General features: G+C 40.3%; 2 protein-coding genes and 1 long non-coding RNA gene across 12 annotated transcripts; 2 read left to right on the forward strand and 1 right to left on the reverse strand.

The window, feature by feature from the left end:
• Window positions 1-350: 350 nt before the first annotated feature.
• NDUFAF6 (NADH:ubiquinone oxidoreductase complex assembly factor 6) lies at window positions 351-29,370 on the forward strand. 7 transcript variants are annotated; one of them, XR_007904172.1, is made up of 10 exons: window positions 351-526; window positions 3,989-4,088; window positions 5,003-5,125; window positions 9,442-9,498; window positions 11,145-11,247; window positions 13,795-13,928; window positions 15,785-15,886; window positions 19,799-19,855; window positions 20,361-21,499; window positions 21,882-29,370. XR_007904172.1 is itself a non-coding variant. In XM_051785275.1 (9 exons), the coding sequence occupies exons 1-9, from the start codon at window positions 360-362 to the stop codon at window positions 20,487-20,489; spliced, it is 972 nt and encodes a 323-aa protein (XP_051641235.1). In that variant the 5' UTR covers window positions 351-359; the 3' UTR covers window positions 20,490-29,370. The 7 variants fall into 7 exon arrangements, 6 of the variants coding, with proteins under 6 accessions (XP_051641235.1, XP_051641237.1, XP_051641240.1 ...); XM_051785275.1 differs by having other exon boundaries at window positions 20,361-29,370; XM_051785277.1 differs by having other exon boundaries at window positions 377-526; window positions 3,989-4,092; window positions 20,361-29,370.
• Window positions 26,649-29,622, reverse strand: LOC127470136 (uncharacterized). The gene is made up of 3 exons (XR_007904176.1): window positions 29,368-29,622; window positions 27,240-27,310; window positions 26,649-26,746 (listed from the first exon to the last, which is right to left on the reverse strand). It is a non-coding gene; the product is annotated as an uncharacterized LOC127470136 (long non-coding RNA).
• Window positions 29,623-29,845: 223 nt separating this feature from the next.
• Window positions 29,846-48,710, forward strand: PLEKHF2 (pleckstrin homology and FYVE domain containing 2). Of its 4 annotated transcripts, none has more exons than XM_051785304.1 (2): window positions 29,846-29,966; window positions 46,352-48,710. In XM_051785304.1, the coding sequence occupies exon 2, from the start codon at window positions 46,366-46,368 to the stop codon at window positions 47,113-47,115; it is 750 nt and encodes a 249-aa protein (XP_051641264.1). In that variant the 5' UTR covers window positions 29,846-29,966; window positions 46,352-46,365; the 3' UTR covers window positions 47,116-48,710. The 4 variants fall into 4 exon arrangements, with proteins under 4 accessions (XP_051641264.1, XP_051641266.1, XP_051641265.1 ...); XM_051785306.1 differs by lacking the exon at window positions 29,846-29,966 and adding an exon at window positions 30,009-30,358; XM_051785305.1 differs by lacking the exon at window positions 29,846-29,966 and adding an exon at window positions 30,426-30,600.
• Window positions 48,711-53,964: the final 5,254 nt, after the last annotated feature.

A 53,964-nucleotide genomic window follows, 5' to 3' on the forward strand; every position in this document is an offset into this window, starting at 1 on the left:
TGGCCACACTATTCCTGATACAGACCAGGATGCCAAAGGTCTTCTTGGCCACCCGGGCACACTGCTGGCTCATGTTCAGTCGGCTGTCAACCAGCACCTCCAGGTCCTTTTCCGCCGGTCCGCTTTCCAATTACTCCGCCCCCAGCAGCGTGCCCGATTTCCCAGGGAGCGGAGGAATTCTCCCAAGGAGCCTGTGGAAACCCAGGCGAGAGCGGCCCTTTGCCGGGCGCCATTTGCAGCACACAAAGGGCCGCGGGGCTCCCGCAGCGCCCCGGCCGCGGCTCCGCGGGTGCCCCCTGCCGGCGGCCCCCCCCTGCCGGCGGCCCCTGCGCCGCGCGGGGCGGAGCGGGGCCGGGGCCATGGCCATGGCGGGCAGCGCGGCGGGGGCAGCGCTGCGGCGCGGCCGGATCGGCCTCCGCCACCGCCTGGCGCGGCCGCCGGGGCTCGGCGGCGGGAGGGCGGCGGCGGACTGGAGCCGGAGCCGGGCGGCCGGAGGAGCGGTGCAGTACTGCGCCGAGCTGGTGCGGTGAGTGCCCGCGGCCCGGGGGCTGCAGGCGCGGCGGTGCGCGCTCCGCAGGGGAAGGCTCCGAGTCTGTCCCAGGAGGGCTCGGCAGCGCTTCCCTCCCGATGGGGAAGCTGGCGAGTTCCCTGGAAGGGTGACTGGGATTCCCCCAGGCCGCCCTTGGCCTCTCCTGGCCCCGAGAACGGTCCCTATGGCCGGCGCCGGTGGGCCGGCGGGACCGCGCCGTGTTGGGAGCGTGGAAAGCAGGCGGATATTTCACCTGCGTGGATGATTTGCCCTGCACACAGGATCACAGAACCGATAGGGTTGGAACGGACCTCTGGAAGGCGTTTCGTCCAGCCCCTTGCCAAGGCAGGGTCACCCAGGGCAGGTTACACAGGAACGCGTCCACGTGGGTTTTGAATGTCCCCGGAGAGACATTTGAATGTCTCCAGGAGATTCCCACGACCTTCCTGGGAAGCCTCCCACGGAAATCCACACACGCCCCCGCCCCCTGCATTTCTTCAGAAATTTTGAATATTTCAGTTTCTTTGCCTCGGGATTTTGGAGAGAGAAGTCACCGAAGTGGATGTTTAAAAATAATGGGTTTTGTCAGATTTTCTTGGCTGCTGGGAAACAGCCAAGCTTCCGGAGTGCTTCTTAGAAAAATGGGCAAAAGCAGACGACATCCGATAGCTGGACAGGCAGCTCAGTACCTTCTCTGTCCTGAATGCAGGAGGGAGGCTATGTTCCAGAAGCATGTATACATTTTTTTGTCAAATGCAAAGTGCTCCAAGAGGAGCAGGAGTACAGCTCAGGCACTTCCAGGCCAAGCCATGTTTCCTGCTGGGCTTCTGGGCTATAAGCAACGTGCAGAGCCCCTTGGCTGTTTTCTAATCCACAGAAGTTCAGTTCTTTTCAAAGTAAAACGTTTAACAAGTCTCTTTTTAAAGACCTAAATAATTTCTCTTTGGATACTGTTGTCCTAGATGGTTAACAAAAGCAGGGAGGCGGCTTCCAAGTGTGTATAGAAAGAGTGGAACAGGATCATCTTTTCCAAACTAATGCTTGTAAAAGACAGAAAGGTGTGTATAGTCAGCAGTAATGCCTGAGGTAGGAAAACTAATGGGAAGAAATGGGACAATCTTAAACGTTCAGTGCAGCAAAAACCAGCAGATCTATACAGATGCAGCAGAGCGCACAGCCAGGTTGCAGTTTCCTTGACAAAGCTTCAGAATATAGCTTTCTTTTCCTAGTTACTCTACCCAGGATTTGTTCACCTGATACTCAAGAGCCCAGAGGTTGTTTGTGCAGTTAATATACAAATAAAGGTAATGTTTACAGGTAAAATGTTTTCAGTAACAAACAACTGTGAACAGAATAGTTAGGTTTGAAGGCACAGAAGCTGAGAGGGTTGAATTAAAACGTTTTTAATATACATTTTTGTTAAATGATAAAAAGATTAGTTAGAAAAATACATGACCATTCAAAATAGCAAAATGAAAGGTGGTTATGCTTTTGGCTTCATTTAATTGAAGCTGCTGTTCCCAGTAGCTCATATACTGCATGGAAATAATAAACTATAAAAAAAAGAGAAAGGAGTTATTATTCAAACAGAAATAAAACACCTGTGGCTGTGCAAGCATCAGCAATTCCCTAGTCCTGAATTTGATTATCCCACACACTACGAAGAACAACTGAGTTATGCTTTAAGGATATACATTTGTGCAAGTTTTTGCAATATGCAAGATGTCCTTTCTCTTGGGCTTTCCTTTTTATGTTAAGCAACTCTTTTAAAAGTTGCTTAAAGCTATTTAGTTAAAAATACGTATCCCTAGTAGGTATGTTTTCTGTCTCTTGCTGCTTATGATGTCTGCTCTGGAAGACAACCGTGTGGCTTGATGGTATTATGAAGTTTCATAACATGGAGGAAATTCATCATACTGAAAGTCCAATAATGGTCATAGCCAGCTTTTCTTCTGTGTGTGTGTTGATACATAAAATATACTTATGTGAGAGGAAAACTATGAAAAACACTCAATACCTGACTTAAGGTCGTTCCCTTCTTTCTTCATTCCTTACACTAATACATGAAGGACGTTGAGATAGAACGTGATCTACAGCAATATCAGTTTTATTTTACACACTGTGGCTTAATAGATTTGCTACACTTCATTTTTAAGCTTGGAATAATTGAAAACCAACATGTCAACATCATTACTCTAGGGAAGACAAATTTCTCTATTGTACTGCTGTGTACTTTGTGTAACCTGTTTCTTTCTGAAAGTAGAGGTGTTTCTGAAAGTAGAGTAGAAACTCAGGCGAACTGGGAAAATGTGGCTGTAAACCTTGCAGCTCTGCGTAGAGTGGGCAAAACTTGGTATTACTACAATCAGTCTTGAAAAAAATACTAGGTTTTGAGGTGATAATACTTTCAGAAACTGTCTTAATTGAGGGAAATTTGATGCATCTGTTCTTTAATACGAATGTGACCCTTAAAGCCTGCTAAAATTCACAAATGTAAATTTTTTTGTTTATGTTTGTGAATTTGCATCAAGCTCTAAAACAAGTTTTACAACCATTGTGAAAACTCTTAAGTGTTTGTTGTCAGCTGCTGTAGGGTTAAGAAACTCTGTTAAAGCTCACTTCCTTTTTGTTTGATGCTAAAAGTAGCAACCCTAATAGCCCTTGGTTTTAGTTTGGCTTTGCTATTTTAAGCTCATATTCCAAAGAAATATGAGTACATGGAATAACAGCAAACTTCATGAAAATGAGCAAATGTGTTTTCCTTGACACCTGTTTCTCCACTTTCCAGGTGAAACTTGGAGTTGTTGGACTTGTTCTAACAAAGAATCGGGTTTTAGGCTTATCAGAAAGTACACAAAAACATTGTTCAAAACGAGCAGTTTAGCTTTTCAGAAGTGGCCAGGTGATTTTATTAGCTGCAGTAATGTCTGATTTTGCAGTTTGTGATTCTGTGCACCGTGTTGTTTTTAATTTCGTGGCACACCCACGTGGCCAAACGATGGCATGTCACTCCAGGGTGACAGTGGGTTGCCTGCAGTGAAACTGCCAGCTCCCACAGTTCTTATGCTTTGAATATAATTGCCAATATAAACAAAAACTTAATGGTTAAGTGAGCACTCTTCTGCCAAGCTCCAAAGCACAATCTTTTAAAGAAATGTGGTTTCATGTTTGGAACAGAAATCTGGAGGTCGGACAAGCTGGATTCTTTTTGCAGTTCTGCCACAGCCTTTCTTCTGCCTTTAGTCAGATATCTGAGATCTGGATTTCAGAGGTGCATTGAGAGTTCAGACAACCTCCCCTCTCTTGGAGTTTGTCTTATTTTAAGCTTAAAAGCTGCTACTTTTGCAAAGTTTTGAACTATAACTTATTGCTACTCTTTCAGGAGTTCAGTGCTAAGCAGTAACACACCCAATGTACACAGAGCCATAAGTAACAAATATATTTTTTCATCCTTTATAGAAAGCGTGACTATGAAGGGTTTCTGTGTTCTCTGCTGTTGCCTGCGGAATCTCGAACCTCTGCTTTTGCCTTGAGAGCCTTCAATGTGGAACTGGCTCAGGCAGGTATTAAAATATATTTGTGAACTCTGGAAATGTAAAATAACAATTTTGATATTCTAAATTACACTAGTAGGTTGTGTTTTGCCAGGATTAACTTTTTATATTGTGAAGGGCAATGAATAACTAGTGCAATACAAACCTCTAGTTTTGAATGGCCCATGGAAAGTAGGCAGCCTCCTCCAATTATTTTGCTGATGTGTATAGATTTTCTGGCTTTCCTCTTTGTCGTGCTTTTTAAAATTAAAATTAAATTATAACAATTATAACAGGCAGTGGTCCTTGATACTGTTATGTGATTGCATCTACATCCTGGTTTCACATGCAGCGACCGAATCAGTCAAGTGCAGCTAAATCCTGTCTGTAGAAGGTCTGTCAAAAACTCAGATAACCAGGACCAGGTCTTTGTTGGCAGAAGCAAGGTGAGGGAAAGGCTGCAAGGAGGGAAGTTTGCTGTCAGTGTAATGGGAGAGGAGTGGCTGCAGTCTCTTCCCTTTGCTAGGTGGCCAGAAACTGGCAGTGCAGCCAGGAAACTTGGCAAAGCTTGCCAGAAAGGAGTGATCCAGGAAATGAGCTGACCAGGCCAAACCCCTGACCAGCTCCTGTAGGCTGTGCTTCTGGCAACCCATGATGTGCTGTCCTGCACTGCTGGCACCACTGCTTCCTTTCCTTCTGGGAAGAAAGCTAGGATGACGGTCACCCGAGACTTAATCTCCACGGGTTTCAAAGTTCAGGTTGTGGGGAAGATTTCTTTTTTAGTTTATGTAGTGTTCACAAGCTGTATCGGGAATAAACATCAATTGAAAACTGAGCATTTTCCCTACTGAGTGTGGCTATGTCCTGTGTCTCTTTTCAGCACAGATAGACCAAGTGTCTAAAGACACTGTGAGTTTCACTCCAGATGTGTCCTTTCCAGGTTAAAGACTCCATAACTCAGAAGACTACAGGTTTGATGCGGATGCAGTTCTGGAGGGAGGCTGTGGAGGACATATACTGCGATAACCCACCACATCAGCCAGTTGCTACAGAACTGTGGAGGGTAAAATATGCCTTTATTGTCCTAAAATTCACTTAACTTTAGTATTACCGTGGGAAATAATGTCAGTATTTTGCGTGTGCTGTGTTACATAGCTAACAGCATTATTTTATATAAAACAGATAATGTAAATTGTGTTTGTGTTTCTGTGTGTAAGCTACCTACAAGCAAAGAGCTGAGTTGGAGAAGGAGGATATTTGTGTGGGACCTGTTTGAAAGGTCAGACTTCTCTGAACCATCTGCTTTTTTCTCTTCTGTTTAGGTGAAGGGCTGAGTAAATTGTGGTAAGCCATAAGTTGATAGTTGAAGTGCAAAAGTGTACTTTTCTAAGCCAGTGCTAGTTATGTCTGAAGAGATTCAGCTGTAGAAAAAGACAGAAAGTTGAGCACAGAAGGTGAACTAGCAAATAGGTATGAGGAAAGGCCCAAGACTTTATGCAGTTACTGGATAATAGGGAAAATCTTAATACAGTCTTCTCCTCACATCAAGAGCTGCATGGTGGCTTCTGTTTATGAATTGCACAGATCTTTTTATGTGCATTGAGTAACAAGGATGTACTTGTGATCTTAGCACTTTATTTTTACCAAGATGCCCAAGTTCTGCAGGGACTAGAACATCACACATGAAGTATTCCTACATATCTATCCCTTTGCTGACCATGGCCAAAGAAACAGAGACTTTCTTCCAATTTTTTCTGTTTCTACTTAGGACTGTCATTAGTATGTTCAATGGGCGATTGAAGGTCTGAAGGCAGTGTAAATGGCAGTGTAAATCCCCTTGATGCTGATGTAAAACCACAATGATTTCATGGGTAGGTTGTCATCTAGTCCAGCTTGCCATTCAGAGATGATCTAACATCAAAGTTAGATCAGGTTATTAGGGCCACATTGAGGTGAATTTTGAATTTTTTCGGGGATGGAAATTCCATATGTTGTTAACTTGGCATCTTAGGGCCACGGGCCACAGCAAGTGTTTGGAGCAGCAAGTCCACAAGTGTTCCAAGAGAACAGCTACTCTTACTCTATAAGATCAGACCTGGATTTAAACTAAAGATCTCTGAGTTCCTGGACAGGAAAAGCTGCAGTTTGTCTAAACCTCAGTAGCTGAATACAGTTGACATAGATCCATAGGTAGTTAGGTTTGTGGACCTGCTGAAAAACAGGCAGTGAAATGTGGAGTCTTTGTCCAAATATTCATCTGCATTGTTCCTGTTAAAATCCTGGGAAAAACAGGACACTCACTGTAACTCTGGGTTAGAACAATGCAGTTTCTGCAGGATTAGAGCATTTCTCTTGTTGCAGTTTTGATTTCACTCAGCTTCATAAAACGGCCTGGGTTAGAAAGGACCTTGTAGATCATCTAGTTCCAGTGCCCCTGCCATGGACAGGGACACCTTCCACTAGACCAGGTTGCTCAAAGTCCCATCCAACCCGGCCTTGAACACTTTCAGGGATGGATGCAACTCTGCTGCACCTCCGGGACCACAAAAATTAGTCCTTTACAAAGAACCTTGGCCTCTCCCTGACTCTTCCTCCTTCAAATGTGACATAAAGCATAAGTGAGCATTTGTTCCTGTCTGTCAACACTCATGTTTAGATTAAAATTGAGATTTAAACTAAGATACACTTTGTTTAACTAAGAGAAAACATAGGTAATGCCAGGAAATAAAATGTTACAGTCACTTCTAGGGAAGACCAGAGCTTTTCCTAGGTGTCTCCAGCTCAGATAAATCATGTGCTTTAGCTACAGCAAAGTGTTCATACAGTTAGAATGAAGACTGGCAACTGTTGTGAGCCTTTTTATGGGATTATGGGAGTTGAAGATGTACTTAGCATTATACTTTAATGCAGATATTAAAGTGCAGAACCACTTGTTTACCATGTCAATCTGTCTGTGCTTTTGCTTTTTATTTCCTTCTCTCTGTCACTCTTCCAACAAATGGCAAACTTCCCAGGTACAAGATGGTTTTCTCCCAAAATGCTTTTTTCACCTTTCTAAGGAGCAACCTTAGTGTAGCCTAACTTATTTTTGCTTCTGAATATATCCTCTCATTTAGTTGTCTGATGGAGCGGGTCAGGTACAAGTTAGTTGTGGATAGGACTGTATCTTTTCTTTCAACTGCTTTTATTTTCAGGCTGCTTATGTGTGTCAGTGTGGGGTGTGTGCATCAAAGCCCAGCCAGCCTCTTAGCAGAGGTGCCCTCTCCCTCCTGCCAACCTCCCCCCTTACTTTACTGCTGAGCTTGATGCCAAATGGTCTAGAATATGTCTTTGGTCAGCTGAGGTCAGCTGTCCTGGCTGTGTCCCCTCCCAACTCCTTGTGCACTCCCAGCCTCCTCCCTGGTGGGATGGTGTAAGCAGCAGAAAATGCCTTGACACTGTGTAATCACTGCTCAGCAGTAACTATAACAGCAGTTCTTAGCAACACCTTTTCCAGCACAAATCCAGAACACAGCACCATAAAAGCCACTGTGAAGAAAATTAACTCTATCCCAGCCAAAACCAGAACAGCATTCAGATATAAATCATTCATATACTGGGATACCAACTGCAACCCTTCCCAGCAGCTAGGGCCCAGTCATGCTCCTTTCTCACAAAACAGAAAATTGATTTTGAAGTGGAAGAAAGGATTGCCTATCTCTCTAGTAAGATTTCACCTCATGTGTGATTTCTCTAAAGGAAGACCAATATAATACAATCCAAACAGAACTGGTTGTGAAATAAGATGTTGAAAAATAATTCAGAAGGTATTTCTAGGAGCTCTGAAAGCTCTGAGCACTGCAGAGCACTGGAATGAACTGACAATTCAACCTTACCTGGTGACCTTTTCAGTCAAGATGTGATTTTTATTTCTGTACTTTGGCAAATACCCCAAGAATGACCTATTTGAAGATCATGGCTTCACAAATGTCCAGGAATGTCATTGCAATTCTTAGAAAGAAGCATTTGGAAAGACACCTGAACTCACAAGTATTGCAAAACTGTTAATAGAATTAGCATGTCTTTGCACAACATAATCAATGTGTACTCTTTTTTTACTGTTGAGTTTATATGAGGACAGTTTGATTTTCCAGAATAAATTCTAATTTATCATGCTAAATGTGTTCCTGAAGTTTTGTATATCCCAGAATACTCACATTTGGATTCCTAAAGTTTTATCCACTAGTAAAGTAGATAAATAGCCTTTAATAGTATTTCTTGAATTATTAATAGCTCATTTCTTGGTGACTTTAATATAAATTTATACAGTGGCTGTATAAATTGTTCCTACTTGTCTGTCCATTTTGAACACATGAAGAGTGAGGCCTAATTCTCCATTCGTTTCTGGTAGACGAAGCCAGTTTTTGAAGCTTGAGAAGTGAGGACCTGTGTGTTTGAATGAAGGTAGCTTAAAATGGATGTAATGTTCAAATTGCATAATTTAGCAGAATTCATTTTGGAGCTTTAAGTCTTGACCTGTGACTGTTTAAAGGATTTAGTTTACAAAATGATACTCGAGGTGAACAAGTGAGAATCAAACCTGACATTTGTAGTTATAACTTAAAATTTGTCTTTTCACATACGGAGTACTGTCTCAAGCAGAATTTGTTGAATCAACAAGATCTGGTCTTGTCAAACCTTGAAAAAATATTTACTAATATGATGGATGTAAAGAAGAAATTGAAAATGAGCTATTAAGCTAAATGGTGAGAAATCTGCTCCACAAATCTTGTGTGTAAATGTTTATATGTGTGAATGTAGCCTTTCTGACAATGTGTTCTGGAAAATTCAATGTGTGTAATTAAGAGGATTGAAGGTAAGTTGATAGAATGAAGTGGTACAGGAAGGAAGTTAAGTACAAGCTAAAAGCCAAAAGAATGTATGAATATGAGATGCTGTGGGATACATTTTAAACAAACCCAGAATATTCAGTATAATAATTTGTTAGGTTGCTGTCTTTACAGTATGTATCAGTATGTTGTACTGGTGTTTTCTTGAAAATGTATAGGGGAAATGTTTTTTATTGCTTGACTCTGGAGGAAACTGTGTTCTTTTTGGAAAGTGAACATAGTTATCTGCAAATATTTTGTGGGAACGTATGACTCCAAGAATAAATTACTTGCAAAAACATTTTTAAAGAAAAGCTTTTAGTTAGCTGGCTTGATGTCCAGTATTTCATTTTTGTGTGCAGCAACTTGCAGTAAATGTCATTTGAAAATTTCTGTATTTGAATCTCTGTATTATTGTATTAAATATATAAAATATATTTCAGCCTTCAGAATGCAGTATTACCATCACTTTGTATACATTAACGTGGAGGTTTTATTTGATAATTTTCAGGCTGTCAAGAGGCATAATTTGACTAAAATGTGGTTCATGAAGATCATTGATGAAAGAGTAAGTATTTACCATTCAGAGTCTGATTCTAGTTTTAGTCATATTTGGCTTTTCTTTTCCTTATTTTTATGTGCTTATGTGTAGAACAAAAGCTTATATAATTCATCTTTTCCAGACAGCAGTATTTCTCTTTAAAAATAATACTGCTATATTTCTTTTTAATTCTCCCTTGATGCCACTCTTCATAGTTTCTGCTCTTTTCTGGCCAGAATGGCTAATAGAATCCTTTGTTTATTTTTGCTTTAAAATAGGTGTAGTTTGTGAGTCCACATAGATGTAGGATCTCAAAAATTAAATGACTTGTCTGAACCTTTCTGCCACACTTTTCCGCTTCTTATCATGGCTGTGGAGTTTTTCCTCAGCAATGTTGTAAACTGGAGCATTCTAATCACGTGAAGTTTAAAATATCCACCCTTTTCTGGGAAAAAATGAGGAAGAATTTCACTGGTACAGTGATGCTGCTACCAGCTCTGACACAAGGGCAAGAATGAAAAGCGGGGGGCAGGAATTTCTTAAACTATTTTTATTGCTAAAGTTAGTGTCTCGTGAAGTTATACATTGAGAAAATTGATGGTCAGTTACTTGCAGAGTGTCATTGCTATGAAAGACTTCAGAGTTTATTAATCTTAAAACTGTTTCTTAATCCTATGACTAGTATGTTTTAACCACAGAAACCGCTAGGACAGGAAGAATGCTGGAGGATGTTATATTTTTTGATGTATTTTATTAGATACTACATCATTTGGGTGTATTTTATTATTTTTGGCTGTATTATTTATTAGAGGCCCGAAGTTGATCTGGGGGCTGGAACACCTTGCCTATGCAAACAGGCTGAGAAATTTGAGGCTGTTGGTCCCTTAGAAGAGAAGGCTCTGGGGGATAGCACCTTATAGCACCCTCCTGAAGGGGGCTACAAGAGGCTGCAGAGGGACTTTTCACAAGGGCATGTAGTGATAGGACAAGAGGGAATGGCCTTAAGCTGAAGAAAGGTAGGTTTAGATTAGATGTTAGGAAGAAATTCCTTACTATGAGGGTGGTGAGGCAATGGAACAGGTTGCCTAGAGAGTTTGTGGACTGTCTATGAAGTGTTCAAGGCCAGATTGGACTCTCTGCAACCTGCTCTATTAGAAGGTGTCCCTGCCCATGGTAGGGGAGTTGGAGTTAGATGGTTCCTTTCAGCCCGAACCATTCCATGATTCTAAGAGTCAATGATTTGCTTATGACTTTGAAACTCATGTGTATTTGATAGATTTTTATGCATGTTTTAAACCATACATTCATATTTATCCAAATTTCTCTGTGCTTCAGTTGCAAAATAACTATTATAATTGAAAACCTCATGGTGTAAGAATACCATATGATGTTTTGTTTTGGCTGTATCTTTTTTTAATGAAGAATTCTGATTTCATATTACTGCAGAAAGTTGTATTTGCTCGAGTAAGCAGACATGGCTGCAGTTGCATGTAGTTGATTATGTTAGACTTGCTATAAGCTTTAACGATTGCTTCTATCTGAGTCTATACTTTTCTGTCTCTCAATTTTTGTCCTTTTTTTGTTTTGTTAGTGAATTAGGTTGACATGACCATAGTAATAAACTTGTGTAAATAGCAGTTATGTTTTACTGAAGTTCTGTGTTTATATTACAGGAGAAGAATTTGGATGATAGGGCATACCGTAACATCCAGGAGCTCGAAACGTATGCTGAGAACACTCAGAGTGCTCTCTTGTACCTCACCTTGGAAATGCTGGGTAGGTGTTTTGCCCTTTTTGTGTTTTGTTGTTGACTCATTAGTGCAGGTACAATATTTATTGATGTTTCAAAAAGCCCATTCTTTTCCCACTGGAGTTTACTTTCATAGAAGTTGCCTTAGGTAATACTTCATATATCTTTTGAATGTGGAATTGTACTACAGCTGTCCTAGACCTATGCTTTCCTTGGAAGCTGCTCAGTGCAGAGCTCACTGAAGTGCAGTTTCCTACTCCTCCATTCTTTGTTGCTTTGTTTTGTCTCTTCTTGCTCTTATGTGTGGTAAATTCAACTCTTCACTATATTTAGATTGCCCTACAGAACACAAGGTGCTGTAGATATTCTGCAGCTGTTGTTCTGTATTGCAGTGATGTACACTGATTATCTTGAAACAGCCAACTTCCCAACCTATAAACTTCCCTTGGTGATATTTTAAATTTGGGTGTGAATCCTCCTCTTAGAAGTAGGTTAACTATCAATAGTTGAATAGCTAGAAAAAATGCAACAAAAATGATCCTTGTGATCAAGAGCTAGTTTCATGTCTAATATAAGAGTTACAGATTGGGAAAGAACTGTTCATCTGTAGTGAAGAAAAGGGTAATTTTCTTTTAGGTGTCTGTTGCACTATGGAAGTATTCCCTGTATGAGCTCAGATGTAGAAAAAAGGTGGAAAAAACTGTTATTTAGTAGTATTTAGTATTGTAGTAGCAATGTTTTCTTCTTGTCTATCAGAGTGATCTGATGGAAGGCCAATACTGAGGCTAAAAGACTTAATAAAAATGAAATTAAAAGAATTAAAAAGAGATATGGTGAGCACCTTATTCTTTGGAAGAAATGAGGATCTTAACATCCAATGTTTGCTTCCTCAGTAGGAAATCAGTGAAATGTTGCAAATGTCTTTCTGAACCTCTGATTGAAGAAATGTAGGAGTATGAGAAATGTCAAAATCTTTCATTCTGAGAAATGTTTTTGATCCTGAATAAGTTCAGTCATGCTTGGGTCACTCCTGGTACAAATAGATAAATCTGTTTTTCAAAATGGGTATGGAGGCTCTGGATATTCTAGGTGTTCTATTGTCATGTGTCACTTCTCTTAAATTTATGAATGTAATAAAGTATCTAAGATAAAGTCTCCTTCACTGCATATTAAACAGTTAACTTCTGTAATTTTTTCTCCATAAACAGGGAAACTAATCGAACCCTTTCTTGGTGTTCCCCATCAGCAATCTTTTCCAGACTAGGTGGACCTGGTTTCATTGCAGGTCATGTTGGCTAAATTTCTTGTCCTTTTTAGATTCTTTATTCCTAACCAGTCTCCACTGTGTGTGTATCTCTCCCAGTACTAGTGCTGTTTTATTCTTACTGATTTCAGGTTATCTCTCATTTTGACTGGTAATTGTGTCAGCCAAAGTCCTCGTACCTCCTCTCAGCTCCTGTCATTTAAAAATATCAATGGTTGTGCTCTCTGATTAATTGCCTCAGTAATTAGGAGTTTGATACTACTAAATAATTCTGTTAAACCTTTTAAGAATGTCACTTTTGGGATATATTCCCAGGTTGAGCATGAGTCACTGCTAACTCTGAGCTTTTTTTTCCCCCCAAATTCCTAGTTATATGTAAATCCTGAGCTGCCCAGTCAGTATCAGTAAGTTTTATCCATTGATTCCTCCAAGACATACTTTGCTTTCTCTGTAGTTAATTTATAGCCACTGTTTTGCAGAGGCTTTTGAGATCCATTGAAGGCCCAGACAGGCTTCTGCTGGGAATCTGGTATGCCTGGTACAATCTTCAGAAGTTAGTTAGGCTCACTGACTGTCATTCCTGTATCCTCATTTCTTTCTTCATGGAATGCTGCTTCTGCTAGAGCTTTTATGAGTTTTAATTTCAATTTTCCTTTAAGTTTCATTTTATCCTGGGTCAGTTCTGTGAAAACATTACAACTTTATGATCCCTTTTTCAGTTCTCGCAGTTGTGTGACTGTGCAGTAACTAAAACTGTTGTTTTGCTGATCTGATTCAGTTTTCCTCATTGCCGGAAACAGCACAAGGGAGGGGGCAGAAATATGGGTTTGGGGGGTGAAGTGTAGGATCATTCTCTATGTCTTCACTACCATGATGAATCAGCTGCAGTTAATCATGAAACCACATTATAAGGATTAATGCTTGTCAGGAATCTCACACTTGAATGACTTTTTTTGGCAGGAAAAACAGTTCTTGGGATACTGTTATCCTGGGAGAGGACATATCAATGAAAATGAGTTTGTGTACTGATGTGTTCTATCTGAATAGGTGCTGCTCTGCTAAGTATACCTTTTGCAGACACTGCAACAAAATAATAGGCATCTTACTCCTGAATGTGGAAATCAATGACTTTTCCTGCTGCTTTGCACCTCTGAGATGAGATTGCAAGGCAATTTATGCACAGAATGTTCTGTCATGGACCAATGCACTTAGCTTTCCTAAGGTATGACTGTGATACACATCAGGGAAGACCATACTCCTCAAAAGGTCTGACTGCATGTTTCTAAACATAATATTTCTGCAATTTTAGGTGTGAGGGACATCCATGCTGACCATGCAGCCAGTCACATTGGGAAAGCACAAGGCATAGTTACCTGTTTAAGAGCAACTCCGTATCACAGTACAAGACAAAAGGTCTTTCTTCCCATGGACATTTGTATGTTGGTGAGAGAAGCAATTTGTCTGGAATTGAACAGTATAATGTTTCTTCTAACTGTGTTTCTCAGTGCTAGATATGAGATCATGATTTATTCTGCCAGAAAGAAACAGGACTTTTTTTCTTTAATTTAACTTTCTGCTGTGGCCTAGTAATATGCCATTGTCATGGGTTTGTATCCTTTGGGAGGTGAGAGGAGTGACCTTCAAGAAAGTCTAGGGTTTCTTTTTGGGTTTTTGTTTGTTTGGTTTTGGGTTTTGTGTGTTTGTTTTTTGGGGGGGGGGTTGTTTCTTTTATTTGTTTGTTTTTATTAAATGTAATATTTTGATTTTCAGGAATTTTTCCATTAATGTATAAAAATGCAACTACGTAATGGGGCCTCAGTTTTGTGGTTTGGGGTTGGATGTGGGTTTTTTCTTTCTTTTTTTGTTTTTGTTTTTTTTTTTTTTTAATTTTCCTATGACCATAAAGGAAGCACTGTGAGAAATTTTATTTCTGAACAATCTTCTTGCATTTCTCTTTGTTACCTTTTCATAAATGTGCTGGTGGTTTTGGGGTTTTTTTGTTCCATATTTGACAGCTATAGGCATACATTCCATACATTGCTGTAGGAGATGGTGTAGTCCTCCAATTTAAACTATACACCTAATTTGCATTGGAATTTAACAGATCGTGCAACTTAAGTAGGATGGGATTAAAGCTCAGAATTTTTCATTAATGTTCTGTGGCTCAATCTGCAGCATCTCAACTGTAATTCCTTCATTTCCAGTCTTTATTTCTAAATGTTAATGCTGTTCTTTTTCTATTTAACCAAAATTTTTGCAATTATAGTGATGACTAAGGCAGCTGTGTTAGTATTTTCTGAATATAATCTCAATACGATTAAAAGTTTTGATTTGAAGTTTAGTAATGTAGGTAGTTGCAAAAAATGTAGATGCTAATATAGGTCAGGGTTATAAGACTGCAAAAAGGAGCTGCACCCTGCTTGCAGCCCTTCTGGGACTGCATGGTATGGGAGGCCTTCCAAATTTTCAGCTTTTCAAACATAGCCTGAAAATTCACAGTCATTCCTTGCCATGGAAGGTGTTTTGCAGTGAAACCAAAAAAAGCTTGCATCCCTTCCGTGAAGACTGAGCATCCTGTAAGCATTTCAGCTGCTGGCAAGTATTGCAGAGTTCTCCTGGAGCCTCTACCTCCTGTGAAGCCCACCAGCCTACATTTATACAGCTTTCACATGCCTCGCTGTTGTTGAGAGGGACAGGCAGCTGGTGCAATTCTGAATATGCCATATTGTGTCTACTGGTATCTGTAGTAGAAGAATAAGGTTGGGGTTGGTTTCTTTTGAGGTTTGGAGGGGTGGTTTTCCAGTGGATCTGTTTTTTTGCTGTTTGGTTTTGTTTGTTGGTTGGTTGGGGTTTTTTTTTGCAAGCCTGGTGGTGCACACCAATCCCAAGATTTCAAAAGCCAGCATGGCTTCTTGTGTTAGCTGTTACTGGCTTGCTTCTGCTTAATATCTATTCTTGGTTCATGGTTTTAAAAATTGGGTATCTAAACTGATCTAAATTCCCCAAACTTTAAAATCTAACTTGGTTGTCTTACTGACCACAAAGATTTAGGGAGCAAAATCATGCAGAAAGAATCTGTACCAACTGTTCTCTGTGATTTCTTGAATTTTTTTAAGCGATTGACCAAAAAAAAAAAAGGAATTAAAAAAGGAGGGAGCAGTAGTAAAACATTTAGGCTGTTTTAGTATTTTGTCCTTAGTTTGGTTGCTGGAACATATTTTTGAGAAGTTAAAATGGAAAATTGATATTTATGGTGGTTTTTTTCTCTTTTTGATTTTGTTTTTCCTTCCTATGTCTAGCATGGAGTTTCACAAGAGGATTTCATAAGGGGCAAGCAAGAGAAAAATGTGAGAGATGTAATTTATGACATTGCCAGCCAGGCCCATATTCATCTAGAACATGTAAGATTCCTTTCCTTTTATTTATTTAAATAAACATAACTGATGCTAGTCTCCTTACGCATTTGTTGTTAGATGACTTAAAACTGCATACTTAATTTCTAATATTTTGCCTTTAATTATTTTGGAAGTTTAAATTAAAAAAACCCCAACCTTTAAATATTACTACTTCTTTATGAATATTATACTTATCTTTATGTACAGGAGGCAGTTTACTCACAGCCAGGTCCAATTTGTTATATATAAATGCTGCCTAAGAGACTTATTACTGGAAGAGAAACTTCAAGCAGACTTTCCTAAATGCAGCTATGTGCCAGCATGGGATCAGCACCATAGAAAGCACCTCTGCATATGGTATTTTGCAGCACGGTGGAATGGCTGCCAGGAAAACAGAGCATGTTGCCTTTAACTGCTGGTTAGTGTGTGTGGGAGAGGGGATTCATTCCCTAGCATGACCAGCCATGCCCAGAATTAAGTTGGGAAAAGTGCTTTCTGTTTATATCTTTTCTGGCATCCAGCCAAGTGAATTATGAAAGACTTTATTTGCTTGGAACAGTGAATTATAAGCCCTGAAGGACTGCAGAGTTCTACTCTATTTTTTCTTTCATGTTTTTATTTTAGCTACACTCTGAATTGCTTGTTGGTGCATAGTACAAAAGCAAAAGAATGTTTCATCAGCAATGCTTGGTCTGCCTCCATCTGGAAAACAAAACTTGCAAGAAGCACTGTAAAGAGCTGCTTATGTCTACGAGTACATGTCTGTGTATACTTTAAGTATTGCCCTCAGTGCTTCCAGTCAGGGTAGTCTGGAAAGATACCATTTCAGAGTAAAGAAATGCCAGATTTATCTCTGCATTTGCACCATTGATATAATCCTCAATTACAGCATTACCTGTGATCACAGGATTTTTTTGCAGTAGAAATAGGAGAGCCCTTTTCTGAAGGTAAAATGAGGGATCTCTGGTTTGTTCAGTCAGATGTTAGTTAATTGATTAATGTTTTTATTTTATGTTAATAGTATGTATATATTATAACAGCTCTCCAGTACCTACAGAGTCCTACAAGAGAGCCAGAGAGGGACTTTTTACAGGGGCATGTTGGACAAGGGGGAGTGGCTTTAAACTGAAAGAGGGCAGGTTTAGATTAGATACTAGGAAGAAATTCTTTAATGTGAGGGTGGTGAGGCACTGGCACAGGCTGCCCAGAGAAGCTGTGGATGCCTCATCCCTGGAAGTGCTCAAGGCCGGTTTGGATGAGGATTTCAGCAACCTGGTCTATAGTGGGAGGTGTCCCTGCCCATGGCAGTGGGGGTTTGAACCAGATCATCCCTTCCAACCCAAACCATTCTATGATTTTATGTAGCCTTGAGCTTTATTTTTTATAGACTAATTCTAATTTGCATTAACGCATTCCTGTTCACACTGTTTCTTCTGATGTCTCAGTTTTTGTGGTCACATGCCCAGGAAAACTGTTTATTCCATTTAGAAGTAGGGAACAGAGCCAAAGAAAATGCAACATCAAAACTGTTCACTACCTTTGTTCAAGATGAAATATTTTGATTTTTCTTCTTTTATTCTCCACCCGTTATCCCATAATGCACAGCATTTAAAACCCATTGACTTTGGTTGCAGTTGTGGCTTACAAAAATGCCAAGTGCCTGGTCTGAAATGCCTCATATCAGGGATGGGAGGAATGGAAATGAGTAATGTGTATTTATGGTCTACATCTTTAAAATTTGGTTCCTGGTATTGTATGGATACTTTGGGACAGAAGCAGGAAGAGAATTCAGTTCTTCAGAACTTTCAGATAATTTGATAATTCATACTGCCTTGGTCCCCTCACTTCCAGAATGCCTACCAGCTTCTGAAGAGAACAGGCCTCCTTTCTTCCCACTGCATTCCTAGAGCCCTGCCCATGTTATACACTGGGAGGGTCCTGAGGAAAATATGCAATGTGATCATGTAATTGGAGACTATACAGAAAAGTATAAACAGGAGGAAACCAGATTAGGGCAGCATTAGCATTTCATTCAACTGAATGTTTGTCTTGGCACCCTCTCCCCTTTTTCTGTTAATGGATGGGTTATATCACCTTAATTAAAATTTAAAAATTCCTCTTTGAATACTTGCTCCATCATCATCAGTGAAGAATAGTTGACAGTGCAGGATCTCTGTAGAGTGTTCAAAGCACTTGAACTGGCTATAACTGGCAGCAGTAGCAGGATATTGGCCTCCTTAATAATCAGATGATCTTTGTTAATGCAAGGACAAAGGTACTTTCTCCCCTAATGGCTGAAATGGGCTTTAGCTGGCAAGGTTTGCTGGGTATTTCAAGACTTCAGGTGAATGTAGTGGGCTGGTGCCTTTAAATGCATCTGTCCTCCTGTATAAAATCACCATCTTGTTTTGCCTGAGTGTCTTTTGAGCCACTTATGCTTTGTTTTAGTTGGAATTAGAGAGTAGGGTAAAGTTTAAACCTGAAGACAGGTTTCGACAATCTCAGCATTTGTTACACAAACCACATATTTTAGAGGATGAGGACAACGGTTACCAGCCCCATTTCACAGCCAGAAGACATATAATCCTAAAATGCAGAATTGAGTCTCAGCAATATTATAGGAAGCATATTGTAGTAATGTGGCCCTTAATCTTGGCAGAAAAATTTCTGGAGTGTGGTCAGGGACTGATGACCAGCAGAGGGCAAAATAAGATAATGAAGATTGTAGTTTTCCTTAGGAGTTCTGTGTTTTATTAGAATAAAAACATATAATAAACATTCTGTCAGTCCCACAGTCCGCCTTTGAAAGCCTGTGAATACATTTACACATTCTCCTCCTTCCTCTTAAGCACCCTTTGTTAAAAGAGAGTGTCCTTCTGGCTTTTTGCATTTATCTCAGTTATGCTACCTCATTATGGGCTCAATTTACCAAGGAAGATAACATGCTTTCTGAATGACGTGCAACCCATTCTGGGTTAAGAAGGTCAAGCAAGACTACTTTTTTTTTTCATCTTGCAATTAATAATAGTAAGGCAAGATGTTAGATCAGGGAAGAATATTTTTCTTTTTTAGAGATAGACATACAAAAAGTTTTAAAATAATTTGCCTTCTAAAAGATAAAGTATTTTTTCCTTCCAAAGTTTCAGGCTGATTTTTCTCAGTTGCCTGGAAAAATTTGTGAAAAACTATCAGAAACTTATACACTCTTGTCAGTATTTGTAAAGGGTTGGTTTGTTTTAACCTGTAAGAAAAGGCAAAACAAGGAGGGATTTTGTGTTTATAAATAAACATTACAGGAAGACTTGCTTCAGCTCTGTTAGAGGAACCTGAGCTGAACACGAGTTTAAATTGTAGATTTGATTCAGCCTTGCTTTTTAGATGTGATATGTAAATACTGAGGAACTGAGATAATTTTGAAGTCCCAGAAATGCAATGGGAGCATTTACAACTCGGCTGCTGGGGCTGATGGCAACATTGGACCAAAAAGATGCACTGAGAGAAGTGCATTTCTGGTCTTCCATAATTTCTGTCTATTGGCATGCAGAGAGTTATTTGGGTTGTGGGGTGGGGGAAAGGTTAAATTGTTTATTAAACCAGATGCAACTTGGGACTTTGCTGGAACAAGGGATGCTAATTTACATGATTTATAATATGTAACATTTTAGCAGGCCTCTCCCAGTATTACATACTTACTGTGTAACTGCTTTTGTACACAGTGAGGGATGGTGCTGGCTTGCACATAAGGAAAAGTTACACATTCAGGATGTCAAAATAAAAAGGGATGAAGCTCATAAACCAGTTTGTTGCCTCTAACCATTCTACATAGTACTTGATGTTTAATCTGAAATGTTAAATTCTTCTGATAAGTACGTTTGTTTTTGTTTTGTTTCCCCCCCACCTTACCCCATTTACTTTTAGGCTAGATCTTTCAGTAAGAAAGTTCCTGCGAAGGCGTATCCTGCTTTTTTCTGTACGGTGGGTGTGATATCATGCACTCTTTAAGTGATGGACTTGTTCCTCTGCTAATGTTTGTGAAGAGTATCAAATTAAGCATGGTTAACTCCTGCTTCGTGTGTCTGTTTTGGGAGGATGTAATACCTAAAACTCACAAAGATCAATCATAATGTGTGCCTGACTGTGGAACCTTACAGTTTTGATCAACACTTTTAATCCTTCTCCTTTAACTACATCATTTCACCCAAGATGTCTGTATATTCACAGACTGCCATTCTGATGCAAGAGCCCCAAATCTTGTCTATTTTTATAATTTGCTGTTTGGTCTAGTAAAAGGTAATGCTTCTCTTCACAAAATCTGATTTTTTTATATGCTTGGAATGTGATGGTTACACTACCACTTAATAACACAAACTGTCAAGCCTTTTTGCAGTTTCTCATTTGGTTTCATGTATTGTTTTTTTAAACTTAATGCCCAATTATTTGTATGCACCATATGGATTAAGCTTTTTTTCTTCTTTTCTAGGTTGCTTTAGATGATTTTTTACATAACATGCAAAAAGTGGACTTCAATATATTTCATCCAAGCTTACAAAAGAAGAGTACGTTATTACCGTTGCATTTGTATATTAGATCTTGGAGAAAAACATATTAAAGTTTGGGTTTTTTTTTTTTTAATATGGGTTCAGAGTGCTGAGTTTTTTTCTTTAATGTCTCAACTTGATAGAATTGCAAAGTGTCTAACTTCACGCTTCTGCAAAGTGCAGTTCTGGGAAACAGCAGATGCACATGAACTGTAGCTGTCAGCTTGCTGGCAGTAGTTAAGTTTGTTCTTGGAATTTGAGGCTGATATCTCTGTTTCACGTCTGCCAAGTCATATGTCCTTGTCTGAGATTACTTTTCTTGTCTTTCCTGTAATAACAGCAATATGACAGAATTTTTCTTGGACAAATTCTGTGCTAATGGATGCTTCTGACAGTTGTCACTCTTCACTGAAAAAAGCAAAAAAAAAACCTCCAATAACCAAGCCAACAAACAAAAACTGCTTGCTTTATGCCCAGAAGCAGTTACAGTAAATGCCCTATAAATCAGCTAAGCAGTTCTATTCAGTACAAGGAGCAGGCTTCTTCCAAGTAGTGATGATGCTTCATACTTGGAAGAATGAACATGTATATTTGAATGCAAGAAAACTGTCAGGAAAAGCTTTAGCTGTTTTAATTATGTAGTATTTATGTAGCATTTCAGAATGGTGAAATACAGCTGTAGTGCAGAGTTTAACTGTGTGTTGAGAATGAGCATTGATGTGACTGTTGGTAGTGGGATAGCTTTACAACATAGGAAGAGAACCCTATACAGTTTTTGTCTCTGGCTTTTTCTCTCTGCTCTGGGCTTGGCTGTGTCTTCCTCTTGGCCTTTAGTCTCTCTGTTGTTGCCCACAGATATCATTGCAACATGGGTTCAACATCCCCTTTGCTCGGTATTTACCATGTCTCTCAGGACAGCCTCCTACGTGGCTTCCCCGAATTCCTTTTCTTTGGTACTACGAAGAAACATATTCTTGAACCCTTCAGGTCATTTTACACCGCCCTGTCTGTAAGGATACTGCTCTGGTTTTTTGGTGGAAAACTGCTGGGAGCTTTGTACTCAGCATCTCTTAGGATCAAGGTAAATATTTCTGTTTGATTTGTTTTATGGTAAAATAATGGTTCCTAACATCCAGCTTGATTCAATTGCACAAATCCGGTAGCTTGTTTTGCCGTCATCCCTGTTCTGTTAAATAACTGCTTTTCCCAGAGATTTTTTTTTAATCACGGGTAATCTCCCCAGATGCTTGGCTGCATAACAACATCCTGTATTTCAGTGTACAATGCTACATAATGAACTTCTGAGAACAAGATTTGTGGCTTTTTTAATCACAAACTTTCAGCATGGTAGAAATCTTTGGTGGTTTTGTTTTACGTGTTTGAAGTTGGTTTGTGATACAGATCTTGGTTAATTTTGCAGTTTCTTATTCCCAAGTAAGAAATTTCTTTTTGAATTTGTTCAGCTCAGGATCCTGGTTTCTGTATTACTGGAAGTGCAGTAATCGAGGTGATATGAACCTAGAAGAATCTATGTACTGGATTGGGAGTATAATGGCTATTTTCTTAGCATGAAATCCTAACAGGCTCTGTCCTCTTTTCCAGTCAGCTGCTGTATCTTATTGGTGTTCTTGAATGTGGCAAAGAGATCTGGTGAAAAGAAAATGTTTCATTCCTATGCAGGCACTGCAGCTCTTCCTGCCAAACGACGAGCCAAGGCTTAGGCTCTGTAGCTGCCACCAGGCCAGCTGCGCACTCGCTCTGTTTATTTTGTGTTCTGGAGCAAGCATTACAAATGTCTCTTTCTGCAGTTGGTCCTTGTTTTGTTCCAAACGTGCTGAGTCAGGATAATTGAGGCAGCCCTGTCTGTCTTCTCAAAAGGAATCACTCTCCTGTAAAGTTAACTTTTGGCAGGAGTGCAGTACAGTAAAGAGGAAGAGAAGGGAAACCATGCAGTATCACCAGCACCTCAAGTTGCTACAGTGATATCTTCCTTCGAGGCCACAAGGCCAGTGCTTTGCTTGAAGTAGAACAAATCTTGACAATGTGTTCACAAAGGCATCAATGGATGAGCTGATTTGTTCTTGTGTAGAAAGAAGCCATGTGATGCAGTGATTGGTTAGCATGGTAAGGAGGACTTATCGGTGAATTAGTAAACAGGATATGGAATAAATAAATTCAGGTTGTGACTTCAGTCACAAAAAGAGTTTTGAGTGACCTCAGAAAGTAAAGCAGCATTTCGAATTGCAAATGACAGGAGGCTGCTTTAATAGGCAATCTGTGTCTCCTTTATATCCTTCAGGGAACAGCTCTCCCTCAGATGGCCATGCCTGATTCTTCCTTTAGGGACAGTGTTGTGAATGGAGGCATTAAATACTTGTCAAACAAGGTAGTCTGCTTTCATTAGTATTGTCTCCTTTTATTTCTTGATGGAAGTGGGTGCCATATAAGAAATGTCCTATTTCTCCTCTTTGTTGTAATCTGGTTTATAGTTGTTTTCACCAAGTGTTGCTGGCTCAGCGTTGCATTATGCCTGGTTTCAGTTGATGTACTGAAAGAAGTTTCTTTCTTCTGTTCTTTTTTTCTGTGGCTGCTACAATTACTGAGATATGTTAAACATAATTTATCTATGTGGGAGCTGTACATCATTCGTGTATGTCAAGTCAAGTATCACAGACAACTGTGGGCTGCAATTTCTTTCTTTATTGCCTGACAAAAAAAAAAAAAAAGACAAATCAGGAGTCAGCATGAATACAGCTTGAGAACCCTGTTTACTTCTTCATCAAAAGGATCAAGAATCTGTACATACATACAGCTGTTAGTAATATTTAGGCAATATATGTTTCGGCTTATGCCATCGCAAGATCTTTCTAGATCACTAGTTTCAAATGTGTCCTTAAGCACCCAAAATAGAGAGTAGGCTAGAGAGACTGCAGGAATCTATGTCAGAGGACTGTGGATCTCGTATCAATGGTACTTTCAACAATGAGAAAGAAGACAGTTCCTGAAGAGCCACAATTGAAAGCTGGAACTGTTCTTTTCTGCACTCTGAATAAGTACTTGTTAAAATCTCTGTCTTCATGTAGTAGAGCAGCTCCTGACTGGCTCACACAGTCATGCTGAATAGGAGATATTTTTTGGTTTAAGCTAAAGGTAGAATTAGAAAACCACAGAAATCAAGTCTAGTCACAAAAGCTCACGAGCCCTGAGATAACAAACAAATCCCTTCTCGTGCTAAAACACATCATTATGCTAGATGAGAGAAAGGTGCATTTTCAGGAATGGCCTTCCTGAATCAAATAATCCTCACTGCTGCACAATCAGGACAGAGCATCCATTCTAGCTCTTTCTTGGATGTGGAAGAAGAGATCGAGATGAACAGGGCCAAAGAGAAGAGGCTTCCTCTATTTTTTTTTTTTTTAGGGCAGACTAGGAGACATAAAGAATTTTATCTATTCTCAGGACAAGCATCTGGAAAGACAAAACTTATTCAAAGATCTGAATATACAACCTATCCAAATCAACACATTATAGGGACTGACTCATTCGCATCAAACTGTCATAGGCAGAAAGCTCCTAACATGTCAAATTTAAGATGCTTGGGCCATGCTAGTTAAAAGGAGTCTGGTGAGACTAGAGGAAAATCTCAAATTCTTGTAATGTTTTCATACTTAATTTCTTTTCAAGAACGGAATGACTACTATACAAGTGTTACCATGTGTGACTGCCTGCAAGGGGAGAAAGATGAAGCAGCAGACTGAGAAAAGTGCCCTCCTTTTGCAGCCCCCTACCCCTGAAAAGGTTCTGGAGAAGGACTAGTGACAGACTGCTTTGAGAGGCCTGTGTGGGTGGACTCACTGCCTTTTCCTGCTGGAACTGCCAACAATTATGCCAAATACAACAGTGGTTTTGCAATAGGGATAAATGTCTTCCAGACTGAAATGAAGAAGTCTTATAACACAGGCAACTAAGCAGTAAAGAGTAATGCTAAATAAGTGTGATGGTCACAGTGCACACATACATAGGCATAATGCACATGCATAAGAGTGTGTGACAGAAAGTGCTATTAGACAATCAATTTACCTTCACTAATTAGGTTTTGTCATCATCTTCCTGATGGTTAAGAACAGAATATAGTTTTGCCATGTGAGATACACTGATGTGCTCAGTTACCACAGCGATAGAATGCAACACTTGCTGAAGAAAAAAAGGAAATTACAGTTCAGAATAGTGCAAGATACACCCTACTTTCTTGTATTGTTAGATAAAAGTGGCACTTCAGAGAACTTATCTCTCAGGATTTAACTGGAGAAAATGAGTTAATTTTTCATACTTAAGAAAAAAAGAAGGCTAAAATTTCTGATAATATTTTCCTGCTCATCAGTCTATGACATCGATAATCATAATTGCTGATCTGCTGCTTCCAAAACAGCAGGGAATGACAGAATCCACTTTGTTATAGAGTAGCTGCCACAGCAAAGCCACGGTTGCATTTTGTTAGAAACACGATACAGGGCCCTGGAAAATGTGTCTTTGGAAGCCAAGGCTACAGGTCTTCCAGATACAGCTGTGCCAGGCAAAAATGGAAGCATCCTTAGGTGCTCACCTTTAGCCATTAGCTGAATGTGTACTGTGCCTACAGCACTGCTGGCAGAACACGCTGCTCAAGTCTGAAGTAGATCAGCAAGCAAAGTTACAGCAGTTAGCTCCTACCTTTCAACCCAAGAGTGAATAGCAGAGTGACTGTTACAAATTACCAGTCTCTCAGACAGTCCCTTCTGTTACCAAAGATGTGATAATCTCTGAAAAAGCACACTAACATGCAGCGACAGCACTTGGTGTTTAAGTTGTGCCCCTGTGTTGCATTCTTTGAGATAAAATCTCAGGTTTATGGAATCAGCAGATTTGCATCGCTTTCTGCTAGATCAGTGTCTGTTCAGGCACAGCTTGGCCAGAGAAGTTGGGTACCCCATCCCCGGCAGTGTTCAAGGCCAGGTTGGATGGGGCTTTGGGCAACTTGGTCTAGTGGAAGGTGTCCCTGCCCATGGCAGCAGGTTTGGAACTAGATGTTCTATATGGTCCCTTCCAACCCAAACCATTGTGTGATCCTTGAAATACAGCTTCTCTGGAGATAATTCCATCCCCGCTTAGCAAGGCTGAGGCTGTTTCATGTAGTGTCAGCTGCACGAACTGTATTGACTGCTTAGGAGATGTATGGTACAAGGAAGCAGCTGCACTCGAGTGACTCTTCAGAGCGTATTGTTTATAACGATAAATGACTATCTAAAGCCATGACTATCTATAAAATGTTCTCTCTTTGAGAGGTGCTATGTCTCTTCTGTAGTTGGAATTTGTCCTATTAAAATCTGTCGTCTCTGTTACATTCATTAGCAAGTGCACAAGCAAGCGGTGTCTTTCCAGTCCCTGGTGGACCATAGAATAGACAACCTCTACAATTTAAAAAGGAAAAAAAAAAAAAGAAAAAAATTCACATAAGAAAACCCATAATGGAATAGTACCTATTAAAACCCCCATCCCTAAAACACACAACTCTGCTCTCCTAAACAGAACACTTCATGGATAAGACAGCAATAACAGCTAAAGTGTGAGAAAAGTCAATAGTGTTCCATTCAACTAGGCACCAAATGAATCGAGAAGATAATTTGGATGTACAAAATCTTGAGAAAAGATAGTAGCATCCCAGAAGGACACTTCCAGAACTTCTGACAAACCAACAAGGGTGGTTACAACCCACTGGAGCCAAACAAGAACAAACTTCTAGTGCAGAATCTGCGACTGTGCTAACTTAGGAATCACCAGTTCATTTTTAAATGATACAATAAATATTCATTCTTTTTTTCACAAAAGGCAATATTTGAGAGTAAAGCATTTAATTCCCCCTTAAAAAGCTTAAAGTTACTGGATTTGGCCTCCTTTTGTGGGTGACTAAGGAGTGGAAGTATTCTAAAGCTGGGAAGGTATTCTGCATTTCTGCATCTGTCAGCTAGAAAAGCCAATACACTGCTGCTTCAAAAAGATTTTCAATGAATAAAGAAACAAAACACAGATTTTCTTTTTATTGTTTGTAATACTTTTTAAAGTTACTGAAAGCAAAGAATTTAAAGTCCTATTTCAATATGCCATGACTGAGTTTTGCTGACCAAGAATATATAAAGCTAAGAATTAAATCTCTAATATTAGTTTTCTTTTGTAACACAGAACTCACTTATCTGTATAAGAAGCAGAGAGATTTTATTTTAGCCCAAGGACAACATATGCTGCAAGGTTCTAGTTGCAAGTCCCATCAATTGTAAAACTGATATTTGAGCACCTAAAAAAAAAAAAAAGAGAGTTGGTGGGAGAGAGAACTGACTTCCATGGAACAAACTACAGTTGACTACCACTAGATAATTCCTTCCCGCTTACAAACTAACCAAGTCCACTTGTACAGAAAACTTGAAAAAAATCACCAACTCCAGCTTTTAAAGCCAAGACACTTTTAAAGGATAGCCTTGCCACACAGTAAATCTCTGAACCTACAGATATCCTGGCTTCTATCCATTTTTAAAAATTACTTTTTAGTGCTGCTAAAAAAACCCCGTCAACACTGCCAACAATATTTAAACATTTTTTTATGTTAAAGAGAGCTACAACTTCGGTAGGTTCCATCAGAAATTATATGACAGCACAAAGGAAAAGTTCACAGCAATATTCAAATTGCTTGAGAGAAACCTGTAAGCCAAGAGAGTTGTAGACAGCCCATTACTGAAAGCTTTCATAAATAATGCAAATGTCTCACTGACACAATGAAGTAAAATACTTACTGAACCATCTATTTGCATTGGCTCAACACCAGACAGACTTGCTCCAATTTTCATGTGATCCTTGTGAAGATCTGAAGTGAAAATGCAAGCCCTGAAACAGCTCTTTGTAAAGAGTGACCGTTCAAAAATCATAAGGCAATTCAGAAAGCATAGTATAGGACATGTATTGCAGTATATCATTGCTATATCATGTCTTCTGAAGAATATATTTCCTCCACCCTTAAAGTGTAGCTGTGGCAAAACCATAACAGTAAGGTTATAATTAAACAGCAAAAATAAATGTTATTTTAGATGGCACTATGCTTCGAGAGAAGTTTTTTCAGCTAAATTAAAATGGCAATTAAATAATTTATGTGAAATACCCTACTTATACAAAATAGTAAAATAAATTAGTGTATACTCTGTTTAGTGGGACATCCCACAGTCTCCCACCCTTTGCCTTCTATGTGTCTTCTGTGTAGAATCCATTTTTTTTGCAAGACTGCATCTGCAGTACTAAGATACAGAGTTAATATGTAAGAGCAAAAGATAGATAAGTACAAAAAACTCCATTGAAACCAGCACACATGATCATTATGCCATTTCAGTACAGGGAGCACAAAGCAAGAGTCACTGACCCTTAGCCAAGTTTTTCAACACTACTTAAAAATTAGGTCAAATATTTACTTTTTTATAGAGCGATTTAAGAAAAAGTGTTTGAGGGTTTGCAAACATACACTGTTACAAGGTTTATCTTCCCCTCTAGCTGAACACAGTAAAAAAAATACTTCATTTAGGAGGAAGAAAAGAATTCTGAAGATTATAGGAAGACAATAGAAAGAAATTATGGCAGTCTTTCATAGCACTGAAGTTGCTCTGCATGATAGCATTAAGTCATTTTTAGTTCACAGTCTTCTTCAGACACCAGGTTGCTTATTCTTCTATTAATTGGAGTTAAAGTCTTGTGCTGATATTCCATGACTATATGTGCTAGAAAAAGCACATCACTGCTGTAATGCTTTGCAAACCTTTCAGAAAACAATGTCAATTTGGACTTAACGAAGAGAATTAAGGCGTGGACACACAGGCAGAAACACTAGGACTGTTTTACTCTGCCTGCATCCAACCTTCTGCTGTATCTTAACCTGACGTTATAAAATTATTTTGTAAGCATGAAAGAAAAGTTAATTAACCATGAAGCTGCTTCTGATGTCAAGAATAATCGATTTAGAGGGCAAATTAAATCTACCACAGGTCACAACATAAACTGATCATTTTGATTCACAAGAACCAGCCCAACCCATAAATAAAAGATGCTCTGGTGTGAAGATCTCTGTGCAGCTGGCAATCCCAACATGAAGGCACTGGTGGCCAATTTAAACATTGGGTGTGCCAAAATTCTTTACACATGAAGCACCTGACAAATACATCCTGCACACACTCTCAGACCTGGAATTCTTAAACTGCCACAAGCACCTGTTTCTAAAAACCTTGGGTTAAAGAGCTTGGTCCACACCTTATATAAATTAGTACACTAAGAATAATCACAGGACAACTCAGGCTGAACACCAGGTGGATTTGGGGAGAAGCAGATGACCAGGCTGCCATGCTGTAGGGGGGGTGGACACACTTGCTCAGCCCTCCATGTCCTGGTCCCTTCCCTGTGCCCATCTTCCATACCAGGAGAGACCCAGCTCAGTGATATGGCTCGTATCTATCTGTGTTCCTGTCTGAACAGGGACGGAAAATTCAGATGAAATTCAGAAAGTTCAGTGGGTTCATTATTACTCCACCACCAAACTATTTTTATTCCCCAAAAAAAGCCAATCACATTATTGCTCAATAATGTGAAATTTGGGAAATGAAACCGGTATATTGCACGTAAGTGAAATTTTCTTAAAAAAGAAAGCCCCTTGGGCCATTTTCCAGAGCACAGATTTTGGCACCAGTGTGACACTACAAAGAGCATGGTGCTGTGCCCTCTTCTCCGCAGCTCCCCAGAACACCCCAGCCACCTTTCCCCTCTGTACCATCCATCAGTGGCTGGAAATCTTAGAAGGATCAGGTTAGCTACCGAGTAGCTGGCTAGATTTGGAAAATATTGGTCTGGATTTTGCTCTATTGATGTGTAGACATTAAAAATGCTAACACAAGATGGAAGGGGCTCCTCGTGTTGACAGCGTTTCTGGTGGGAGCCGTTCTGGCACACCTGCCACACTTTCTCCATGCTGACCAGGCAACTCTTCAGACTGAAAAATGTTGCTAATTCCCTTCCGTGCGCTGTATAAAACTTTAAGTACAGAGAGGTAGTTAAAAACGTGTCCACACTGAATTACAGTTGGGAGACCGTACTTAAAGAGCCAAGAGCACGAGTATAAACACGGGATAGTGCACAAAGAATGGAAACGTGCTGGTTTAAAAAAAAAAAAAACAAACAACAAAAAACACAACAAAAAACCCATGAGGCAATAGTCTCGTGTCTGGAGTATCCCTGCTCCAGGAGGTGCCACTCGAGGGGTAGGAACGGAGCCCCGCTCCGCTCTGCCCTCCCCGCGCAGGACGGCCCTCGGGGCCAGCCCGGTGCTGAGGGAATGGAGGGAGGGCGGTGCCGCCTCAGCCCTTCCCGCCCAAGATGGCGGTGGCCCCGCCCCGCCGGGCGGTGTCCTGCAGGCCGTCCCCCGGCGCGGGGTGTATGACCGCGGCCGTGCGGGGAGCGGGGCAGGCGGCGGCCGGAGCGGGGTGCACTGGGTGAGGAGCGCGGGCTGGCCGTGTTACGGGCGGGGGGGGGGGGGGGCTCGGTCCGGCCGGGGGAGCGAGAGGGAAACTTTCTTCACGGAGCCCTTCTCCGCCGGGGCTCCGGCCGCTTTCCTGCGGCCATGTTGGGAGCTGGGGGCTGCCTGGCGGAGATGGAGCTCCTCCGGCGAGAGGTGGCGTCGAGCTCCGCTGTCCCGCTGCGGGGCTGGGGCAGCGCCGCGTCCCGCCGGGAGGGAGGGAGGCAGCGGAGTGGGAAGGATCTGGGGAAGGAAGCGGCGGTGGCGGGCGCTGGCTTGTCCCAGGGCGTTGAGGGACTTGGGGGGCCTCGGAAGCGACTTTGACTTCGGGAAGGGGGAGAAACAGCGGCGGCGGCCCCGCGGCGTTACGTAAGTGCCCGAAACTCCCCGACTCGTGACTCCGCCGGGGCGCCGTGAGGCGACGGGACGGGACGGGACGGGCGGGCGGGCGGGTGGAGGGCGCTTCCTGCCCCGGCGGGGCCGCCCTCCGCCTGAGCCTTCGCTCGCCCCGTGAAACTCCTCGTCGTTCTCGGAGCGAGTCGCCTGCGAAGTCTTGATGCTGTGGTAAAAAAACCAGCGGAACCGCGAGTGTTGGCGGCTGCGAGCATAAGGTGCTATTTTTTTTTCCTGTGAAATTCGCTTATTTTGTATTTTGGAGGATAATGTGACTGGTCTGCCAGAGATACATGTGGCACATAAGCTGTTGTCTGAAAGTAGCTCGGCAGAAGACAGCCGCATGTTTTTCCTCTCGCCTCGCTTGAAATACTTACGTGCATAGGCACCGGTATTTATAAAAGGCAAAACTGCTCATCACGGCAAGAAAGTGATGGGTGAGTCTGCTGAGCAGCGCGTCCTGGCATCGACTTTGTCCCTGCTAAGGGAATCCGCTGTAACTCGAGTTTTGACATGAAGCATCAGTACAATAGTTGTTGATAACCAAAACGACCTGTTGTATCCTTAACCAGAGATCAAGGACTGTCTTTTGGCTGAATTGATGCAAGTCGTTCCAAAAGCATCATTAAGTTCTAACTCAGGCTCTGCTAGGAGTTACTGTAAGTGGTAATGTGTATCTGAGAAACACTGTATCTGAGGCTGTGATGTGCCTAACATTAAGTTCAGATGAGGTTAGTACAGTGAGCAAAGTTGAGTCTAAACTCAAACCCACAACACAGGAATTTGTTTCAGAACTGAGATTTCAAATTCCTCTTTCTCTTGAAATAAGAAGACTTTAAATACTCAGATCCCAAGTTACTTGTATATTGAACTATTTTAGAGATGGCTGTCTGAAAGAAGGGAAGTACTTAAAAACGGCAGTGCAATCAGTGCTGAGATCCTACGGATTAATTGCTTTGTATGCAGCCATCAACATGCAGAACGGAATTGATTCTTTAGCTCAGAAGGCAGTTTTTAACCTTGATAATCTAAATACTTTTAACTAATCTCGTGGGAGATAAGAGTTCCTGTGTTGTTAAATGTGTTGTATATCAGCTCAGTTTGTTAAATAATATTTTCCCAAGTGTTTTAGTGCCATGCCAAGTGTGTTGAAAACAATAGTGAAAGCGAAGTGTTGTGAGCCTGAGTCCCAAATTCTTGCTTCTGAATGCAGGTTGGCTCTGTGCCTTTTGGAGTGTCTTGAGTTTTACTCTGCATGGAAACCCATATAGAGGAAGTCCCTAAAACGATAAATAAAAACCTGTGAATAGAAGTTTGGAGCTGGAAAAGCTGGTTCAGTTTCCTCTGTTGTATTATCTAGAAAGAGAGAGAGTAGCATCTTTTCACCTAGAAGCAAGTTTTCACTAGATGCAGTGTTGACATCATTCTTCAGCAAGATCTCCATTCTATTTCCCTTAAATCATGGTCTGAGCCTTAACTGTAGTAATTAGACATGTCTCTGGCCTAAAAGAAGATCTGTCCATAGTATCATAAAACCCTTTAGTTTACAAAAATTATTATTGTCAAAATGATTGTTATACTCAAAAGGTAGGATGACTTTTAGGTTTCACTGTTGAGGTTGGTGGGTGCAGGAAGGCTTCAGAGCAGTGAAGAGATGGAACTGCAATCTCAGGTGAGGTGTGATATGATATAGCTTGGCTTATCTTGTTTATCTTCCTAAAAGCCCTGTGAGATCGATAAAGGCAGGGTACAAACACTGGTTTCGTACCCTTGCAGCATTTTTGGGGGCTTGCCTTCAGCAGAGAGGACTAGAGGTGTTAAAGGGAAAGCTTAGGGTCAAAGCATGGCACATAGCTGAGGTAGAGTTGAAGTGTTTAGCACTTGCAGATCTAATTTTCTGGAAAGGTATCTGTAAGAAAATGTTGGAATTGGTGTCCAAGCAAACAAATGGCATGCAAGTTTTTGTTCTTAAAGGGTATTTATTAGCAGGAGATGTCAAATAAGGACACCCCAGCGTTAACAGTGGATATGATTCTTAGGTGATGGTAGGTAAGGAAGTTAAATTCTTGATTTTTGAATTAAGAAATGAGACCTTATTCTGTACAACCTCAGATCCTAAAGGTACATTGGGACTTATTCCAAGCTCTGTTAATATTTAAGCTTGTTTTTGCATTTACTTTATGTATTTTTTAAAAAAGTTACAGATGTATATTTTAAACTTTGAAGAAGTCAGTAGTTGAATGAAACTTGATAATCTGGGGATTGTTCCAAAAGAGAAAACATAAGGGCAAATACAGGGTTTTGAAATAGAAACACGTATTTAAAACTTTCTCTCTATGCAGCAAATGCCAAGTTTGCTGTTGTACAATAACTTTTGTCTCCATGGTTCAGCAGAGGACTTGTTCTTACAGTTCGGGGAGGGTGAAAAACTACTCTACAGATAGATGTGGTAGAACCTGTTTACAATGCTGAAGATTATTGTTATCAAAGTTACAAAATGTGGTGACAACTGTGTTAGCAAGTAGTGTTCTGCAAATTCTGGGCCACATAATCAGTGCTGTTGAAATACATTGTCTGCTCACTTGAGAAGTGGCTTGACTGAGAGTTGTGGGACAAAGATTCTCCTTTTACAAAAATAAATGTTATAGTGCAGAAGTACTATTGAACAGAAGAATATTTCATGTTTTTCAGCTTGCTACTTTAATACTACATAGTCAAAAACGAATTCATATGTTTACTTTAGTTGCATAAATAGATAAGAGTGCTGCTGCCTTAGACATAATGATGTGGGGTTTCAGTGTTTTGGTTTTGTTGGCTTTTTGTTTTAGCCTCTTAGTAATTGTAAATAATTTAAGGATTTTAAAAATTAAGTGGAAGGGAGTGGCTCTCTGTTTTATTGTAAAGCACAATGATGCAAAGAGGAAAAAAAAATAATGTTAAGCATATTGTGTATGTAATATAGCAGGATTTTGGCATTTTGTCTAAGTGTAAAAGAAGAAAAAACAGTTGAAAGTTAAGGATTTCAAATACAAGAATGTTCTCGTTACATCCTCCCCTCCCAATACCTGAAGGTAGTAAGATGCCATGCAAGCAGTTAGTTACTGTGTTGAGAGGCAACCTGTTGAGAAGTTTTACTGACTCAAACAGATACAGGGGGGTCGGTAGAGATTGATGTATATGATCTTTTTATCAGCAGCTTAAGCTTTCATTAAATGCTTCTTGTATCTCAAACACATCATCTAAAGGTAACCGTTTTGCTTTTAAGTACTTAGTATGCCTTCTGAAAAAGGAAAAGTTACAGCATGTTCTTTGACATTTGCATTTCTGAAGTGTACACCTAATTTGTTAATGGAAATTAACAGTGGATTGTACACGCAGCCGTTCAGGTTGTCAGCATCTTTTTTGGAATGGTGAGCTGTGCAGGTTAACTTCAGTGCAAACCTTTGTGTACTAGGTAGTCTGTACTCCGAGTGCTTTCCATGTAACTAAAATGCATCAAAGACATTTGACAAGCAGTAAAAGGGAAAAGGGCCAGTGAGTGCATTTCCCAAGAAGGCATCTACAGTAAGCTGCTGTGATTACTAGATTCTTTCAGGAAATGACTCCTTTACTTTTTTAAACTTCTGCTTTAAATTTCTCCTGACTTAGCTGTCAATACTTGGTAATGTAAATCTTCTGAGAGTGATTTTGGGTGTACTTCTGTTCTGAAAGCTGTGTGTGACAGTGATTTCCCGCTCCCCTGCTCTGATCTAGGTTAACAGCATGGAGGCAAGTGAACTGCCCTTTTAACACCCAGAGTATTGGTAAAAAACTGGTTACATTGAAGACTGACATTTTATTTATGGTATCATTGTTAAAGCTTTCCTTTTGGCTTTTGTTAATAGCTGTCAGATGTCAGTTTTCTAGGCCTTTACCACTCACCCATGTGTCACTAGGTAGCAGCATTTGATCTAAAAAAGGGATTATGTCCCTTGCTCAGAAAGAGAATTCAACACTTGGTTTATTGCCTTATGTGTTTTTAAATAATGCTGGATAAATAAATTTTAAATATTTCTGAGGGTTGATAGTGAGAGGTCCATGCTTGCAGCACTGCAGTAGTCTTGTCAAGCTTCCTGAAAATCACAGGGTTGAATTTCAAGCCCCAAATTGTGTTTCAGCTGCCTGTGAGCCCCTGGTTCTGCTGGGCTGGGGGTTTCATCCTAGTGCCAGTCCTGCTGTGCACATGGTTACTGGGCCATGAGCCATTTTTGGTACCAACTCGAGCAACTTCTTTCAGCAGGTTTAAATGGTAGGAAAAAGATTCCCTACAGCCAACCATGTTTGCCCTTAGTCTATTATTACTCGTGAACTAATGGTAGAAATTATTGGATTTTTTTTTTTTTATTAAGGAGTTAAGAATTTTAAGGGGGTCAATATGTCTGTATATTTTCTTTTTCTTACTACGATATTGAAAATGGGCTCCAGCAGTGTTTTGTCTGACCCTGTTGGGTAGTGACCTCCTGAAAGTATTTCTACAGTATAATATAGTATTAGGGTTGCCCCCTAAAGTGGAGATTTCTTAACTTATGTAGGCCAGGAGAAAGAGGTTGAGTGTTGTTACTTGGCTTGTATCTTATTTAGTTTTGTAGAAATGCTTAGAATTACTGAACTGGTGAAAGAAACCTCTTTCTTGTGCAGCTTCTTTTCCTAGAACACAATATCTGAACTTAAAAGAGCACATGCACTAGAAAAAAAAAAGTAATAATAATGAAATAGCAATGATGTGGTTATGGTGCTGTGCTTGTAAATTGTGAAACTGCATGTGAAAACTTTGCTCTGTTTCAAACATGGCCACTAGAAGTGAAAGTCCTTTTGTGTTGCAGTTGTTGGTAGGGAGTTAATGGCTCTGACTTTTGCCTAGCTTTGACTATTTGGTAACTCTCTAGCTTGGTCATGCTATAATTGTTTACTTATAGTCCAGTCCTTGTTAGACTGTTAGTGAAGTGCAGTAACTTCTCTCATAATGGTAATAAAAGTGAACTAAAGAAAAACAGAAAGCTTTTCTTTTTGGTTTTTGTTTGTTTGTTTGTTGGTTTTTTTTAACACTAGCTGGTTTAAGTACCTGTGCATAGTAAAAAGGCATAAGCCAGTGAACAAGCAGTTGTGTCATAGGTTTGTGTTCATGAAAAAAGGGAAAATAAAATTCTGTTAACTTGAGGAAGCTCTTTTGAGCATGTAGCTGTTCTGAGCTCTCAAGTGCTAAAACAAACAGGTGCCCTGAAATGCAGGAGGTGCTGTTTTTAGTGTATACTTGCATGTAAGAGATACACATCAAAAATCCTTTTGTAAATATCCTCCACTTGTAGATTAAGAAGCATTGTGTGTTGCAAGAAGCATGCTGAAAAATATTATTTATTTCAGTAACTGAAAACCAAATCCCTTTTTTCACACTGACTGAGAGACAGTCTAGCTAACCATTAGCAAGTTGCCTCCGTGTGTGCTGTAATAATCCATAACAACAACAAACCACACGGCCAGTCTGGTTTTGGAGAATCGCTTGCAAGATGGATTTGGCAACAGTTCTTATAGAACAGCTGCATCTGGATCTGTTTTTCTAAATTCTAATGATGCTGTGTGCCCTCCCCAAAGCAATTTAAATAGATCTGCTTCATGATTTAAAACATTGATGCTGTGGATTCTCTTCATTATGCTGGGTTGACAAAACTTAAGCAGGATATAGCTTGCTCTGAAATTGGTCAGATCCTTTTGATCGATTTCTCACGTCCCTCACCCAATGTCCATTTATGTTTAGCAGGGTAGTATTTGTATCTGTCAAGTTATTTGCTAGCCCAGATGTCCAGATGTGTGCCCTGGTGCTGCCCAAGTGGGCTGTGACCAGTTAAGCTGTTCCTTGGCATGCAGCGTATCGGATGGGAAGGGCGCACTGGGCACCTGTCCAGGCAGCCTGGAAGGGAGGGGTGAGCTGCTGTTGCCGCCAAACTGCAAAATAATGTTTGCTGAGAGAGACTCTTAAACAGCTAAACAGTGGAGTAGGGAAACACTAAATTGTAAACAGAAAAATGTATTCCAGTATTTGGTATTGCAGCCTGGTCAAGTGATCGTTTAGGTACTGGCCTAGCACATGGAGTTCATGTCTGTCGGAGCTTCTTGTGGCAGAGCAGGATCCCAGTATTGCTGTTCTCTGCCCTTGACTCTTCATGCACATTGATCTGTTGTCTGCTTTTCTTCTGATGGCTTTTAGCTACCCAGAACTATGGAGAACTTCAGAAGGAACTCGAGCTTTTTTGGGCTTAAGATCTGTGGAAACTGGTTTTGAAACCATATTCTGGTGTATGTTCCCAGTACTTTGATTAAGATGAAAGATGCAGTTTGCTAGCACCAGAGGTTAAACTAACCACTGCTAGTATTCCTAAATACATACAAGTGGCAACTCAAAATACTAGGGTGTTTCCCCATGACAGCAAAGATGTGGTCTGAATATTGGGCTTTTTTAGTCACTTGTTTGTTGATTAATTTTGAAGGGTACATGTGTTCTGTAGTTTATAAATAGATAGCTTTATATATACAAAACATCAACCTTTTTACTTATCCCCATTTCAGTATGCTGTCAGCTGCAAGTATTTGATATGCCCACAGTTGCCTCTGCTTGCAGATGAGTTTGTCAGATTTGAAATGCTGTTCATGATGGATCAGGCCTGTCTTTTTACCTGTGCAGAACTCGAGTTTTCAGGGTTGTGTGGCTGTGTACTGTGGTTTGGGTTTTTTTGTTTGTTTTAATATTTCCTTTTAATATTTTCTTTAGTTCTAACTACTTGGTTTGCACATGCATGTACTGGCTACCTCCTCTTTCACATCTTGAACAGTGGTAAGAATTTTCTCATCTAAATGGCAGCACTTCAGCTGGCAGTACCGTTTTTCACAAGTGCTGCTCAAAGCCATGTAAGCCGGTGTAGGTGCTTGGGAAATGCTCAGCTTATCTGCAGATGGGTAAGGACACAGAGAAAATTCAGTGTAGATAGCTGCTTTGTTTGCTCCAACCCTTGACTGCCAGGTGTGGAATGGAGAACTCCGTGTTTCTTCCCAGCAGCAGCTCTGTCTCTGTCATGCTAGAAGACAAAAACAATATCAGCTACCATGGTTTATTGTAAATAGAAGCCTGACAGTGGTAATAAGCAACTGACTTCATTGAAAAGCTGGCCTTTTTACAAGAATGTTCCTCCTGGAGCTCTGCAGTGAGGTCTCTTCTCCCCTAAGAGACATTCAGGGACTTCTTCCAGTGCAGTTGGGGACAGAAGAGAAATACGGCCGACCCCTTCCAATTGGTCTAGGAGTGCCTTGAAGCCCTCCTGGTCATGTACTTCCCTGTGGTACAAACCCTTTAGTACTATGTTTCCATCTTTCATATTTTCTGTTACTACCAAGCAGGAAAAGGTAGTGGGAACAGCTTTGGACTCAGCAGTTCTGGATTTCTGTGTGTCTTTCATGGGTGCCACGTGTTCCTTGCTTGGAGCAGGGGTGCTGGCATTACTGCACGTGGCATTATGGCCAAGGTGGTTCCTCTCACCATCCGTGCAGGGCTGGTTTAAAACAAGTTAAAACAAGCCCATCACGTCTGGTGGGAAGCCCTCTTCCGCATGCCTTTGTTTTCTTTTTGCGTCCTCTATTATTATTTAGCATTACAACTTGTTGGGAATGTGGGAGGTAGTGTTTCTGTTTACAGGCTGGTTAAATTGGTGTTCTTTTTCCAGCTGAGAAGCTAAAGTGCAGAACTTGGATGGTTTTGCCTGCATACAGCAGCTCAGGCAGTGTGTTAACTGTTCAGCAGAGTAACCTGGATAGTAAAAGAGCATTGCTGTGTTCTTGCTGTGTAATGCATATGCTGCTTGGCTAAACAGATAGACTGTTGCTAAAAATAACCTTCTGTACCCAAACTAGCTTCTGAGTGGGTTAGGCAATATAAGGTCATATATCTTCAAAGTTCTACATAGAAATGATTTCCATCCCCAAGATGGAACTGGCCTTTCTAGGCATTCCTAACTCAGTTGGATAATGGCTATTGCAAATTTGAAGAGCAATCCACTTACCATGCAGGTTTGATAATAAAGGGGTTTTTTGTTGGTTTTGTTATGGATTTAGAATCATTTACATTCTATGAGAAATTCTTACACAACTGGTCAATTAAAGTGAAACAGCAGTCCTTGCTTGTAAGTTGGAAATTAGAATATACAATAATTTAACTGTAATGTATGAAAAGAATTACTAAACTGTAAGATGTCAGGAAGTTAAAACAGGAATTTCTACATTGTACTTTCAAGAAGAGCTTTAGTGGGATTTGACTTGTGACATCATTTGCAGCAGTTAAAAAGCAAAACAGATCTGTCTGGTTTGTTATAGTAATTATAGGTTTATGATGACATCCAACTAGACAAATGCATGGATTTGCTTTCATGATATATTTGGATGTGAATAAATGGGCTGAGAAATAATCTAAATATTTCGAAAATATTGGCAGGGCAGAGTATTCACAGGTTGCACAGTATGAAGTAATGTGGTTGCTGTTAACATATTTCCAGCATGGTTTCTGCAGGTCTGTGGTTGATGCCAGAACATTAGCTAACAGGCTGAGATGAATGAAGGGTTAAGCCTGCTGGTTGGTACTGGATGTACCAGTAAGGGAGTGAGCTGATCTGTGTTTCTCCACGCTGCAGCCATTGCTCCACAGGCTTGCACAATGCAGGAAACTGTGTCTTCACAGTGGGGGAGAATAAAAAATTGCATTCAGGTAGAAAACACTACATTTAGAATCATAAAAATGAGACTTGGGAGAGATCCACAGTATCATTCCATTTCCCTGCTGGTGTCCTACTGATTGATGCTTACACTGTGTTTCTTTATAGCGTTAGGATGAAAATGTTGCAAGCATCTTTGCATCCACAGAGTAATCCAAAGCAGTCCTGGTATTGCCATCGTCTTTTCCAGTGTTCTGTCTTGCAGCTTTTTTGACTTTATTCAATGCCAATTATTATTAAGGATGTGAAAAATGGTGCAAAGAGTCAATAGCTTACATTATCTTAAGGAAAAGGTAAATTCTTTTGTGTCTGTAAATCAAGTCAAAATTTCTGTACCACTGTCAGTACCTTTCTGAATGCTGCAACCAATAACCAAGTTAGTAAAAAATGATCATATGGATAAAGGCTATGCTGAAGTTCAGAGGAACCTTATGCCTCATTTCCTGCTACCTTGATATAATCTCTTTAATCTGTTGGCTTTTCTTCTTTCTTTTCAGGATTATGATGAAGCTTTTTGTCATTCCTTATACTTGCATCTACCAGGTATTATCAGGGTTATCCTCTGTATCCTTACCAGCTGGTTCTGATAGTGATGCCAAGACAGTTCATTAAATATTACAATTTTGGGAATATTTTTGTGAAGAGAAGCATTAGAGAATTGGTTATTAGAACACTGTATTTCTCTATAAGTGACAGTGGTTGTCTTATGTTTTAAATAGCATCCAGGACAGCTAGCTCCAGCATAGGACAGGTGTTTAGTTGTTACTGTCGTGTCAGCTTTTAGCAGTGATAAGGACCCTTAGAAAACATTTGTCATGTTTGTATCTCCTCTCAATATTTTTGGGGGTGAAATTTTTTTAATTTCACTTTATGCACAAATTCGTCTTTTGACTATTTCATACAAAGCGACAAGGACCAAAAAGTGACTTGTGCATGAATGCTTGGATTCTGATTACAGCTAATCAGATCTAAGTGCATAGAAAGTGTAATAGAAAGGGTAATTTTGCCAACCAGGACAAGCAATGGTATCATCCTTCTCTGTATGTACTGAAGGAAGAAGTGTAGGAGGTGTACCTAGTGAGGCCAAAGTAAGATTTAATCTTTATGCTAATTTCTCTTCTGACTTGTATCAAAAACTTAGAGTATCTGCTGTGCATGAGTTTAGTTCAGCAATTTTCCACACTAAAACTATTTTCAAAGCATTATGTAGATGTAGGTAAGTTTAATCCTTAAACAGGTTGCACTTCAGAAATTTACTGTGTTTTACTTGGCAGTGGTGCAAAAAGTCAAGCGTTGCTCTTAAGAGCAATACATCTAATATTTATAGAGATTAACATAATGTGTTACAATACTGAGATACCTTCATAGCTGGAAGTTTCTCTACAAAAAGTAGTGACATTACCATTTCAGAGAGAGCTTTAAGTGAGGGATGTACATTGGTTCTGGGTAACTTGATTGTGTTTATGCAACTCTAACCAAAATTAGAGTGTCTTTCTTGCGTAGCAAAGTGTGAGACGAAAGCTCTGTGAGTCTGTTGTGATAATGTAATTTATAACAATTATTTGAAACCTGTTACTGAAAAACTCCCACATAACTACCAGTGACTGATTCTGTCTGATGAACACTTTTTAGGGAGAGTGTTACATTTTCCTCTGTAGATCCAAAAAATGAATCATCTTACAACCCAGTCATTTAATGCACGTTAGATACCTGGTCAGCAGATAGACTTTGTCTTTGGTTTACAATTTACTTGGTTTTGTCTTGTAAAAGTTTTGGGTTTTTTGATCTTCTGTACCTTTCATGTATGTTTCACTTGTGTGATTAAGTATAATAAAGCAAAATGCATTTCTGTTTGAAATTTGTTTTATTCAGAGCCCTCAAGTTGTGGAGTCAAACATGATAAAACCTTTAACTTTTGCCTTCTATTAAGTGACTCTAACCACAAACTTTTATGAAGCACGTATGTTATCTTTAGGCAAGAAGGAAAATGGTTTAATTTGAATGTATGTGGTGTAAAATAGGGACTGTCCACTAGACTGGCCCAAGCCAGAAGTAATGGAACACTGCTGGTTCTGCTCTATTGCTGAAAAAACTTTGGAATTTGAGTTGTGTCCCTCTGCTTCATACCCTATGTGACTCTCCTGCAGCCTGAAGGGAATGTGGTTGTCGTGGTAGTGTGCCCTGAGCTGGGGTGGGGAAATGGTGTTGTGCTCAGTTTGTATGCAGTCTGCATCACTATGCTGTAATAGCTTTTTAAATCTCATTTCTCCCCTTCACCACCTGTGTTATTTATGGTTCTGCTATGTGGTGCTAATGCCAGCTGCTACAGTGCTGAAGTAGTAGTAGTAGAAGAAAAGTTTTCTGTCAGTATTGAGTTAGATGGAACTGTCAGTCAGGTTCGTGTTGTTTTTACTTGCTTCCTTATGTCTATCTTCAACTGCAGCTATTCTTCTGTGCAGTTTAGTCTGGCCTCTATCAAGAGCAGAGCTAGCAGATAAAATAAACATTCTCCTATTTTAAATAAGACCTTTAAAAGCATTGAGTCCTGGGAGATCATCATCCCGCTGTCATCACCAGGATACAGTGGCAGAAAGAAACGATTATGTGGAACATGACTTGTCAGTGCAGAGCAACTCTAACAGAATTGTTTTCCTGCTGCAGTAGTATAGACCGTTAATAACTGTAGTAAATATGTGATTTCCTCAACATGGATTCTGTTTTAGGTGAGTAGGTAACTTGTTAGTTCTTCTTAGAGGTTTCAGTGGCATCTGTTTGTCACCTTGAAGGTGACCATTCTCACCAACAAGATACAAGTGTAAAACTGGTGTGAAATGGGAGCAAGATGATCTTGATATCTTGGTAACAGAACTATTGCTTCTGTGGAAGATTCTTTTGAATAAAAGTAGAAATAACTTAGTGTAAAACACAATTCTGTGTGTTGTAGAAGAGTTAGGGCTTTCTGTGTCATGAAATATTTTGTCGCCTTTAAATAGCATATTATGCTGTGGAGATGAAAGCCTTTGCCCAGCATTTTCATCATGAAATGTACTTACTGAGAGCATGTGTGAGAAGGGCAAACTGAAGGTATTGCAGCATTTTGATAGTTGACATTTATTTATCTAGAAAGGCTGTTAGACCCTGCTTATGATACAGCTCTATGTAGCTAATTTTTCTTACAAAGTGTGGTTTTTTTTTTTTTTTTTTGCAATGTTATGTCTAGAAGCTAGTACTACACTGCAGTCTGGACACAAAAACTACTGAATCTGATGTCTGTAAAGACTATCAGACTATCAGTCCGTCACAAATGGAGTCACCCTTGCATAAGGGCCTGGGGACCTTTGGGAGTTCAAATGCCAGATGTGTGAAACTGGAGTCAAATGTGATAAAGGTCTGAACAATAGGTTTGAGGTTTTTGACTACATGGCACCCGTAAACTGAGACTATGTGTAAGATGCTGTCCCTTAAGTGGAGTTGTCTAACCTTATTTCGAAGCTCATGGTTCTGGTTTATTCTTCACTGCTTAGGGAAGGATTGGGGCATGTTTTCAGCAATTTGCTGTCACTTAGGAATTGCTTTGTTTGATCAGGTCTTGAGATCCTGCATCTTGAAGACAGTAATCCAGTATTTGCTGCTTATGGTGGCCAAGAGCTTCAGAAGAAAATCTTAGCTGGAAGAGAGGAGGGTATTGCTACCCAGTTCCAGGGTATGATCTGTTATCTCTTACAATATATCTTAAATATGCTTTAAGACAAGATTAATGTAGTCTTTAAATACTGGTAGTTGATAACTTTGCTTTTGGACTGTGACATTTTGGGATTAAAAGTTCTTTGTGTGTCCAGACAATTTTAATTTAGTATCTTTTTGATCAGTGTGCTCTTGAGAGGAAGAGGTGTATTTCTCCTAACTTTAGCTTTTGTGGCTTAGGGATGGCTTCTCTTTTGTATTTCTGGTCTATTTTTTCATGTTTCATTCTTACTTGTAATCATGATGTGTTTTGGGTGGTTTTGTATCCATTTCTGAACTAACTTTCTCAGAAAAAGCTAGTGAAGATGACTGAACATTAGCGTGCATAGGATTTCAGATGGATTTTTAATTTTTGATTCTTTAAAGACTTATGTGAAAAGAGGCAGAGTGCTTATTTTAAAAGGTCTGATCTTTTAGTGTGGGAAAATACAATTCATGCCCTGGAAAAGTGGAATCAGTATCCATCAGCAGTCTGTGGCATTTACTGCCTTAATTGAGGCTGGCTGCTGACAATGTTAAATATTATAGCAAAAAGTTTCAGTTTGGAAGACATGTGATTATCTTGTCTTCCTTAATAGTCCTTAACTTGCCCCGGATTCTTGCTTTAAGTCCAGCAAGTGATTATTTTCACAACAAGCTCGAAGTACAGCCTTCAGCACAAATTCTGGAGTCATGCGTCTTGGTTTCAAGCCATCATGATTATTAAACGATCTTGGTTAGAGTTGTTTTCTCTTAGGTCCTCCTAGGGAACAGTTAATTAAAACCTTTAGCTTTTTCTCCCCTGTTTTCTTCTCCCAGTGGCTTGTATTTTGAAAGCTTTTGTGGTGACCTTGGACTGAGTTTGCAGATTATTGGCAGGGAGTGCAGAATGCCCGAGTTAGAGTTGTGGAGCAGCAACTGCTTCCTACAGGTTGCTGTAATTTCATACCAAGAGCTTTCTTCACTGAAACTCATCAGTATGACTGTATTTGTAGTTTTCTTTTGGGAGGGGTGGGCCAGGGGTGGTGTTCCCCCTTGTGCACTACCAAAAGCATTTAACTTGCTGTAATTTGTAGATAACTTGTATAAAAGGGTACGTTTAGAAGTAGTGTATATTGATTTGTACCTGCAGAAAGTATATTCTTCTGGTCTGTCCTCTTTGCACTCTGACTGATGTCCTTCTGCACTTTACAGGGAACATGGGATTACTAAATAACTTTAGACTAACCCTGTGACTGAGTCTTTGCTTTCTAAGTTTGAAGGGCTGTTGATTCAGCTTTGACACTTGCAAAGGCTGTTTATTGCTAGTATGTTGTTAGATGGGCATGTTTACCTGATAGTTAATGGCAATTAACTCTCATTTGAAGTCCTGGGCTTCAGCAGTCAGGCACCTGAATTTGATTTTGAAAACTAGGACTACAGCAAGTACACCTAAAAAGGCTGCTAGTTTATCTTTTGCCTTCTCTTCTTATTACTTTCTGCTTGGCAGTTCTTGTTTTGTCTTCACTTTCTGCAGATCAAAATACTTTTGGAACTGGTAGCTTTGTAATTCCCCTAACCATAAAACTAGTTAACACAGTATTCACATATTGTAACTAAAGCTGTAAGGCATGTAAAGAAAGTTCAAAAATAGCACTGAGAAACGACTTTTAGAGATTCTTCTCTCTTCAGTGTCAGACTTTGGTACAAGATGATGTTGTGTGCAGGGCTTAAAAAAGGTAGTTATATCTGTGCAAGCTCACTTGTCAAACCCTTTTAGTGTGAAAATAATTAAACTTTCAAAGCAGTAACTTACGATGACCATACTTAACATTGGGCATGTGGATTTGTGTAATCACAGTAACATACTTATTTAGATGAGGCCTGATGAGAGGTTTCATCCCTATTTTGTAAGGAAGTATCTGTGCTTTGATATATAGGAAGAAGGTTGATTGGATCAGGTTATGGCAGAGCAAGGGAGTTTGAGCAACATCAAGTCTAAGCCTTGTTTCAGCCCAGTTTCCTCTCTGTTGCAGGCTGATGCTGTATTAATGTCAGGCAATGTAGATCTAAAAGAAAAGGTAGGTAATGTAGAGGACTTCCCAAATGGTGATTGTGTTGTGATGTGCAGGAAGTAGAGAACAGAGTATTTGCTGCTCAGCTCTCCTTCAGGCCTGTCCAAAGTGGTGCTTGTAGCAAAGGGTGTTGTGAGCATCAGCCCTGTGGAAGGCACTGGAGAGTGTCTTTTGCATGCTGAGACAAACATCTGTCCATACTACTTGCTTCTGCCAGATGTCTTGCTGCTCTCCACCAAGCATACAGTTCAGGTTCCTGGCTATATCACAAGGAGTTTGGGGGGAGCAGATCTGGGTCAGACTGGCAAGAGTTTCCTTTGGAGACTTCTGCCTGGGAAACTCTAGGGTAAAAGGCTAAAGAGTGATTTGCCAAGGTATGAATCACTATAGTGACTTCTTATTTTTAGTTCACTGTTGGATGCCTTAGATATCTCACCCTTACAAGAGAAAATCTTATTTGCTACTTGGGGAATGACAAGGTGGGGTTTTAATCTGTAATTGGAACATACGTACTCTTCAATTCATTAGCACTTCATGAAATATGAAGTCGTCTTTTCTAAACTTTTGGCTGGTGCAGGTCACCTAGTCTTTCTCAAGAGCAGTTGTGAGCTGTGTGGCTTGTCCTCTGAGTAGGTCTGCCTGTGTACGTTGCCTGAGTGTGACAGATGCAGATGTGGTTTGAGTAGGTGAGGAGGGAGGCACTGTGGGGCTCCTACAAAACAGGGCAGCAGCAAGCAGGCATGACTCACTCCCTGTTCCTGGCTCCAGAGTTTGCTGTGAAAGCAGGTGGGGGGGTGCAAGTTGTGGCCTGTACAAAATGTTTCTAGAAGGTAGGTTCAGGAGTTTGGCCCATGATTTGAGGTTTACATGCTGGAAAAAAAGAACAGTACTGAGCTTGGGGAGTGTGATTTCCGATGTGAACGTCAATTATGTAATTTGTTTGTTGTGTTAAAATTAACGTGGGTCTTCAGGCTGCTCAGTTAAGTTGATGTTTCTGCAGCATTAGAATTTGGAATGATGGATGATACTTCTTGTTGCCATCTGGAGAGTAGGTATAGGAGGATATGCAGAGAAATACAAGCATTAAACCAGGATGCAGTAGCCTTACTAGAGAGGAACTAGTTTGTTGCCAGATGCTTTCAAAAGCAGTGCCGTAGGTGCTGTCTGTGTGATAAAGATAGCTGTCAGCTGCATGGAACATTTTTGCTTTTGCAAAAAAGACTAATTGGCTGCTAAAAATTCTTAGGTGTTAATACTTATTTAAATCTAGCCCAAGTCGATTCCTCTGAGCCAGCGGATGCTGTTAGATATTTTAAGAAATGCGGGGTTGGTACCTTCCTTGGGGAAGGCTGCTTGCTGTTGAATCAGTCCTGTTCTAATAACAAACTTTTTTCTAATTTTAGGATACTTGTGAAAGATGGTGGATCGCTTGGCAAACAGTGAGGCAAATACTAGAAGAATAAGTATAGTGGAAAACTGCTTTGGAGCAGCTGGTCAACCTCTGACTATTCCTGGTCGTGTTCTCATTGGAGAGGGAGTACTAACAAAGCTGTGTAGGAAGAAGCCCAAAGCAAGGCAGTTCTTTCTGTTCAATGACATCCTTGTTTATGGTAACATTGTCATCCAGAAGAAGAAATACAATAAGCAGCACATAATCCCCCTGGAAAACGTCACTATTGATTCCATCCAGGATGAGGGAGACTTACGGAACGGGTGGCTCATCAAGACACCCACGAAGTCTTTTGCGGTTTACGCTGCCACTGCTACAGAGAAATCTGAGTGGATGAATCACATAAATAAGTGTGTTTCTGATTTGCTTTCCAAAAGTGGGAAGACTCCTAGCAATGAACATGCAGCTGTCTGGGTACCGGACTCGGAAGCCACGGTGTGCATGCGCTGTCAGAAAGCAAAATTTACGCCCGTCAACCGTCGTCATCACTGTCGCAAGTGTGGCTTTGTTGTGTGTGGGCCTTGCTCTGAAAAGAGGTTTCTTCTCCCGAGCCAGTCTTCCAAGCCAGTGAGAATCTGCGACTTCTGCTATGATCTTCTTTCTACTGGGGAGATGACTGCATGTCAGTCGGCTAGATCAGACTCCTACAGCCAGTCACCTAAGTCATCTTTAAACGATGTATCTGATGATGATGATGATGAAGACAGTAGTGATTAAGGACAAAACGTTTTTTTCCATGTGTTGCAAGTCGTTTCAAACCATATGGAGCTGCTTTTGGGGGAGTCTGTAGTGAGGTTCCTCAGAAAAATCCTGTTCTAGCCATAAAATATGCCTGAATATCTTCAATTGCAATGTGCCTCAATCTATGAATTCTCTAGACAATAGTTGTTTTTTTCTCTTCTGCAGGGATAGACTGGTGCAAATGTTATCAGAATATTTTCCAACCTCATATACTTGAGTTGTGTCTAGGTTAGGCTTTTGTGGAAGACCAGAGAATAAAATGTACTTTCTTAATTTAACAACCCATACTTTCTAATGTTTCATATTGATATGTTATGTGGAGGTTTTTTGGATATGGGAAGGAAAACTGTGAGCATGCATGGGATGGTGATGTTTTTGTTAATCCTGTAGACTGTGTTGTTTTTCTTGCCATGGTATATAATAAGTTGAAACGTGATGTAATTTACAAACCTAAATGTCACAAAACTTGGATACTCTTGTTTTGCTCTTACTTATGACTTCCTATGCCAAGGAGTGCCTTGTATCAATTATGCTGATTCAGGAAGAAACAAACCTATTTTATGTCGCCTAGTGCTGGTATCTGAGAGATTGTTGGTGCTATTGAAAATAACTGCTGTGTTCAAAGTGGAGCTTTGATAAGGTCATAACTGTACCTCGTGGTGGGTGATGGAGACCCAAATCACATGTCCTCACCTGTGCAGGCAGACCCGAAGACTCTGCAGGTTCCCACAGGCTTCAGCAGGGTTCTCCTTGCAGAAGTTGTGTTGTGGGTCAGGATCTTGAGATGAGAAGCTTGGGGAGACTCTTTGTGGGGATTTACACGTTTTCTTTTCAGAACAGTTACTAAGTTTCAAATTTGGCAAATGCGTACTGGAATTTTAGTTGGGTGATACAGCATTTGGATGTGATAGCCTGTATGTTTTTGGAAATAATTCCCAAAAATGACACTAGATTTTTTTCTTAAAACATTGGTGAGAAGATTGCGGTTTTTTTCTCCCCAGGAATTTATTGGCTCGTTTAAAAATAACCTCAAATTTTCAACAAAAAGTCTGCAAGTATCCTTATAAAACTGGCTTTCCTTTTTACACAGCTGACCTCAGGATAAATGTGAGATGCAAGTTATTTCATTCTAAATGTATACCCAGGACCAAGAAAGATGTATTTAAGGACTGTAATGGAATCATCAGTGCAGAAAATGTCTCTATCACAGTATTCGTTTTTATTTCTTGAGTACCGAAGCATCATGTTCCCATATAAATGTAAAAGTTAGACTTGTAAAGACACGTTAAACCCCCAAATATATGTTTCTGTATTTTTATATTGATAGCATCAATTTTGAAGCAGAAAGACCTCTTTGAAATAGTTGTATGAATATAGTAGCAACTGACTTTATACAAAAAAATGTTAAACTTTTGTATCTCTGAATGACAATTTCTGCACTGTTTGCCTTGGTTGGCAATAATTGGGTTAAGTATTTATTGAATAAACAATCAATGCTGCATGTTGCACTAGTCTCCCATTCTGTACGCTGAAAGTGTCAGTCATATTTTTTAATAAAAATTAGCAGAGCACTTCAAAGATGTACCCCTCCATGAGATTTCTGGTGGCTAAAGATGCACTTAGCATCTTTAGAGAGGCACTCTACATTCATAGTTTGCAAGACATTGCTTCAGGTGAAAATTGCATTAATATTTCTATCTTAGACAATTTCTAAAAATAAGACTTTTTATAAAAGCACTGAAGAGTATTTGTTCTACTTGGAAATAAATACACAAAGGGGAAAACACTTTCTGATGCAGACTTGGGACCAGGAAGATTCTGTAAAATTGCTAGATTAAAAGGCTGGCTGAAATATGCAAACTTTTTTCTTGAAAGATGGGGGAATGGTGACCTGCAGCAGGGAAAAATGGGCTATTCTGAGAATGCACTTTGAGTTAATAGTGCTTACTTTTTGTACCTCTCAATATTTCTATTTCAGGAGTGGAGACTTGTCAGCTTCAGTTTTTCTAGAGAATCAAAGTACAAACCTCCCTTGTACAGACCTTCTAATGACTAACAATCATTTTCTTCGTGATGCAATTGTTTCCTCTTTCTTAAGCTGTCAAATATTAACTTGTCTTGTTAACGAGTCCATCTCCTTGTTTACTTTCCCCTTTGTTTCCATACCTTATGCTTATCTTCAGCACCTTTTAGGGGTGAGAAAAGGGTTGCTGAGAGTTAGATCACATCCTGTATTTTTTGAGAATGTATTTGTACCTACTTCAGATATCTTTTTATCTGTGAATGAAACTTGCACTGTGCTGCACTGATCCCTGAAGCTGTAACCAAACTGATGAGTGCGTGTGGAATTTTTCATCTGAAATTGATGTATATGGTTAGAGCTTTTTTAAAAAGCATTAAAAAAGGTGTTTTATGGTAATACTCCTATTCCTCAGTAATACTTGTTTAAAACTTTACAAGATGGACTTAACATTGACTTCTCTTGTAGTTAAGAATTCCTGAAAGGGCTCATTTCGTATTTTGTAATTTTGTTCTGTCAAATTATTTTATTTACAAATATATGGTGTAGCTTCAAGCCTATGTGTTTAATTTTCTTTAACTGTGGGCCTTCGAAGGTGAGAGAAAAGAGGGCAGCTGGTTTTTATATTGACAAGTAAGTTAGCAGCAGGTTTATTCGCTGTCAGGAGGGATTAATAAGCTGGGAGCATGAGCATACGGGAGGAGTTTTAAGACTCATTTAGAACTTAATGTGGTTATGGACTTAGAAGCCACTTGCATGTTTAAGTAACGTTTTAAAACAAGGATGACCAAACGTGTTGCAAAGTTTGGCTTTTGTTGGACCAGTGGTGGTTGAGCTACTGGAAGAGGCTGGAGGGCCAGCCCTTCATGTCAGCAGGGTGCTGAGCAGCCCAGTTCCAGTGCTACGGGTCTTGACTGTCGGCCTTGTCAAACCACCACTGGGTCAAAACTTCTTGTGGTATCAAACTGGAGAGTAACTTAGTACTTTTCTCAGAGCTTCTGCACTCTTTGGATGCTAAAATAGTGATTAAGTATGGACAGTCTCTGCGTATTTTGTGTACTTTTTGTTTGTGGTAGATTTAACCTGCTCTTCCTCTATAAGCTTTCCAAATTCAATGGAATAAAAGCAGCAGCCTGTATGTCTCTCATGTAAGGCTCTGCAGTCAGCTTCTGCTTTGTAGAAGATTCTGTATTGGAGAAATAAGTACATGTTTGCTTTAGCCGAATTCACAGTTTGCACAGTGTTTACCAGTACTTCATAGTTCACTTGCTGGAAATATTAAAGGAAAGGAAATATTCTTTGTTTTAAAGGTTTTAATTGAAGTCTACTAATTTTAGCCTCTGCACCTAAACTGCCGTTAAGATAAATTAGGCTGCTTCCCTTTCAGATTTGATGCAGCTGAATTTGCTGTAGCCATAATCTGAGGGTCAAGCACTGCTACTCAGTTGAAGAAAAGTTTAATAAAATGGGTGGGTGGATTAATGAGTTGTGAGTTTGCAGCAGGGGTTTTAAGGTCTCATCTCTAATAGGCAGATTATCAAAATGACTTGCAGAAACATTGTATTTCTGTGGGGCTTTCCTCCTGGGGGAGGATAGGCTTTAGCTGATGGCTTAATGCAAATGAAACAGCGGTTGTCGTAGTTCCTGGTTAATGTTTGAGTGGAAGCAGATTATGGATTGTATTGTTGTGATTTTTGTGTTTTCCTGTAATCCCTGAACTGATAGAAGAATGCCTGGTTCTGTTAGCAGATACAGTCAGAAAAGACTCAGATGTCCCCCCTCTCCCCTCTGATAGCAAATTATTGTAGTAAATATTAGAAACTCTTTTGGCTCTTTACTGCCTTTCATTTGATGAAATCTGAGCTACTTGTTTGTGCTGCAGCTGCTCTCCTGCCAGTGCTGGCTCCTGTGACTCATTGGGTCTCTCCTGGCACTCTCGCTGTGAAGAATCTCTGCTCTGTTCCCGTGCTGGGATAGAGTCTGGAGCTGCTGGGAAGCACAGCACAGTGACCATTGGTCTGCTGTGCAGTGATAGACAGCTCTGCTGTACTGCTTGTACCTGCACGGTTTTTTTATTCAGTCAGGAATAAGAAATCCGAACATCAGTCTTCAGAACAGAGATTCATTGCATTCTAAATTTTTAATTATCTATGAAATACTACCATGTGCCAGAGTAACAATCAAAATGCTTCAGCTGCACTCGGACACATTTAGGGTAAAAACTAACAATGTAAATCGGTTGAGTTGACAGTGGAAATAATATGCTAAGGAGCAGAAGGCATTTCAGGGTCACTTAGTGCATCTGACTTGTTTAGCTTGTGTAAGTGGGAGAATCTGTGCACTGGGATGAAGTTTTACCTTTATAAAACTTGCAGTTACTAGTATTTTCTGCAAACATAAAAGGCTATGACATAGCAGCAGCAGCAAAAGCCAAGGTGATGCAAAGAGACCTGATTTCACATTCAACCTCTCTGCTACCCCCAGCCCTTTTCAGGGTCATTCTCAGTAAGAGAGAGGGTAACTGGATTAAATGGTAAGAACTTCTCTAAAAGAAACCTCCTTTACAAATCCTTTTACACAAGATGATACCCCCAGCCTAAATAGTGTTCAGGCAGAAAGCAAGAGCTCAGTTTATTCAGATGTTCTGAGGCATAATGCTAATGAGTTGAAGGGCTTAAATCTTTCAACAGTCAGACCTTCAAGAACATCTGTTGACCTTTCTTAGGTAGTTTTTTTTTTTCTCATGAAAAGTAGATGTGGTCAGCTCTTTTACAGGTGTGAGTGGCTCGCTATCAATGCATTTTAGCTTCTGACTAGACTTGCTATTTAGATTTTTCTCTCCAAAAGCTGTTGCCAGCATGCAAATTTAAACAGAGGCTGTGTTGTAGTAAGAGTTAGGGCTTTGCTGGCTACTTTATTTATAGAGCTTGGTGCTGCTGTTGAGCGCTTCTGTCCTGTGAGCTTGTATCAGGTTTGCATAACATCAGCAGTCTCTGAGCAGGGTGTGTAGCAGTGAAGGAAGGGGATGTGCTTGGTCTGTTTGAAATAGTCGGTTCCTTCTGGCATCTGTTTGCCTCACTCCAGATCTGTTCTGTCTCCAGAATGGCAACTCCAAAATGAGCTGGGTTATCCGCTTCTGTCTCTATAAATATATAGGTATAGCAATTTCCTTCCTTCCCCACCTGGCTTGCTTCATATTTGCTTTATCAGGGCATTGCCCTCAAACATGAATAACTGAGGGCTAATCCTGCCTCTCTGGTGTGACACGGATGGTGTGAGTGCTGTTGTGATGTTACGGTGGGTTGTGGGATGTGTACACTCTCCTGGGAATAAGGAAGGCAACAGAGGTAACTGCTACGCTGAGAAAACAAACACACTGGTAAATAAACATTGTATGTGAGGAAAGACCTGACCTCTCAGCCTATTGTGAGCGTGCAAAGTGCTGGCACATACTGCCAGATGCAGAAGGAAAGGCAACCAGCCTTAGAGGGCCTGTGCTGTGGAAGCTAAAGATACTGTTTAAAAAAAAAGTCTGTAAAAATATTACTCATTGGGTGCATCTGACCTGACAGTTATGTGTAATAACTTGGCATTTCGAATAGATGGGCTTAAAGGTTGGAAGGATCGACCTGGCTTTTAAAGAGGAGTGTTGTTTAGTGCTTTTAACAGCATTGAAACAATAGCATATGAGAGGAGGAGGGCATGAAAAAGTCTATTTTGAATACTACTCTCTTTGGCTTTTAGTGATGCATATAGTTTGTCTCACATGAGATCTCTGGAGGCAGAAGAAAGTTACCCTCTGTTGGGGTACTTGCTTCCTAGTGTTTATAATGCACATGATAAAAGGGTTTGTTACCTCCCTTAATGGAAGCTAAATGTGATAAGTCCAAAAAAATGCATCGTTCTGTGAATTAAACCCATTTGATGTGTTGCAGGAGATACTTAGCATGATTCAAACATGCACAGGACAGTGCAGTTCTGCTCATACCTGAAACAAAGCAGTCCCACTGGGGTGTGTAGGGGAAGCTGGTGGCTTCAGGTTTACAGGTGATGACAGCAGGTCTTGAGCAGCACATGGGTACAGTGTGAACGTGGACCCTGTCACCCTTTTTCCAAGGGACAGGAACAATTTGGGAAGGAGAAACAGTTACTGCTGTTGCTGGTCAGCATGTACAAACTAATGCTGAGAAGTGCAATGTGTTATCCTTAGTGGATGCAAACACTTGAGGCTCTTTAGGTGTACTTTTGGAGACAAGGAACTTCATGCTGTCCCAAAACTACACATGAGGAAGGAACCATGCCTCATCTGAAGCTCTGTGTGCCTGTTTTGCCCTGGAAGGGCCCAGCACTGTTGGCTGTTCTACAGCAGCTCTTCAAAATTGTGGGGAGCTCTTTCTGCCCAACTGTGCCTCTGCAGACCCCACCTGAGCGGGCTGGGTAGCTCAGAGGTGGTGAGGGGGTGTGGGGAGGATCACCTCAGGGTACAGAGGGGTTTGGGTGAAGTTTGCAGTTGGTTAGTAGAGCGAGTGCAGCAAGCATCAGCATGCCTCGTGTGTGTCACCTGGCTTGGTTGGGTAGGTGGGGCTCAGCAATAAATACCTGGCGCTGGAGCTGCTGCCTGAGAGGCTTTATCTGCAGTTTCTGTCCTGGATCTAGTGTTCTTTGGCGGTGCCTGTGTTAAGAGGCTGTTACGGTTGTGTCACAAGAGCGTCAGGGGTGCAGGTAGTTGTCCTGCTTGTGCAAGTGTCAGTGCTGGTGTGCAGGTGACTAATGCCTGAGGCCAGTTTCTGGCCCTGCCAGGTTTG

Source organism: Manacus candei, unplaced genomic scaffold (genome assembly GCF_025592945.1).
Source record: "Manacus candei isolate 608988 ecotype Guabito, Panama unplaced genomic scaffold, ASM2559294v1 h1tg000019l, whole genome shotgun sequence".
NCBI lineage: Eukaryota > Metazoa > Chordata > Aves > Passeriformes > Pipridae > Manacus > Manacus candei.

Coding starts and splice junctions, on each gene's coding strand:
- PLEKHF2 (XM_051785304.1), top strand. CDS start 46,366: ATGGTGGATCGCTTGGCAAACAGTGAGGCAAATACTAGAAGAATAAGT.
- NDUFAF6 (XM_051785275.1), top strand. CDS start 360: ATGGCCATGGCGGGCAGCGCGGCGGGGGCAGCGCTGCGGCGCGGCCGG. Junction 4,089..5,002: donor TCAATGTGGAACTGGCTCAG/GCAGGTATTAAA, acceptor TGTCCTTTCCAG/GTTAAAGACTCCATAACTCA. Junction 11,248..13,794: donor CCTCACCTTGGAAATGCTGG/GTAGGTGTTTTG, acceptor CTGCAATTTTAG/GTGTGAGGGACATCCATGCT.